We start from the raw sequence: 72089 nt of genomic DNA on the forward strand, positions 1-72089 counted from the left end.
GCAGGCATATTTGTTGAGATACCTCGACAATCAGCTAGACTCCGCGGCAGTAGGGCCGAGGATGACAACCAGGGTCAGGACCCCCCACCTGCCTCACAGAATTGGCAAGAGATGTTTGCCGAGATGGAAGCAAGACTGCAGCGAACAGTGGAAGAGCTGCGACGGTTGAGGTAGCAGGCTCCACCTTAGGTTACTAGGCTTCCAGTTCAGTAGGTAGTGACACCAGTGCCGGTTCAGTCTACTATGGAGAACAAGTGGGAACCTCTGTATGAGAGGTTCAAGAAGCAGCATCCTCCCACCTTTGAGGGTGGACCAGACCCACTGCGGGCAGAGCAGTGGATGAATATGATCTCCTCAATTCTGGATTTTATGAGGGTTCATGGAAATGAGAGGGTAGCTTGTGCTAGTTACATGTTTAGAGAGGATTCCCGCATCTGGTGGGACGTGGTGGTTCAGAGAAGGGATGTATCAGTTATGACCTGGGAAGAGTTCATAAACTTATTTAATGAGAAGTATTACAGTGTGGCAGTTCAAGCTGGGAAGGTTGATGAGTTTATCAACCTGACTCAGAACCGATCGACAGTCACAAAGTATGCTATAAAGTTTGACAGATTGGCACGGTTTGCGCCAGACCTAGTGCCGACGGATGCAGCAAGAAGGGATAGGTTTGTGCAGGGGTTGAACGTTATGATTGCCCGCGATGTGAATATTACTTTGGATCCAGAGACTACTACCTATGCCCAGGTAGTGGACAAGGCCCTTACAGCTGAGAGGGTCGAAGATTAGATCTGGAAGGAAAGCTGTAACGACCCAAATTCAGTGTTAAGGCTTAAGGGCCTGGAGTAGTGTGCCTGGAGGGCATGATGGGATTTTGTGTGTGACTTTATTAAGTTTAATGCATCATTATGATTTATTGCACGTTATATGACTATTGGATTATTTGAGATGCATGACTATGTGAATCAGTATGCATGTAGAACTGATTGTCTTAAAATGAGCATGATTGTAACTTGGCCATGTTAGGGCATAACTGTGATAATTATACTATGTGAATTGTGCCATGTGAGTGTGATGTTTTACCAGGATGCACGCATCGGGACGGTCCTAGTGAGCCAGTTAGTCTAAAAGTCACAACGGGTTGTTGTACCCGGCTCGGGAGGAGCCCAGGGGTACTTCGGGAATCTTGTAAGTTGAGTTTAGAAAGAGTGATTAGTATTGGTAATTTGGTAACCATTTGTAACTGCTGTGAGTAACAAGTTTTAAGATAGGAAGTGGTAGAATTGAAATGAAAGTGTTAAGACTTAGGTACCCTTGAAGGTTTAGCTTAGAAGGATTAGTAAGGAAGGGTAATTTGGTCTTTTGGCAAGGCAAATAGACATTATGCAGCTGGGATTTAGGGGGTACGGTTTGGGCATTTGGGTCACTTGTGGCTTTGATAAATTAGAAGAGAAGGAAAAGAAGAGGAGAGAAAGGCTAGGGCAAAGAAGAAGAAAGAAGAAGAGGTGTAGAAAGGGGCTGAAGTGGGAAGCTTAGAAGGAGATCAAGGGAACTTTTAGGGTGGATTCTACTCTTGAGGTAAGGATCTTATGCTTATTTAAGTTTTTTTTCTGTGTTGGTTGAGGAATTTAATGCTTGAGTTAAGATTTTCATGGGTTTTGATTTGGGTTGTTGAATTTGAAATCAAAGGAGTGGATCTTGTGTGTATTGATGTTTTGGATTTGATTCTAGTGTTTATGGGGTGTTAGATTGTTCATATGAGGTTTGGATTTGAGTTTTGGGGTTTAGGTTTTGGTTTGGGATGATTTGGGGAGGTTAAAGCTCGGGGAAAATTGCAGGAAAAACCCAGAATTCTGGGTCTGCGAAGGCGTGCCGCGGCAGGGTTTTTGTGTGCCGCGGCAAGGGAGCTTCTGTCTGATGGGTGCCGCGGCACAAGGATGTGGTGCCGCGGCACAAGGCAATTTTCAGGGTAGCTCTTTTTGGCAATTTTAGGTCTTAGCTCCGGGGGTTCGTGGGATGCCTCCGGGGTGTTGTTTTAAGGTTTTAGAGGTCCCGAGAGTGCGGGATTGGTCCCGGGAAGTGGTTTTGGGTTTGGTTAGTATTAAAAGTGTTTTATGTGTGTTGTGACTAGGATTTCGGAGAGGCTCGTGCTAAAGGGCCGTGCTCGTGACCGTGGTACTTTGGAAAGCACGGGATACAGGTAAGAAAACCGTAACACCCGAGTTTAGGGCATGGCCCCACTGTGTGATTGTAGGGCGTGGCCCCGGATTGTATTACGTGCAAATGCTTAAAATTAAATGAACCATGATGTGTGTGAATGTTTATTTTGAATGTACTATATGTGTTATTATGATGAAATGAGCGGCAGAGGCCGGGTACGGCATAGGCCGGGGCGGCCGTGGGCCGAAAGTAACACAGCACATGGGATGCTTATATTCAGGGTGGGACCCAAGGGATACATGAGTTATCCTCGCGGTGAGAACCGAAACTCCAGGCTTTGGTAAGGCCTTGGGAGCGGCATGGCCGTACTTGTTTATTATGGTGGTTTTCCTATGTATCAGTGAATTATTGCCAGCTATTTACTTTGCATATGTTATGTGGTATTTGGGTTTTCTTGCTGGGCTTCGGCTCACGGGTGCTCCGTGTGGCAGGTAAAAGCAAGGAGTCAGTCAACCGGCCATGAGTATGGAGAGCGTGGGGGCGGCGCGTACATGTTCGGCCTGCCCGACTGCTTTGGTTGGGGGCATTTTGTATATGGCTGTATTTAACCATTCTTCTGATAGCTGATCAAGTGTAAATCTATTTTGAGTTGTAAATATTTTGTAAACCTTATTTTGGGATCCCAGATGTTTTATAATTAACGTTTTTAATGAAACTAAACATTTTCAAAGAGTACAGCCTTAAACTCTGGTTTATTCACACTTTTGGTTTTAGAAACCACTTGAGTCAATTAAATGCACAATTTCTGTTTTAAACTCACTTAGTAACGGCTCTAAGGTAGTAGGGCGTTACAACTTGGTATCAGAGCGAGCCAAGGTTTATTGGTTCTGGAGATCGACCGAACATGTACGCACGCTGCCATTGAAAAGCTCGACTCAGGGTAGTTTGGTATGATCGGTTGATATATTCATGAATATGTGTTTAATGCTTTGTGTGCCTGCCTAAATTATTATGAGCATGATCATTGAAATAACATATGCATGATGCCAGGGCAAGGCCCGTTGTATGCTGCATGATATTTGTATGGCACTTTGGTCGATTGATCTTGGTTGTTGTTGAGATTGAGAGGTGGAAATTGGACCTTGTTATCATGCCTAATGAGCGGTGTCATTGATTGCAGGCATTTAGTTGCAATGCCTCGCCAATCATCGAGACTCCGCGGCATTCAGGCCGAGGATGATAACCAGGGGCAGGACCCTCCACCTGCTCCTCAGAACTGGCAACAGATTTTAGCAGAGATGGAGGCTAGGTTGAAGAAAACAGAGGATGAGCTTAGTCAGTACAGGCAACCAGCTCCTCCACCGGCCACTGTGATACCACCACCGCCTAGTGTGGTACCGGCTCCGGTTCAACCTGTGACTGGGAACAAGTTGGAACCTCTATATGAAAGATTCAGAAAACAACAACCTCCTACCTTTGAGGGGGGAGCAGACCCACTGCAGGCTGAGCAGTGGATGAGTACAATGTCGGTAATCCTGGACTTCATGAGGGTTGAAGGAAGGGATAGGGTTGATTGTGCCAGTTATATGCTTAGACATGATGCACGAATATGGTGGGAGGTGGTGGGGCAGCGAAGGGATACTGCTATTATGACCTGGGAGGAATTCAAGAGCCTTTTCAACGAGAAATACTACAGCGTAGCCGTTCGAGCGGCGAAGGCGGATGAGTTTAACAGTCTGACTCAGGGCAGGTTATCTGTCACTGAGTACGCCTTGGTATTTGATAGATTGGCGAAGTTTGCGCCAGAGCTTGTGCCGACTGATATGGCCAGAAGGGACAGATTTGTACGGGGATTAGGTGCAATGATCGCCCGTGACGTGAGTATTACAATGGCTCCAGAGACTACCTATGCGCAAGTGGTAGACAAGGCCCTCACTGCTGAGAGGGCTGAGGATTAGATCTGGAAGGATAACGCTGCTAGGCGTGATACCAGGAGGGTAATGCCTTCTTCTTCTGGGCCTATTCGGGGCAGCGGCCCCAGTGAGCAGAAGAGGAGAGTACCAGACTCATTTACTCCCTATGGTTCCGACAGGAGGGTTCGCGGTTCCATGGGTGGCCGCCAGGGCAGTAATGACAACTGGAGGAGTTATCCATGGTGTCCTCGATGCAGGCGACGGCATCAGGGCGAGTGTCGGTCCGCCTCTGGAGCGGGTACCGGCATCAGGGCATGTTTTGTTTGTGGAAGCACCAGCCACTTGAAGAAAGATTGCCCGCAGGCTAAGAAGGAGGAGCCTAGGCAGGGTGACAGCCTCGCGCCTGCTAGGGTCTTCACCTTGACTCAGACTGAGGCAGAGGCCAGCCCATCAGTGGTCACAGGTCAGATTTTTAGCGCTGGATCCTTGTTTACTGCATTGATTGATTCTGGTGCTACGCACTCATTTGTTTCTGCTAGAGTGATTGATCAGCTGTGTAGACCTAGTATTTTGTATGCTAGGGGCTTTCAGACTGTATTGCCTACGGGAGAGCTGGTAGTCTCTAGGAGGTGGGTTAGAGCCTTACCAGTAGTGGTAGACGGTAGAGAATTGTTTGTTGACCTGATTGAACTAGATATGGACGATTTTGACATAATACTAGGGATGGATTGGTTGACGCGATATGGAGCAACAATTGATTGTAGGCGACGAATGGTGACCTTTGAACCGGAGGGCGAGGCACCCTTTGTGTTCGTGGGATCGGTGGATGGACCGCGGGTACCTGTGATCTCGGCACTAAAGGCTAGAGACCTGATGCAAGAGGGTTGCATAGGATTCCTAGCAAGTATAGTGGATTCCTCTAAGGTGGCGACAGTGGGACCGAATGAAACCAGAGTCGTCTGCGAGTTTCCAGACTTGTTTCCAGCAGATCTGCCGGGGTTGCCGCCACAGCGGGAGATCGAGTTCGTCATAGAGTTGGCTCCGGGAGCAGAGCCAGTATCCAAAGCACCTTACAGAATGGCTCCAGCAGAATTAAAGGAATTGAAGATTCAACTGCAGGAACTACTTGATTTGGGGTTTGTCAGACCGAGTTTCTCGCCGTGGGGTGCTCCAGTTTTATTTGTTAAGAAAAAGGATGGATCGCTCAGGATGTGCATCGATTACAGGGAGTTGAATAAGCTGACCATCAAGAACAAATATCCATTGCCTAGGATCGACGATTTATTTGATCAGCTTCAAGGGAGTATAGTGTTTTCAAAGATTGATCTCCGATCAGGCTACTATCAATTGAGGATCAGAGATGAGGACATACCAAAGACTGCATTTCGGACTCGGTATGGGCATTATGAATTTCTGGTTATGTCCTTTGGACTAACCAATGCCCCGGCGGCATTTATGGATCTGATGAACAGAATTTTTAAGGATTACTTGGATAAGTTTGTGATTGTGTTTATTGATGATATCCTAGTATACTCCCAGACAGAGACAGAGCATGAGCATCATCTGCGTCTAGTGTTGCAGCGGTTAAGAGGGCATAAGCTATATGCCAAGTTTAGTAAGTGCGAGTTCTGGTTATCGCAAGTTTCATTTTTGGGCCATATTATCAGTAAGGATGGGTTACTGGTCGACCCAAGTAAGACGGAAGCAGTGAGGGATTGGCCTAGACCCAGCAATGTTCCTGAAGTTAGAAGTTTCCTTGGACTAGCAGGTTACTACCGGCGGTTTGTAGAGGGGTTCTCCAGAATTGCTACTCCGTTGACAGAATTGACAAGGAAGAAGACCAAGTTTGTGTGGACAGATCGATGCGAGAATAGCTTCAAAGAGCTGAAACGGCGGTTGATTACTGCACCAGTGCTGAGCCTGCCAACAGATAATGAGAAGTTTGTGGTCTACTGTGACGCTTCCAGACAGGGTCCGGGATGCGTGTTGATGCAGGCTGGGAAAGTGATAGCGTACGCATCAAGGCAATTAAAGGAGTACGAGCAGAGGTATCCCACGCATGACCTGGAATTAGCTGTAGTGGTATTCGCACTTAAGATTTGGAGACACTATCTGTATGGAGAGAGGTGCGAGATATACACTGATCACAAGAGTCTAAAGTATTTCTTTACCCAGAAGGACTTGAACATGCGCCAGAGACGGTGGCTTGAGCTGGTGAAGGATTACGATTGTGATATCCTATACCATCCTGGGAAGGCTAATGTGGTGGCTGATGCATTGAGCCGAAGGGGCCCAGGACAGTTGTATAGTTCGAGGCAGATATCTGACAGACTAGCAGGAGAGATGACCAGAGCAGGTATAGAGCTAGTGGTTGGGAGGTTAGCCAACATTACTCTTCAGTCAACACTCCTCGAGAGGATTAAGGAAGCACAGGGAAAGGACCCCCAGTTAGTTGAGCGTAGAGAGAACGTCCTATCGGGAGCAGCTAAGGACTTCTCTATTTCTGAGATGGGTTTGTTGAAGTACAAAGGACGGATTTGTGTTCCGATTGATCCAGACATTCGGCGAGAGATTTTGGACGAGTCTCATACCACTCCCTACTCTTTGCACCCAGGTTCTACGAAGATGTACCATGACCTGAAGGTTTTGTATTGGTGGTCAGGCATGAAGAGGGACGTGGTGGACTATGTGGCTAGATGCCTAACCTGTCAGCAGATTAAGGCGGAACATCAGAGGCCAGCAGGATTATTACAGCCTCTTGGGATTCCCGAGTGGAAATGGGAAGATATTGCCATGGACTTTGTGGTAGGATTGCCAAAAACCGTGGGTCAGCATGACTCGGTATGGGTGATTGTGGACAGGTATACCAAGTCCGCCCACTTCTTACCTGTGAAGACGACTTATATTGTGGAGCAGTATGCAGAGCTTTATGTTAAGGAGATCGTTCGACTTCATGGGGCTCCGAGGTCAATAGTATCCGACAGAGACCCCACTTTCACTTCCAAGTTTTGGAAGAGCCTGCAGAAGGCAATGGGCACGCAGCTTCGGTTTAGTACCGCTTATCATCCTCAGACGGATGGACAGTCTGAGAGGACAATTCAGATACTGGAGGACATGTTACGAGCTTGTGTCTTGGATTTTGAGGGATCTTGGAGTAAGTATCTCCCTCTGATTGAGTTTTCGTACAATAACAGTTATCAGGCGACTATCGGAGTGGCTCCGTATGAGATGTTGTATGGTAGAAAATGCAGATCACCGATTCACTGGGATGAGACAGGTGAGAGAAGGTATTTAGGTCCTGAGATGGTTCAGAGGACCAATGAGGCACTTGAGAAAATTAGAGCTCGTATGCTCGCCTCCCAGAGTCGCCAGAAGAGTTATTCAGATCAGAAACGCAGGAGCGTAGAATTTCAGGTTGGTGATCATGTATTCCTCAGGGTTTCACCCCTGAGAGGAGTAAAACGATTTGGCGTTTGGGGCAAGCTGAGTCCCAGGTTTGTTGGCCCATTTGAGGTTCTAGAACGAATTGGGGAGGTGGCTTATAGGTTAGCAATGCCTCCAGCTTTATCAGGAGTTCATGACGTGTTTCATGTGTCCATGCTCCGGAAGTATGTTTCGGACTCTACTCATGTGTTGAGCTATGAGAACTTCGAGTTGGATCGGGACTTATCATACGAAGAAAAGCCTGTTCAGATCCTTGATAGGAAGGACAAGGTCTTGAGGAGCAAGACCATCCCCTTGGTTAAAGTATTGTGGAGAAACAGCAAGGTCGAAGAGGCGACATGGGAACTGGAATCAGATATGCGGGAGCGGCATCCCGAGTTGTTCAGGTAAATTTCGAGGACGAAATTCTCATGAGGAGGGGATAGTTGTAACGACCCAAATTCAGTGTTAAGGCTTAAGGGTCTGGAGTAGTGTGCCTGGAGGGCATGATGGGATTTTGTGTGTGACTTTATTAAGTTTAATGCATCATTATGATTTATTGCACGTTATATGACTATTGGATTATTTGAGATGCATGACTATGTGAATCAGTATGCATGTAGAACTGATTGTCTTAAAATGAGCATGATTGTAACTTGGCCATGTTAGGGCATAACTGTGATAATTATACTATGTGAATTGTGCCATGTGAGTGTGATGTTTTACCAGGATGCACGCATCGGGACGGTCCTAGTGAGCCAGTTAGTCTAAAAGTCACAACGGGTTGTTGTACCCGGCTCGGGAGGAGCCCAGGGGTACTTCGGGAATCTTGTAAGTTGAGTTTAGAAAGAGTGATTAGTATTGGTAATTTGGTAACCATTTGTAACTGCTGTGAGTAACAAGTTTTAAGATAGGAAGTGGTAGAATTGAAATGAAAGTGTTAAGACTTAGGTACCCTTGAAGGTTTAGCTTAGAAGGATTAGTAAGGAAGGGTAATTTGGTCTTTTGGCAAGGCAAATAGACATTATGCAGCTGGGATTTAGGGGGTACGGTTTGGGCATTTGGGTCACTTGTGGCTTTGATAAATTAGAAGAGAAGGAAAAGAAGAGGAGAGAAAGGCTAGGGCAAAGAAGAAGAAAGAAGAAGAGGTGTAGAAAGGGGCTGAAGTGGGAAGCTTAGAAGGAGATCAAGGGAACTTTTAGGGTGGATTCTACTCTTGAGGTAAGGATCTTATGCTTATTTAAGTTTTTTTTCTGTGTTGGTTGAGGAATTTAATGCTTGAGTTAAGATTTTCATGGGTTTTGATTTGGGTTGTTGAATTTGAAATCAAAGGAGTGGATCTTGTGTGTATTGATGTTTTGGATTTGATTCTAGTGTTTATGGGGTGTTAGATTGTTCATATGAGGTTTGGATTTGAGTTTTGGGGTTTAGGTTTTGGTTTGGGATGATTTGGGGAGGTTAAAGCTCGGGGAAAATTGCAGGAAAAACCCAGAATTCTGGGTCTGCGAAGGCGTGCCGCGGCAGGGTTTTTGTGTGCCGCGGCAAGGGAGCTTCTGTCTGATGGGTGCCGCGGCACAAGGATGTGGTGCCGCGGCACAAGGCAATTTTCAGGGTAGCTCTTTTTGGCAATTTTAGGTCTTAGCTCCGGGGGTTCGTGGGATGCCTCCGGGGTGTTGTTTTAAGGTTTTAGAGGTCCCGAGAGTGCGGGATTGGTCCCGGGAAGTGGTTTTGGGTTTGGTTAGTATTAAAAGTGTTTTATGTGCGTTGTGACTAGGATTTCGGAGAGGCTCGTGCTAAAGGGCCGTGCTCGTGACCGTGGTACTTTGGAAAGCACGGGATACAGGTAAGAGAACCGTAACACCCGAGTTTAGGGCATGGCCCCACTGTGTGATTGTAGGGCGTGGCCCCGGATTGTATTACGTGCAAATGCTTAAACTTAAATGAACCATGAAGTGTGTGAATGTTTATTTTGAATGTACTATATGTGTTATTATGATGAAACGAGCGGCAGAGGCCGGGTACGGCATAGGCCGGGGCGGCCGTGGGCCGAAAGTAACACAGCACATGGGATGCTTATATTCAGGGTGGGACCCAAGGGATACATGAGTTATCCTCGCGGTGAGAACCGAAACTCCAGGCTTTGGTAAGGCCTTGGGAGCGGCATGGCCGTACTTGTTTATTATGGTGGTTTTCCTATGTATCAGTGAATTATTGCCAGCTATTTACTTTGCATATGTTATGTGGTATTTGGGTTTTCTTGCTGGGCTTCGGCTCACGGGTGCTCCGTGTGGCAGGTAAAAGCAAGGAGTCAGTCAACCGGCCATGAGTATGGAGAGCGTGGGGGCGGCGCGTACATGTTCGGCCTGCCCGACTGCTTTGGTTGGGGGCATTTTGTATATGGCTGTATTTAACCATTCTTTTGATAGCTGATCAAGTGTAAATCTATTTTGAGTTGTAAATATTTTGTAAACCTTATTTTGGGATCCCAGATGTTTTATAATTAACGTTTTTAATGAAACTAAACATTTTCAAAGAGTACAGCCTTAAACTCTGGTTTATTCACACTTTTGGTTTTAGAAACCACTTGAGTCAATTAAATGCACAATTTCTGTTTTAAACTCACTTAGTAACGACTCTAAGGTAGTAGGGCGTTACAAAAGCGCTGTTAGGCACGATGATAGCAGGACAGTGCCTCCTTTTGTTGGGTCCAGTCATGGTGGTGGCTCTAGTGAGTAGAAGACGAAGGCCCTAAACTCCTTTGTTCCTCCCAGTTTAGACAGGAGGGCTCGGGGTGCTCCTACTGGCCGTCAGGGTGGCAGTGACAACTGGAGGAGTTTTCCAATATGTCCACGGTGCAGGCGTCGACACCAGGGTGAGTGCAGGATCAGGGCTTGCTTTATTTGTGGGAGTGCCAGTCATCTGAAGAGGGATTGCCCTCAAGTCAAGAAGGAGGAGTAGAAGCAGAGTGACAGTCTTGCTCCTGCAAAGGTATTTACTCTAACACAGACTGAGGCGGAGGCTAGTCCCTCAGTTGTGACAGGTCAGATCTCTAGTGCTGGGTCTTTGCATACTGCATTGTTTGATTCAGGGGCTACCAATTCATTTGTATCTGCTAGAGTGATAGACCATCTTTGTAGACCTAGTGGTGTGTATGCTAGGGGATTTCAGACTTTGTTGCCAACAGGAGAACTGGTAGTCTCTAGGAAATGGATTAGAGCATTGCCGGTAGAGATAGATGGTAAGGAATTGTCTGTGGATTTGATTGAGTTAGAGATGGATGACTTTGATATGATTCTAAGGATGGATTGGTTATCGAAGTATGGGGTAATGATTGACTGCAAGCGCAGAATGGTGACTTTTGAACCGGAAGGGGTGGTACCCTTTGTGTTTGTGGGGACGGTTAGTGGACCGCGAGTACTAATGATTTAAGCATTGAAGGCTAGAGACCTAATGCAGGAAGGTTGCATGGGATTCCTAGCGAGCGTTGTGGATACCTCTAGGGTGGTGTCTGTTGGACTGGGTGAGACTAGATTGGTGTGTGAGTTTCAGGATTTGTTTCCGGCAGATTTGCCAGGGTTGACACCGCAGCGGGAGATTGACTTTGTTATAGAGTTGGTACCAAGAGCGGAGCCAGTATCTAGGGCACCTTATAGAATGGCTCCAGCGGAGTTAAAGGAGTTGAAGATTCAGTTGCAGGAGTTACTTGATTTGGGGTTTATCAGACCGAGTTTCTCGCCATGGGGTGCTCCAGTACTTTGGATGGATCCCTTAGGATGTGTATTGATTACAGGGTATTGAACAAGTTAACCATTAAGAACAGGTATCCACTGCCCAGGATCGACGATTTATTTGATCAGCTACAGGGAAGAACGGCGTTTTCCAAGATAGACCTCCAATCAAGTTACCATCAGTTAAGGATTAAAGGGGAGGACATACCAAAGACCGTTTTCTGAACGAGGTATGGACATTATGAATTCCTGGTTATGTCCTTTGGATTAACCAATGCCCCAGCAGCCTTCATGGACATGATGAATAGGGTTTTCAAGGACTATCTGGATAAGTTCATGATTGTGTTCATCGACGACATCTTGGTGTATTCTCAGTCAGAGATAGAGCACGAGCAGCATCTGCGATTGGTTCTACAGCACTTGAGAGAGCATAAGTTATATGCTAATTTCAGTAAGTGTTAGTTCTGGTTACCACAAGTTACATTTCTGGACCACATTGTCAGTAAGGAGGGGATTCTGGTTGACCCAAGTAAGATTGAGGCGGTCAGAGATTGGCCTAGACCGAGCAATGTTTCTGAAGTGAGAAGTTTCTTAGGCTTAGCGGGGTACTATCGGTGGTTCGTAGAAGGGTTCTCCAGAATAGCTACGCCATTGACAGAACTGACAAAGAAGAAGACAAGGTATGTTTGGACGGATAGATGTGAGAACAGTTTCAAGGAGTTGAAGCAGTGATTGATCACCGTGCCGGTGCTAAGTTTGCCGACAGACAATGAAAAGTTTGTGGTTTATTGTGATGCATCCAGACAGGGTTTGGGGTGCGTGCTGATACAAGCTGGTAAGGTGATATCCTATGCATCGAGACAGTTGAAAGAATATGAGCAGAGGTATCCCACGCATGATCTGGAGTTGGCAGCGGTGGTGTTTGCACTCAAGATTTGGAGGCATTATCTTTATGGTGAGAGGTGCGAGACATACACCGACCATAAGAGCCTAAAGTATTTCTTTGTTCAGAAGGACCTGAATATGCGTCAGAGGCGGTGGCTAGAGTTGGTTAAGGACTATGACGGCAATATCCTATACCATCCTGGGAAGGCTAATGTGGTGGCTGATGTGTTGAGTCGAAAAGGCCCAGGACAGTTGTTTAGTTCGAGGCAGATACCTGATAAGCTTGCTGGGCTTCGGCTCACGGATGCTCTGTGGTGCAGGTAAGGGCAAGGAGAAAGTCAACCAACCTTGAGTGTAGCAAGCATGAGGCGGCATGTACATGTTTGGTCTGCCTGGCTGCCACAGCCAGTGGATTTTGGGAGATGATTGTAATAAAACCTAGATTTTGTCGTTTAGCTGACTTGGTTGTATTTATATGTTGTAAATATTTCTAAACAGTATTTTGGGATCCCAAGAATTAAACTTTTGTGATTTTCAATGGTATAGGAGGGAATAAACTTTTATTTCTAAAGTTTTTACTCTGATTAAGGCTTAATTACAGTTTTGCTTTAAAAAAAACCTCGATTAGCGAGTGGTTGCACGCTTTAAACTAACTTGGTAACGGCTCTAAGGTAGTCGAGCGTTACAGGAGCGGTTAGCTAGAAGGTCACAACGAGGTCGAAAATCCGACTCGGGGCGAGTCGAGGGGTAACTTGGGTATTAGTCATTTTATGGGGTTATTGGGTTATGGAATTAAATATTTAAAGATATATTTGAGGTTAGAATGTCTAGGAGGGAATATTGGGGAAATTTACCATTTTGCCCTCGGGGACGTTTTTGGTACCCCGAGCCTTGAGGTAACCTTATAGACATAAGTTAAATAAAACAAAACATAGAACCATTTGGAACTCTCTAAACCGACCCACACCCTCTCCCCCACTTTGTTTCCCTTCTTCTCTTGGAAGCTTGGAGACATCTTGGAGGTTCTACTTGTGAAAACCAATTGGAAGCTATGAATCAAGCTAGAGCTTTGGAGGTTAGGAGCTTGGGGCTTAGGAGATAAACTTAGAGACTCCATTCAGCAAAGGGTAAGTTTTAAATTATAAGGATTGTGTTTGGAATTTTTGCTGGTATGTTAGACTTTTGCATGTTGGAGAGATGAAGATTCAACTTTGAATTTGATGGGGCTTTGAACTAGAATTATGGTTAGGTTTTGGTTCTGAATCTATAGTATAACCTCTGTGATAATTAGTTTGGATGGTTGGCTTGATTTTGGGGATAATTGGATTGGTTTTTGTGGTTAAAGTGGTGAGTTTTTCTGGGCTCAAAGGGTCGGGCCACGACTCTGTTCTTGCTGAACCGTGGCCCCTTAGAACTTGGGGCGCCTGGAATTGAAGGCGCACCGCGGCGCCCTTCAGGAAGGGCCACGACACATGTGGGCTATTTTGAGGCAGGGCCTCGGGTTGAGCTGGGGGCCGCGGCATGAGTCCCTAGAGCCGCGGCATGAGTCCCTAGAGCCGATGTGCTTAGTTCATTTTTGGGTTTTTAAGAGGTTTTAGGCTCGACAATTCAATAGTTAAGGCTCGGGATGGTTTTTATCACCCGGATTGATATAATTCAATGTCCCGAATATTAGAATTATGACTCGAAGTTATTTAATGGATTAGAGCTTGATGGATGTATATTGTTAATGCGTTGTGACTAGGATTTTAGCGAGGCTCAGATTAGGGGACTGTGCTCGAGACATCGGTGCTTGGAAGGCTCGAGACACAAGTAAGAAAACGATTGTTCCCATAGAGCTTGTGTTGCAGGGCTCGGCCCTATATGTTTGAGTCCCTATATGACTGTGTTACAAGGCATGGCCCTTTGATTGAATTTATATGCGCTTAAATATCTGTTTAGTTATATTATGTGTGTATATAAATGATGGAACGACGATGGCCAGGAACGGTTAAGGCCGAGAACGGCAAGGGGCCGGGAGCAGTGTTTAGCACGCAGATTGTGAGTTGCCAGGGTGAGACCCCAAGGGATACCTGAGATATCCTTATGGTATAGACTGTGAACCTAGGGCCAGGTAAAGCGCTTGGGATGGCATGGTCGTACGTGTATAGCCTGATGATGGCTTGATTTTATGTTAAGTGTTTGTTATGCATATATTATCTGCTTTTGAGGGTTTTCTTGCTGGGCTTCGGCTCACGGGTGCTCTATGGTGCCAGTAAAGGCAAGGGGAAAGTCGATCAACCCTGAGTATGGTGAGCATGATGAGCGGCGCGTACATGTCTAGTCTGCCTGGCTGCCACGGCCAGGAGCATTTTTGGGAAACTATTGTACCAAACCTGATTTTGTCGTTTAGTCGACTTTGGATTATATTTTGAGTTGTGAATATTTCTAAACAATGTTTTGGGATCCCAAATGTTAAACGATTTATAATTTTTCAATGTAAGGTTTATTTTCAAATTTATAACTCTGATTATGGTTTAATTACACCTTTTGCTATAAAACCTCGATTATCGGGTTAGTTGCACGTTTTAAACTCACTTAGTAACGGCTCTAAGGCAGTAGGGCGTTACAACTTTGTATTAGAGCGAGCCAAGGTTTATGGTTTCTGGAGAATGACCGAACATGTATGCTTGCTGTCAGTGGCAAGCTCAACTCAGGGTTGGTTGGTAATAATTGAATTGTATGTCTGATTATGTGCTTAAATGCCCTGGTTTCCTGCTTTTTCCTTATAGAGCATGATGAATGATTTAATGTATGCATGATGTCAGGGCATGGCCCGTTGTGTGTTATATGCTATCTGTGTGTTATGTGGATTGTTGCATATGGATGACTGATGTGATTGGGAGGTGGTTTTGGATGTTGTTATCATGCCTGATGAGCGGCATCATTGATTGCAGGAATATTTGTTGAGATTCCTTGTCAATCATCTAGACTCCGTGACAGTCGAGCCAAGGATGATAACTAGGGTCAGGACCCTCCACCTTCCCCACAGAATTGGCAACAGATGTTTGCCGAAATGGAAGCAAGACTGCAACGAACAGAGGAAGAACTCCGCCAGTTGAGGCAACAGGCCCCTCCACAGGTTACTGGGTCACCAATTCAGCTGGTTATGGTGCCAGCGCCAGTCCAACCTATTGTGGAGAATAAGTGGGAACCTTTAAATGAGAGGTTCAGGAAGCAGCATCCTCCCACCTTCGAGGGTGGACCAGACCCACTGTGGGCAGAGCAGTGGATGAATATGGTTTCCTCTATTCTCGACGTTATGAGGGTTGAGGGGAACGAGAGGGTAGCCTGTGCAAGCTACATGTTCAGAGAAGATGCCCGCATTTGGTGGGATGTAAAAGTTCATAGGAGAAATGTGACAGTTATGACCTGGGAAGAGTTAAGGAACATTTTCAACGAGAAGTATTAAAGTGTTGCAGTCAGAGCTGCAAAGGTTGATGAGTTTATCAACTTGACTCAGAACTGGTTGACCGTGACGGAGTATGCTCTGAAATTTGACCGATTAGCGAAGTTTACGCCAGATTTAGTGCCGACAGATGCAGTAAGAAGAGACAGATTTGTACAGGGATTGAATGTTATGATCGCCCGTGATGTGAAGATCAATTTGGATCCGGAGACTACTACCTATGCTTAGGTTGTGGACAAGGCCCTTACAGCTGAGGGGGCTGAGGACCAGAATTGGAGAGAGAGCGCTGTCAGGCGCGATGCCAGGAGGACAGTGCCTCCTTTTATTGGAACCAGTCGGGGTAGTGGCTCCAATGAGCAGAAGAGGAAGGCCCCAGATTCCTTTGTTCCTCCCAGTTCAAATAGGAGGGCATGGTGTGGTTTTAGTGGCCGTTAGGGCGGAAGTGACAATTGGAGTTGTTTCCCAGTGTGTCCTCGGTGCAGACGACGACATCACGGTGAGTGCAGGAATAGAGCCTGCTTTGTTTGTGGGAGTGTCAATCATCTGAAGAAAGACTGCCCACAAGCCAGGAAGGAGGAGCCAAAGCAGGGTGACGGTCTCGCTCCTGCCAGGATATTCACTTTGACTCAGACGGAGGCAGAGGCTAGCCCTGAGTTGTGATAGGTCAGATCTCTAGTGCTGGTTCTTCTTATACTGCATTGTTTGATTCGGAAGCTACTCATTCGTTTGTGTCTGCTAGAGTGATAGATCAGCTGTGTAGACCTAGTGTTCTGTATTCTAGGGGTTTTCAGACTATGTTGCCGAATGGGGAACTGGTAGCCTCTAGGAGGTGGATTAGAGCTTTACCAGTGGAGGTAGATGGTAGGGAATTGTTTGCTGATCTGATTGAACATGCGATGGATGACTTCGATGCAATCCTAGGGATGGATTGGCAATCGAAGTATGGGGCGACAATTGATTGCAACTGTAGGATGGTGACTTTTGAACCAGAAGGGGAGGTACCCTTTGTATTTGTGGGAACGGCTAGTGGACCACGGGTACCTATAATTTCAGCATTGAAGACTAGGGACCTGATGCAGGGAGGTTGCATAGGATTCCTAGCGAGCGTTGTGGATACCTCTAAGGTTGTGTCGGTTGGACCGGGGGAGACCAGATTGGTATGCGAATTTCTAGATTTATTTCTAACAGATTTGCGAAGGCTGCTACCGCAGCGGGAGATTGATTTTTTATAGAGTTGGTACCAGGAGTGGAGCCAGTATCTAGGACACCTTATAGAATGGCTCTGGCAGAGTTGAAGGAGTTGAAGATTCACCTGCAGGAGTTACTGGATTTGGGGCTCATCAGACCGAGTTTCTCGCCATGGGGTGCTCCGGTGCTGTTTGTCAAAAAGAAGGATGGATCTCTTAGGATGTGTATTCTACAGGGAGCTGAAACAAGTTGACCATAAGAATAAGTACCCACTGCCTAGGATTGATGATTTTTTTGACCATTTGTAGGGAAAGACAGTGTTTTCTAAGATAGATCTCCGATCAAGTTACCATCAGTTAAGGATAAAAGAGGAGGACATACCAAAGACCGCTTTCCGCACGAGGTATGGACACTAAGAATTCCTAGTTAAGTCCTTTGGATTAACCAATGCCCCAGCACCTTTTATGGACATGATGAACAGGGTCTTTAAGGATTATTTGGATAAGTTTGTGATTGTGTTCATCGATGACATTCTGGTATACTCTCAGTCAGAGACGGAGCATGAGCAGCATCTATGTCTGGTTTTGCAGTGGCTGAGGGAGCATAGGTTATATGCTAAGTTTAGTAAGTGTGAGTTCTAGTTACCACAAGTTACATTTCTGGGCCATATTGTCAGTAAGGAGGGGATTCTAGTTGACCCAAGCAAGATTGAGGCAGTGAGAGATTGGCCTAGACCGAGCAGTGTTTCTGAAGTGAGGAGTTTTCTGGGATTGGCAGGGTATTATCGGTGGTTTGTTTAGGGGTTCTCCAGGATAGCTACACCATTGACAGAATTGACAAAGAAGAAGATGAAGTATGTTTGGACAGACAGATGTGTGAATAGTTTCAAAGAGTTGAAGCGGCGACTGATCACTGTGCCAGTGTTGAGTCTGCCGACGGACAATTAGAAGTTCGTTATTTATTGTGATGCTTCCAAAAAGGGTTTGGGGTGTGTGTTGATGCAAGTGTGAAGGGTGATAGCCTATGCATCGAGACAGTTAAAAGAGTATGAGTAGAGATATCCCACGCATGATCTAGAGTTAGCAGCGGTGGTGTTCGCACTTAAGATCTGGAGACATTATCTATATGGTGAGAAGTGTGAGATATACACTGACCATAAGAGTTCAAAGTACTTCTTTACTCAGAAGGATCTAAATATGCGCTAGAGATGGTGGTTGAAGTTGGTTAAGGATTACAATTGTGATATTTTATACCATCCTGGGAAGGCTAATGTGGTTGCTGATGCATTGAGCCAGAAGGGCCCAGGACAGCTGTTTAGTTCGAGGCAGATATCTGATAAGCTAGCGGAGGAGATGACTAGAACGGGTATAGAGTTGGTGGTTGGTCGGTTAGCCAACATCACTCTTCAGTCTACGTTCCTTGAGAGGATCAAGGAGGCACAGTGGAATGATTCCCAATTGAGGGGTTATAGGGAGAACGTCTTAATCGGAGCGGCTAAGGACTTTTCTATCTCGGAGACGGGGTTACTGAATTATAAGGGTCAGATCTGTGTTCCGGTGGATTTAGATATTCGGCGAGAGATTTTAGATGAACTGCATACCACTCCCTACTCCTTACATTCGAGTATGATGAAGATGTACCAGGATCTAAGAGCTTTGTATTGGGGATCAAGTATGAGGAGGGATGTGGTGGATTGTAACGCCCTACTTCCTTAGAGCCGTTACTAAGTGAGTTTTAAGAAAAAACAGTGCAATGAACTCGCTAACCGAGGTTTTGAAACAAAAGTGTGACTAATAAAAGTTAAGGCTGTAATCTTTGAAAATGCGTTGACTTAATAAAAACTTCTCGTATTAAACAATTGGGATCCCAAAGTAAGATTTGAAAACTAATTACATCTTGAAATAAGTTTACAGTTGATCAGTTCAAAAATCATAGAATTATTACAGCCAATTTCAAATTAAACCCCCAACCAAAGCAGTCGAGCAGGCCAAACATGTACACGTCGCTTCACGCTCTCCGTACTCATGGTTGGTTGACTCAGCCATTGCCCTTACCTGCAACACGGAGCACCCGTGAGCCGAGGCCCAGCAAGAAAACTCATGCAGAGCATAACATATGCAATTTATACAGTTTCTCATAACAGATAATCCACATATAAACAAGTCAACCATTAGACTAAACAAATACGGCCATGCCGCCCCCAAAGCCTTACCGAAGCCTGGGGTCTCAGTCTTCACCGTAGGGATACCACCTGTATCCCCTGGGTCCTACCCTGACCATAGCATCCCATGTGCTAGGTGTTACTTCCGGCCCCGCTGCCGTTCTCGGCCTTGCCGCCCTCGACCATAGCTGTTCAATTCACTATAATCATATATAGCATAAATCAAACAGCATTCAAACAAATATCAATTCATTTAAATCTACACCCTAACATGTAATGCAATATAGGGCCGTGCCCTGCAATCATCTCATCATGCAACATGCAATATAGGGCCGTGCCCCGCAATCACACTATGGGCCCATGCCCCATCCTACGGGTGTTATAGTTTTCTTACTTGTATTCCGAGCCTCCTGATGCACTAAAGCCGCGAGCACGGTCCTCTGGCACGAGCCTCACCAACAACCTAGTCACAACACACAAGAAACATCCCTCAATACTAATCAAATCAAAAACTGCTTCCCGGGACCAATCCCACACTCTCGGGACTCCCAAATCCCTAAAACAATTCATCGGAAACATCCCCCGTACCCCCGGAGCAAAAGCTGAAAAATCGCCAAAAATGATATCCTGAAATTGGCCTTGTGCCGCGGCACCCAGCAAGTCAGGGGCTCCTCGCCGCGGCACGCAAAAACTGTGCCGCGGCACGCCTTCGCAATCCCAGAATTCTGGGTTTTCCTTCGCGTTTTCACCGAGTTAAAACCTTCCCAAACCAATACCCAAACCCCAAAATCAATTTAAGACTTTAAATGGACCATCTAACAACCCATAAACACTAGATTCAAGCTCAAAACACAATCACACTCACAAATCCACCCAATTGATTTCAACTTCAACAACTTAAACCCATAGGCCATAAACACAAACCCAAGCTTGAAAAACCTAAACCATACCTCAAAATCTTAAACCACAACAGATAAAACTCTTAAAATTGTCTAGGATCCTTACCTTTAAGTGGAGAATCCACCCTTTGCTTCCTTGAATCCATCTCCAAGTCTCCAAAATCAGCTCCTTCCCCTCTTCTTCTTCTTCTATCTTTTTCCCTCTCCTTTTTCTTCTCTTCAAATATCAAAGCACCAAATGACTAAGTCCCCAAACCGTTTACCCCTTAATACCCAGCTGCAAAATGTCAATTGCCCAGCCAAATGACCATTTTACCCCTTCATCAAAACCCTTTGCTAACTACACCTCAAGGGCACTCTAGTCCTTTCTCCTATATTGCAATTCTACCATTTCTTTCACCTAAACTTGTTACTCTCAGCAGTAACTAATGGTTACCCAGGTTACTAAATCTCTAATAACCATTAACCGCCAATTCTCTACTTAACCATAAAATTCCCGAGGTACCCCTAGGCTCCTCCCGAGCCGGGTATAGAAATCCCGTTGTGACTCTTAAGTTAACTAGCTCTCTAGGACCGTCTCGGCACGTGCATCACAATAATAACACCACACTCACGTGGTACAATTCACAGAATACAATTATCACATATATGCCCTCAGCGGGCTAAAATTACCAATTTACCCATATCATGCAAACGGGGTCCGCATGCATAATTATTTCACCTAACATGCATACTAACCACGTAGTCATGCATCTCAATGTTCAATTAGTCATATAACATGCTTTAAATCATAACCATGCATTAAACTCATAAAATCACACATAAATTCCATTATGCCCTCCAGGCACACTAATCAAGGCCCTTAAGCCTTATTAGCGATTTTGGGTCGTTACATGGATTATGTGTCCAACTGCATAACTTGTCAGCAGGTCAAGGCTGAACATCAGAGGCCAACAGGGTTGCTGCAGCCTCTAGGGATTCCGGAGTGGAAGTGGGAAGATGTCACCTTTACTTCGTAGTTGGGTTTCCGAAGACCGTGGGATAACATGATTCGGTGTGGGTGATTGTTGATAGGTACACCAAGTCCGCCCACTTTTTACCAGTCAGGATGACTTATACTGTGGAGCAGTATGCTGAGCTATATGTGAAGGAGATTGTTCGACTGCATGGGGCTCCGAGGTCGATAGTATCCGACAGAGACCCCACCTTCACTTCCAAGTTCTGGGAAAGCCTGCAGAAGGCTGTGGGCATGCAGTTACAGTTTAGCACAGCTTATCATCCTCAGACAGATGGTGAAATTGAGAGGATGATTCAGATATTGGAGGACATGCTACGAGCCTATGTGCTAGATTTTGGGGGATCTTAGAGTAAGTATCTTCCCTTAATTGAGTTCTCGTACAACAACAGTTATCAGGTGACTATTGGAGTGGCTCCATATGAGATGCTTTATGGGCGAAAGTGCAGATCACCTATCCATTGGGATGATACAGGTGAGAGGAGGTATTTAGGTCCTGAAATGGTTCAGAGGACCAACGAGGCAGTTGAGAAGATTAGACCTCGAATGCTCGCCTCCCAGAGTCGCCAGAAGAGTTATTCAGATCTGAAACGCAGGAGCATGGAGTTTCAGGTTGGTGACCATGTGTTCTTTAGGGTTTCACCTTTGAAGGGAGTGAGACGATTTGGTGTTCGGGGCAAGCTGAGCCCTAGGTTTGTTGGCCCCTTTGAGATTCTAGAATGGGTTGGAGAGGTAGCTTACAAATTGGCGATGCCTCCAGCCTTACCAAGGGTTCATGATGTGTTTCACGTATCCATGCTTCGGAAGTATGTGTCTCATTCAACGCATGTTCTGAGTTATGATAATTTGGAGCTGCATCAGGATTTGTCTTATGAGAAGAAACCAGTTCAGATTCTCGATTGGAAGGTCAAAGTCTTGCGGAGCTAGACCATCGCCTTGGTAAAAGTGTTGTGGAGGAACAGCAAGGTTGAGGTGGCGACTTGGGAACTAGAGTCAGAGATGCGGGAGCGGTATCCTGAGATATTCAGGTAATTTCGAGTACCAAATTTCTGTAAGGAGGGGATAGTTGTAACGACCTGAATTCGGTAATAAGGCTTAGGGCCTTGATTAGCATGCCTGGAGGGCAATAAGTGAGCTATTGTTTAATATGTGAATTTGTGTGAATATGTGATTAGTGATAAATGTTTAGGTGAATTAAATATGCATGTGGGCCCCGTCTGGCTATTAGGGGCATGATTGCAATTTTAGCCCGCTGAGGGCATAAATGTGATAATTGTGATATACCTGCGATATATCTGTGTTTCACGACCCGAGATAGTTCTAGGGAGTGGTTAGCTAGAAGGTCACAACGAAAATCCGACTCGGGGCGAGTCGAGGGGTAACTTGGGTATTAGTCATTTTATGGGGTTATCGGGTTATGGAAATAAATATTTGGAGATATATTTGAGGTTAGAATGTCTAGGAGGGAATATTGGGGAAATTTACCATTTTGCCCTCGGGGACGTTTTTGGTACCCCGAGCCTTGAGGTAACCTTATAGAAATAAGTTAAATAAAACAAAACATAGAACCATTTTGAACTCTCTAAACCGACCCACACCCTCTCCCCCACTCTGTTTCCCTTCTTCTCTTGGAAGCTTAGAGACATCTTGGAGGTTCTACTTGTGAAAACCAATTGGATGCTACGAATCAAGCTAGAGCTTTGGAGGCTAGGAGCTTAGGGCTTAGGAGATCAACTCAGAGACTCCATTCAGCAAAGGGTAAGTTTTAAATTATAAGGATTGTGTTTGGAGTTTCTACTGGTATGTTAGATTTTTTCATGTTGGAGAGATGAAGATTTAACTTTGAGTTTGATGGGGCTTTGAACTAGAATTCTGGTAAAGTTTTGTTGCTGAATCTATAGTATAACATCTGTGATAATTAGTTTGGATGGTTGGCTTGATTTTGGGGATAATTGGACTGGATTTTGAGGTGAAAGTGGTGAGTTTTTCTGGGCTCGAGGGGTCAGACCATGACCCTGTTCTTGCTGAGCCGCAGCCCCTTAGAACTTGGGGCGCCTAGAATTGAAGGCGTGTTGCGGTGCCCTTTAGGAAGGGCCACGGCGCGTGTGGGCTATTTTGAGGCAGGGCCTTGGGTTGAGATGGGGGCCACGACATGAGTCCCTAGAGCCGCGGCGCTTAGTTCATTTTTGGGTTTTTAAGAGGTTTTAGGCTCGAGAATTCAATAGTTAAGGCTCGGAATGGATTTTATCATCCGGATTGATAGAATTCAATGTCTCGGAGATTAGAATTAAGACTCAAAGTTATTTAATGCATTAGAGCTTGATGGATGTATATTGTTAATGCGTTGTGACTAGGATTTTAGCGAGGCTCGGATTAGGGGACTGTGCTCGAGACATCGGTGCTTGGAAGGCTTAGGACACAAGTAAGAAAACTACTGTTCCCATAGAGCTTGTGTTGCAGGGCTCGACCCTATATGTTTGAGTTGCAGGGCTTGGCCCTATATGACTATGTTGTAGGGCATGGCCCTTTGATTGAATTTATATGCGCTTCAATATCTGTTTAGTTATATTATGTGTGTATATAAATGATGGAACGGTGATGGCCGGGAACGGCAAAGGTCGGGAACGGTGAAAGCTGAGAACGGCAGGGGACCGGGAACTGCATTTAGCATGCAAAGTGCGAGTTGCCAGGCTGAGACCCCAAGGGATACCTACGATATCCTTACGGTATTGACCGCGAACCCAGGGCCAGGAAAAGCGCCTGGGATGGCATGGTCGTACGTGTATAGCCTGATGATTGCTTGATTTTATGTTAAGTGTTTGGTATGCATTTATTATCTACTTGTGAGGGTTTTCTTGCTGGGCTTCGGCTCACGGGAGCTCTATGGTGTCGGTAAAGGCAAGGGGAAAGTCGATCAACCCTGAGTATGGTGAGCGTGATGAGCGGCGCGTACATGTCTAGTCTGCCTGGCTGCCACGGCCAGGAGCGTTTTTGGGAGACTATTGTACCAAACCGGATTTTGTCATTTAGTCAACTTTGGATTATATTTTGAGTTGTGAATATTTCTAAACAATGTTTTGCGATCCCAAATGTTAAACGCTTTATAATTTTTCATTGCAAGGTTTATTTTCAAATTTATAACTTTTATTATGGTTTAATTACAACTTTTTCTCTAAAACCTCGATTATCGGGTTAGTTGCACGTTTTAAACTCACTTAGTAACGGCTCTAAGGCAGTAGGGCGTTACAGCCTTTTTCTCTATCAACTTTAAACGAGAGACTAAAGAAATAAACAAAAAGAACACAAAAGTTTTTACGTGGTTCAAGCTATAAAAGAGCCCTAGTCCAGGAGTCTCTGGTATTAGGAGGATTGGAAGCTTATTAGGGCAAGCTCCAATGGATTTTTCTCATGCAGAGTTTATACTGACCTGAGTACATGTATTTAGTTCTCTAAAAAATCAAACCCTTTACAATGAGACTCCGAGCCCTATTTATAGTGGTTGGGGTCATTAATACTAATCATTAGTAATTAATATACATTCTTCCTGTTATTGGGGGATTAATACCATTTCAATGCATTGGGCTGCAATGAATAGAGACCACGACCCAAGTGAGATCTGCGGGGCCCACTGCAGAAAGGTACCTACTTTATAGGGAACATGGCCCAGGCACTGTCAAGGCATGTTGTACGTTTCTCCATGTCAGATGGCGTAGTGGGAGTGCGAATTTTTGAGTCGGTCCTCAGCCTAGAAGATAATTGTTTGTAAGGAAACTTACTCCTAACTAGTTCTCGGGACATGGCCTTGGAGACACATCCGTGCCCTACCTTTATCCGAGGGATGTGGTTTCTAACCGAGAAATCCACCATCTCAGGACTGATCCTCGGGGCATGTCCTCATCTGAAGAAGTACGTGTCCTTTCCACATGCCCTACTTGCATTGCCCCTTGTAACGCCCTACTTCCTTAGATTCAATACTAAGTGATTTTAAAATGTGCAATTAACTCGCTAATCGAGGTTTTAGGTTAATATAAGCATCTCCCAAAAATACCCCTGGTCGTGGCAGCCAGGCAGGCCAAACATGTATGCATCGCTTCACGCTCTCTGTACTCATGGTTGGTCGACATTCCCCTTGCCCTTACCTGCACCACAGAGCACCCATGAGCCGAAGCTCAGAAAGAAAACCCCTCACAAGAAAATAACATATGCATAATCATCAACTAACATATAAACAAATCGCCAACATTCTAAGCACATATGGCCATGCCGTCCCAGGCGCTTTACCAGGCCCTGGGTTTGCGGTCTACACCGTAAGGATATCCCAGGTATCCTATAGGGTCTCACCCTGGCAACTCACACTCCGCGTGCTTAACGTTGCTCCCGGCCCCTTGCCGTACTCGGCCTTGACGATATCGGCCTTTACCATTTCTGGCCCTCGCCGTTCTCGGCCTTCACCGTTCCTGGCTCTTGCCTTTCATTCACATATATGCATACATAGCATAATTAAACAAATACTTAAACACGTATAAACATAATCAATGGGGCTGCGCCCGACAACACAATCGTATAGGGTCATGCCCTGCAACACAAACTATAGGGCCTCGCCCTACTCTATGGGTACAATAGTTTTCTTACCTGTGTCTCGAGCTTTCCAAGCCCCGATGTCCCAAGCACAGTCCCCTAGTCCGAGCCTCACTGAAAACCTAGTCACAACATACCAATAACATCTATCCATTAAGTTCTAATCCATTTATTAATTTTGATACATAACTCTAGCCTCCGGGAGCTTGGTTTTTACCAAACCGGGTGGTAGAAACCTTCCCGAGCTCTAAAGTTCAGGTTCCCGAACTAAAACCCCTCTAAAAGCCAAAATTATGCTTTTGGACCGCGGCTCAGCCTCCCTTAAGTGCCGTGGCGCGCCCCAAAACAAAGGCAAAATGCCTCCCATCTAACAGCCTAGGGCCGCAACGCCTGAGAAATTCCTCAAAGCCCCACTAGCCTATAAACTCAAGCGGGTCGCGACACTGAAGAACAGGGCTGCAGCGCGATCCCAAAACCCAGAATTCCCATGCAAACTTTACGAGCTAACTTCCCTGAAATAAATCAAAACACACCCCTGTTGGAAATGTGCCCTGAAAGCATATGTAATAGACATTGTTTTATGAAATAAATAAATTGAATTGTTATGCATATATTTTATGGACTATATTATTCTGTGATAATATTATGTAAATATTACACTCTGAAAGTGCTTAAAGGAAAGACCAGGAAGTTGGAATCACGCTCTGAAGTGTGCATGTTTGTGGGATATTCCAAAGAGACCAGAGGTGGAATTTTCTATAGTCTAAAAGAAAATAAAATATTTGTATCAAAAAATGCAACTTTTCTTGAACATGACTATGTTAATAACCACAAACCTCGCAGCAAGGTTGTTTTGGAGGAGATGGTCTTGAATGAAGTTGCAAAGTCACCAGCAACAACCAATGAAAAACGGCAAGAGGAAACTGCTAGTTCTAGTCAGAATAGTAGTGAACCTCGTCGTAGTGGGAGGATTAGTAAGCAACCCACACGCTATGAACACGAAGTTCAAATGCTTGTGTCTGACACAAACAAAGACGATCCATTGACATTTAAAGATGCAATGAATGATTGTGACAAGGACAAATGGCAAGAAGCCATGAACCAAGAAATGGAATTGATGTATTCCAATTCTATCTGGGTTCTTGAAGATCCACCTGAGAATATCAAACCTATTGGTTGCAAGTGGATATTCAAGAAGAAAAGAGGAGCGGATGGGAAAGTAGAGACTTTCAAAACAAGGCTTGTAGCCAAAGGTTACACATAGAAAGATGGGGTTGACTATGAAGAAACTTGTTCTCCTGTAGCCATGCTAAAATCCATTCGTATACTCTTGTCCATATATGCATGCATGGATTATGAGATTTGGCAAATGGATGTCAAAAGAGCTTTTCTAAATGGCTACCTTGACGAAACCATTTACATGTCTTAACCAGAACGGTTCGAGTTAAAAGGTTTGCAAGCTTCTTAGGTCCATTTATGGACTCAAACAAGCTTCTAGATCTTGGAATCTTAGATTTGATGACACAATTAAAACGTTTGGTTTTGAACAAAATGTTGACGAACCTTGTGTCTATAAACAAATCAAAGATAGTGTAGTAGTATTCCTCGTCCTTTATGTTGATGATATATTACATGTAACGCCCTACTTCCTTTGAGTCTTTACCAAGTGAGTTTTAAGACAAAACAAAGTGCAATGAACTCGCTAACCGAGGTTTTTAAAACCAAAAGTGTGACTAAACAAACATTAAGGCTGTAATCTTTAAAAATGCGTGGTTTCATTGAAAACTTCTAGTATTTAACATTTGGGATCCCAAAATAAGGTTTGAAAACTGTTTACAACCTAAAATAAGTTTACAATTGCTTAATTAATAAAATCTCATATTATTACAGCCATTTCTCAAATAAACCCCCAACCAAAGCAGTCGGGCAGGACAAACATGTACGCATCGCTTCATGCTCTCCGTACTCATGGCTGGTTGACTCAATCATTGCCCTTACCTGCAACGCAGAGCACCCGTGAGCCGAAGCCCAGCAAGAAAACTCATACAGTATATAACATATGCATAGAATATAGCTGACATATAATCCGCTGATAAATAGGAAAACCAACAGACTGGACAAGCACGGCCATGCCGCCCCAGAGGCCTTACCAAAGCCTGGGGTCTCGGTCCTTACCGTAAGGATAACTCATGTATCCCTTGGGTCCCACCCTGGCTATAAGCATCCCATGTGCTAAGTGCTATTTTCGGCCCCAAGGCCGTTCTCGGCCTTTGCCGTTCTCGGCTCCATTGCCGTTCTCGGCTCCTTGCCGTTTCATTCAACTACAATCACAGATAGTCTACTCAATTAACATTTGAACATATATCAATTCAATCAAGTTTGCACCCTAACATGTAATGCAATATAGGGTCGTGCCCTGGAATCATCTCAGCATGCAATATAGGGCTGGGCCCTGCAATCACATCATGGGCCCATGCCCTGGCTTACGGGTGTTATAGTTTTCTTACCTGTCAATTTGATAGCTTTCAACACTTGACTCCTTGAGCACGATCCCACTCGAGCCTTAGCGCACACCTAAGCACAAACATAGGCCAAAGTCAACACCGAACCCCAAGTCCAAAAACCTAGCCTCGGGACCACTCCCGAGCCCCCGGGAAGTCCTAGATCCACAAAACAAGGTGGTGGAATCGAGCCCCGAACCCTAGGTCAAAATCCCTCAACAAAAGCCCAAAAACCCCTTTCTGTGAACAGTGCAGCGCTACAGCGCTCTAAAGAGGGCACTGTAGCGCTACAAGCAGAACCACACTTCCCCAGAAACAGGGCCTAGCGCTACAGCGCCCAAAGACTAGCACTGTAGCGCTAGTTGCAGGCAGGCAACTCTCAACTTCTTTTTCTGCGATTTCTTTCAACCATTCTCAACCCAAACTTCCCCAAATCTTTACCAAACTCAAAATCAAACTTATAAACACTCTCCATTCATCCCAAGCATCCCCAAATCTCAAAACCCAAGCACATACATCCCAAATCTCAAGATTCACCATAGATGAACCCTAAACCCATAAATTCAGTCAAACAACAAAGTTAAAGGCTTAGAATTCATACCATTGATGCAATTTCGACCTTGATTCATTTCCTAGACCTCCTTAGCTTGTTCATCCTTAAAGCTTGCCCAGAAATTCCCTAAAGTACCCATCAACTCAGCTCAAAACACAGCTCAAACCAGCCAAACCCTTAAAACTGAAATTTCTAAAAACTTACCTCAAAAGTTGATGTGTTCTTGCTAATCCTTGCCAAATCTTCAAGTCTAACTTTAAGATCCTTGATGCTCAGCCTATCCTAGCTCCCTACTGAGCTTTGTTCCAAGAAAAATGGAGAGAAATGGTGCAAGAATGCACAAACCGCCCCTTTGGAAAACCCTCTGTTTTTCTCTCTTTTCTTTTCTTCCTTTTTCTTTCTTTTCCTTCAGATTTCTCACACTCTCTAACAATCCCACTCACTATATAAAGCCTCATTTAATCTATCTTTAAAAGCCAATTGACCAAAATGCCCTCCCTATTAGTTCAAATCCCTTTTTGTCCAAGTAGGGCCATTTTAGTCATTTTACCCAATTCCCGCTAATCCTCAAGTGTCTCTAATATTTTCCCGCTTGCTTCCCAATACCTGAAAAGTCACCAAATAATATTCCTTGATATCAAAAATAAACCCCAATATACTCATTAACTTCCTATTTATACCCCCACGCTCGCCCCGAGCCGGGTACAAATCTCCGCCTCGACTTTCCGCTAGTCTGCTCACTGGGATCGTCTCGAGCCACAAATCATAGATACATCCACATCACAATGTGGTCTCAACAATCATCACATATCAATACAGTTATGCCCAACATGGCCAAAATTACAATTATGCCCTTCTAACACAATCAGGGCCTACATGCATACTAATACACATAGTCATGCATCTCAATTAGTCAAATAGTCATATAACATGCTCTAAATCATAATCGTGCATTTTACTCACTAAAATCACACATAAACTCCATCATGCCCTCCATGCACACTAATCAAGGCCCTTAAGCCTTAATAGCGATTTTGGGTCGTTACATTACTAATTGGAAATGACGTAACATCATTATCAAAAGTAAAGAACTTGTTAGCTGAACAATTCCAAATGAAAGATTTGGGAGAAGCCAAGTATGTTCTGGGCATTAAGATTCTTAGAGATAGACAGAACAAAACTTTGGCATTGTCTTAAGCAACTTATATTGATAAGGTGCTAGAACATTTTAATATGCAAAAATCCAAAAAGGGTGATATGCCAACCCGTTCTGGAGTATTCCTTTCCAAAGAGCAGTGTCCCAAAACACCTCAGGAAGTGGAAGACATGAGACAATATCCCTATGCCTCAGCAGTAGGCAGTCTAATGTACGCCACGTTGTGTACAAGACCTGAAATTTGTTATGTAGTAGGGATAGTCAACTGTTATCAATCCAATCCTGGATTGAGTCATTGGACTGTAGTAAAGAATATTCTCAAGTATCTTAGAAATACTAGAGATTATATGCTTGTATATTCAGGTGGAGACCTGAACCCCACTGGTTACACTGATTCTGATTTTCAATCAGACAGAGATAGTCGGAAATCGACTTCTGGATCAGTGTTTACTCTTGGAGGAGGAGCGGTAGTCTAGCAAAGTATTAAACAAACTAGTATTGCTAACTCCACCATGGAAGCCGAGTATATAGCGGCTTGTGAAGCAGCTAAGGAGGCTGTGTGGCTCAAAAAGTTCTATTCCGACCTGGACATTGTACCAGATGTGGATAAGCCACTAGTCCTATACTGTGACAACAGTGGGGCAGTAGCTAGCTCAAAGGAACCACGAAGTCACAAGAGGGGAAAGCACATCGAGAGGAAATATCACTTGCTAAGAGAGATAGTTCATCGAGGAGATGTTGCAGTTATGAAGATAGCTTCAGAGCATAATCTTGCAGATCCTTTCACAAAGACTTTATCCATAAAATCTTTTAAGGAGCATGTAAGAAACATGGGAATGAGAGAGATGCCTCATTTGCTTTAGGGCAAGTGGGAGATTGTTGGAAATGTGCCCTGAAAGCATATGTAGTAGACATTGTTTTATGAAATAAATAAATAAATTGAATTTGTTATTGTTTACCGAGTTTTTCGGAAACGAATACAAACAGAATAATAAAAAGATAAGAACTGTAGAAGTGCTGAAGTGTAACTAAACAAACAGTGTTTTTACATGGTTCAGGCGTTAACAAGCCCTAGTCCACGAGTCGATGTTATTATACTTGGAAAAGGTTACAGTAAGATGGCTGGTGTACAAGAACTTCACACACTCACAGTGTTTCTCTCGGGTTCTCTTGAAGAAGATGAAGCTAGAGAGATTTTAGTAGAGTTTTTGCTATATGATCTGTTGGCCGTCCCCCTTCTTGTAAAATGAAGGGGTCTTTATAGCTAGGGTTTCGGATTAGGGTTTTTCTCTACGTACATGAGTCTTAATTACACCAGCCATAAATAGGGGATACAATTACTGTAGTAGCATGGCTACAAGACTCTATGTGGGTATATTTACGTGAAAGTATGGGGAACACACAAAGTCAGCCGTCTTTTCCAAGTTGTCAGCGGAACAGTAGGCGAAAAGGTACCCTTAGGCGTGCTGGGATGTGTGCGGCTTTGACCTGACGGGCGTGTCAGGCGGGATCCTGTGTCAGGCGGATATCATTCCAAATATGCCTCCTCCAGGACTCGACCGTTTGGTTTTGTTCCGTGCGAGGAACGGAACTGTTTCCGCGGAGACCACTCGAAGAGCCTCTCCTGGAAGGGGCTTCCCCGAAGGATACCCCTTCGGGAGTCCGGGAGAGTTGACGAGTTTCCGTGTTGTGTTTGCTTGGAAGAGTAATCCGGACACTAAACAGGAGAGGCGAAGCCTTTCTGTCCATCCGCGAGCTCTGGTCACCTACCGTGAAAGACATCGATAATTCTGCTTCCCCGAGGACATCAATCTAAACGCTATCCGTAAATCTGGATAACATTTACCCCCCAAGGTCACGGAGCTTTGAGAGATCCGGGAGCTTGTACAGTCCTCCGGGTATTTCGGTCTCTTAGATTAGGCGAGGGGCCACCTTCTGTGTTCTCGGAAGGGTTCCTTTTTCCCGCCTGAGTGTTAGTATGAAAAAGAAAGGGAATTTCTTCTGTTTGAACTCAAGTACTCAAGTGCGGCAAGGACCACGTGTTATTCTGGGAATGGTTCTGCGACCAAGACGTGTGCGTGAGGCGACTGGTTGAGTATGCGTGCGTCAGTCATCTGAGTAATGATTTGACGGTTTTTAATGGTACTCCGGGCCCGAGGTGGTGTAATGATGGGAAATAAATACTTTATTCCCATCCGAGGAGTCATAAATAGGATCGTCGCTTCATCTCCAGCCGTTGGATCTGATGCACACGGAATGGGAAGATCGGGACCGTCCATTTGAGGAATTCGAAACGACTTCTTCCCTGCTATAAAAACGAGGGAAAGGACCTTTCTTCCTCTTTACGCTTTCAAATTCTCTATCTTTCGGATTTTCAGATTTCCAAACCTTCGAACTCTCAGGCTTCCCAGCCTCCGTTCCTCTGAACTTGCCACTTCTTTTGGTAAGGATCTGGAAACTTTTTCTTTTGATTTGGCAGTGGGTTTATTCGCCGAAGTTCCTGGTTTGAATCGCCGTTCGTCTTTGCAGCTTTTACTTCTCGCGATCGTGCTGTGCAGTGATCCAGTTACTCCTTCAACCTCCAACTACCCGAATATCAGTAAGTATTTCTACTTTGCTTTTTCCTCCCAAACCTTAGGTTGTTGTTAGTTGTTAGAGTAGAGGTTTCTGCCATTATCGCTTATGTGCATGCATGAATAGGGCTTTGGTAGGCATGTGATTGATGTGAGTCGATACGTAGCCTATTTTGCATGCTTTGGCGATTTGCATTTGGAAAGTCGTTCCTTGTTTTGCTGTTTTAGGGCATAAGCATGAACGCCTTTAGGGTGTCTTTCTCTGGAAAAACACTTCTTTTGGTGGGCTTAGGCTCGGAGTCTGAGTCTGGTTCCTTGCTGCCCTTCGGGTGGCACGGTGCCAATCCCTCGGTAAGCTCGGTGGGAGCCTCTCCAAGCAGTTTTCGGGGAGGGTCTCCCCGACGCCTTTGATACCACTAGGGTATGACAAGGGTGCTGACTGCTTAGAGTGTTTTCTTCTTTCTTTCTTTTGTCCAGTGACGAACATCTCAAAGGAACAACTCCTTGCTGTGGGGGAGGCTGATTCTACCCAGGAGAAGGGTTCCCCTGTCGCTGGTGCAAAGGGGAAAGGAAAGGCGAAAGTAGTCGCGGCTAGCCCACCGACTTCCAATAGTTCAATCTGGGAGATGGACCAAAAGCCGAACCTTTTCAGAAATTATGGCATGCTGGAGCTGTATTCCTCCGAGGCAGGCCTGAAAAACATCCCAGGTCTGATGTGGCACCGTCTGTCGGTGCTGGGCGAGTCGGCTAGCCAGAGTCACGAGGGCTTTGGTGCCTGGAGCTGGGCACACATAGTGTGTGGGGCGCACTTGCCCCTAAGGAGTTACTTTGCTAATTTCTGTGTGAAGGCGGGGATTGCCCCCTTCCAGTTGATTCCTCCCAGCTACAAGCTCCTAGCAGGGTGGTTCATCTTTTGCAAGTCCCGGAAATTGGAAGTTCCTACCCCGGAGGAGGTGCTGTACTTCTACGGGTTGAAGTCTCAGCCTATGAGGGGTCATTCAGACAAGGTGGGGTTTTACAGGCTGGAAAGGCACCCGGACGTGATGTGCCCCACTTGTCATACCGCGAGGGTTCCAGACCTCCGGGAATACTGGTTCCTGACGACTGGCTTCCCGCTGAAGAGGGTGCCAGCCCTATCTTTGGACTTCAAAATCCCTGGTAAGTGCTCCTTCCTCTCCTTTTCAACTTTGTTTCTTTGCGTTTGATTTGCCTTTTGGGAGGATCTCTAATGCTTGTATTTGAATTTTGCAGAAGTCGTTCCGCGGACACCTCACTGCGCGGAGATGATAAGGAGGTCCAAGTTCTACGAAGGGCTTTCTGAGGAAGAGTTGAAAGTGGAGGGACTTGTGACCTCCGAATCGCTGAGGGAGTATGGGCTACTCGCCTCTTTCCAAAACATCGAGCCAGTGAGTGGCAGGGGGCAAAGTCAGGTGTCAGCTGACATCCGGGAGCAGATTGCCCTGGAGCTGTCCAAGGTGATCACCCAAGCAGCCCGGGACGAAAATACTTTATCTCCTAGTTGGGCGGAGAGGTTCCCTGACCCCCAGCCGGAGGAAGAGGAGATCGAGGCTCGCCACGCCGCGGCTTACCCTAACGAAGGGGCTCCGGGGGCTAGTACCTCCGGGAGAGGTAAGACTAGTTTTCGATTGATCCACACCCCCAGCCTGTCTGAGGTTTCCCAGACCTCTCAGATGGGGTTTGATCCCCGCTTCCTTAGGCTAGATCCGCGTAGGATACCTTTTGACAGATATTGCGATAGGGTAGATGAGCTTCTTGGGTGTCTGAGTGACGGTAGTCTGCCAGAAGGTGTCATCATGGTTGACCCTTCTTCCCTCAGCATGTCATTCCCGGACTTCAAGGAGTACGGGAGCTTCCTGGAGCAGGAAGCGGTGTTTTGTTTTGCTCGGGGAAGGCCATCCACGTTTCTCGTGCATGGTCGTCCCTTTCAAACTTTTCTTTTTCTTGTTTCTTGTTCCCTGCTGGCGGGCTTGCTTGTGCTTTTATGTTGTTGATTGTCTTGTCTTCCGCTTATCTTCTTTCTCATTGCTTGTTGGTTCGTTAACCTTGCTTTGTACGTTTCTTGCAGAGTATCCAGAAGCCAAGATGTTGGGGAGGGTTACTTTGCTCATTAAGAAGGCTGCCACTAGCCAAGACCCGTCCACGGGGAAAGGACGGAAGACCAAGGCTGGTAGGGGAGGTAAAACTGCCTCCCCCAAGAAGACAAGTGGCGAGGCGCAAGTGTCTCCGAGGGCAGAGAAGTCTCCTGCCGACGGGCCTTCCGAGACTATGATGGTCTCGAGTAGCAGCAGCGACGGGGAAGGGCTTGTGTTCCCCGTGAAGACAACTGGGGTGAGCAAGCGTCCCAGAGAAGATGCTGAGGGCGCTAAGAAGAAACGCCTTAGACACTCTTCTCCTGGTCGAAGGCAACAACAACAGCAACGACAGCAAGCACAACTACAACAACAGCAGCAACAAGAACAACAGAGACAATCACCAACGTCACAGCTGCAGCAACCACAACATCCAAACCAGCAGCAGCAACAAGGGCAATTACTTCCGCTGCCGCAGCAGCAAAAGCAACAGACCGGGGCTTTAATACCCCGTCTGCCTCCTCCTCCAGCCCAAAGGGAGTCCACCCTTTCGGGGTCTCCCTCTTCTCAGCCAACAAACCTTCCTCTGCCTGTCCTGAAATTCCACTTCCCTCGGAAGCCAACCAGTTTCCCCGCTGCCCTCCTGGAGGGTGTAAGACGGGCCGATAGTTTTTTGAAGAGGCGGTTAGAGGCGGAGAAGGCTGTTACTCAGGGAAAGGCAAATAACTTGTCTGCCGTGAAGAGGGCTGAGCTGGCCGAGGGGGTGAGATCCCTTCACCCGGCCGGAGCGGTTTTGGATGGCCCAGCCTTGGAGAAGAGGCTGGTGCCTAGGCTCGGACGTGCATTGGCGCCGTTCGAAGCTGAGATGATGGAGGACATGGCCCTGAGCTTGTGCGAGCTCAATTCTGAGAAATGGGCCATCAGTAGCAGTAAGGATCCGCTGTTGCTGACACACGCTGTGAAGCAGCAACTGTCCGGGGTAAGCCGTCAGTTGTTGTGTTTTGGGATCATCTGTCTTTTGGTCCGGCTTAACTCATTCTGTTGTCTTTCCTTGCAGGCCTCTATGATCGCGGAACGCTCGTTCCGGGAGGTTGGTGCAGTTCTGGTTCAGCTGGAGGAGAGCCAGCTGGCTCGCCAGGCCTTGGAGGCGGAGAAGCAGAAACTGGCCCAACAGGCCTTGGGGGCCTCGGAGAAGATTGATCAGGCCCGGCGCACGGCTGAAGAAGAGGCGGACAAGAAATATCTTTCCAAATATCAAGAGTACCGGGCCAAGGCAGAGAATGAGTTTAGACAGCGGTCGGATGGGTTGAAGGCCGAAAACTCCAAGCTCCGGGAAGAGCTGTCCCAAGTCAGGGTGGAGAAGGATACCTTGGAAGCCCGCTTGCAAGCAAAAAATGATCTCGTCCTTAAGTAGCAAGGGGAATATTCCACTCTTCAGAATAAGCTGCACGAGGAGGAGCAACTTCACAAGAGGAGCCGGGATCTCGTGTCTATGCTGGAGTTGGGGATCGCCGAGAAGGATAAAGAGATCGGAGCCTTGCAATTTACTGCCAGGGGGCATGTGACTGAGAAGCAATCCGTGCTGAACCAAAACAAGGAGCAGCGCAAGGAGATTGATTCTCTTAAGGGAGAGCGGGATGCCTCCAAGGCCGAAATGGAAAAATTGAGGGCTCAACTAACTGTCGCGGAGGCACAGCTGGAAACCTCTGAGGCTGATCGCTTGAAGGAGAAGGAGGATGCTGAGGTGATACTGAACAGGACGATTAATATATCGCATGTGGTCCTCATGCATCAACTCTGGAAAGTGAACCCGGAGGTATTAGGCTATCTGGGAGATGATGCCGAAGCCATGAGGGAGAAGCTACTCGTGTGGGATCAAGGCCCAGAGGCGTACGTCCAAACTTACAACATTGACGAACGTGCTGGAGCCCCTGAGGTGGGAGATCCCGGAGAGGCGGGGACCTCTGAACCTTCCCATGACAAAGTTCCACCTTCCAATGAGCCGATTCCGCCAGCCTCAGTTGAAGCCGATGCCCCCGAAGCCGCGGTCGTGGAAGCTGCAGTTACCCCCAATGCTTGAAGGGGTTTTATCTTTAATTATTTTTCCTTTTGAGTTTTTCATTGCGGACATATTTGCCATAATTATAGCATTCTCCTTTCCTTTCTGCCGAGTTCTTTATTTATCTTTGCGCTTAGGGTAGACTTTTATACGGTAGAAACTGTTGTAGGGGCGTATGAGGTTTTGGTTCCAACGGCCAAAACCTATGCACTTCTTACTTGAAGCTCTAACGGCTGATGTCTTTTCCCACGTAGTTTCTAGGTTACGAAGGTTTCCTGGTTCCAACGGCCAGGCTCCTTTCACCGTATTTTAGCTTTCCTAAGGCAGATAGCCAGTCCCGGGACTTGTAGTTATACTGTTCGCTGGGATTGCTAAGGTGAGCCGTTCCATGGTTTGGAACGGGAGTTCTTTTGGTGAGCGTCGCTAGACTTAAGGTTAGATCTTTGTGAAGCAAAACTAACCGTTGTTGCAAACCTAATGGTGGCTGACTTCAGGGACCTGGCATGGAGCCCTGCAAGGCAAGGCTCGTTGCTGTCGGGGAAATCGCCGCGCCCACCAGGTGTGATCCCGGAGCAGGGGCTTTGCGAAGCAAGGCCTGCTGTGAGTGGTGGATCGACCATGTCTGCTCCTGGAGCTGAAACTTGCAATGGTCGAGGAGCTCGCCATGCATTATTTTGTGAGATCCGGAGCTGGAGCCTGCGAAGCAAGGCTTACAATGGTCGCGAATCTTGCCATCTTTCGCCTTGCGGGACCCGGAGCTGGAGCTTGCGAAGCAGAGCTCTACAGCGATCACGGATCTTGTCATCTTTCGCCTTGCGGGACCCGGAGCTGGAGCTTGCGAAGCAAAGCTCTACAGCGATCGCGGATCTTGCCATCTTTCGCCTTGCGGGACCCGGAGCTGGAGCTTGCGAAGCAGAGCTCTACAGCGATCACGGATCTTGCCATCTTTCGCCTTGCGGGACCCGGAGCTGGAGTTTGCGAAGGAGAGCTCTACAGCGATCACGGATCTTGCCATCTTTCGCCTTGCGGGACCCGGAGCTGGAGTTTGCGAAGCAAAGCTCTACAGCGATCGCGGATCTTGCCATCTTTCGCCTTGCGGGACCCGGAGCTGGAGCTTGCGAAGCAAAGCTCTACAGCAATCGCGGAGTATTCTGCAAAGGACTTGTCAGGGAGTTGGGGGTGTTTCGGCGTAGCTCTATGAACGTGCCTCAACCCCCAGTCCTGTCCATCGCTGGGCTACACAGGAGATAATTTTCATGATACATAATGGCAGGCATTTCCATGGCAATGTTCACATAAGCACATAATGCACATAGGACACGTAATGCAAGCATGTTCATGGCAACAAATAAACCTAAGCTTAACAATTTAAACATTTCAAACAATTTAAAATTTTCAAACACAATGCTAGCACAATAGTGGTGTTCTGTGTACGTTTTGTTCAAGGGGCGTATGGCTAGGCCTTAGCCATGTATACCCCCCCCAAGTGAGCGTGGGGTCCGGACGTCTCCGGACCGCGTGGTCACTTGTTAAAACGCAGCTTTGAACATAGGGATGAAAAGTGCAGTAAAGGCAGAGTGAATCTCTCCATGTCTCATTACATTAGCCTGCTAGGCGTGAGTTTTACAACAGGGAGGATTATTTCTGCATTTTTCACTTTTGCTAATTTCACCAAGGACTTCCGACTAGATGGTCCGGGGCCTACTGGTAGTAACGGCGGAGGTTCTCCGCGTTCCAGGCGCGCGGGACTTTAGATCCTTCGAGTCTCTTTAAGTGATACGTCCCATGGCCCACTTTTTCTTGGACTTCGTAGGGGCCTTCCCGGTTGGGTCCGAGGACTCCCACTCCCGGATCCTGCGTAGCAGGAAATACTCTCCGTAGGACAAGATCCCCAACTTCGAATGTACGGCTCTTGACTCTCGTGTTAAAGTGTAGGGCTATCTTGCCCTGGTACATTTTTAGTTGGACCTGCGACTGCTCCCGGAGCTCTTCGATCATGTCCAGGGACTCCTGGAGAAGGGCGTGGTTCCGGGTAGGGTCGTAGGTATCCTGCCTGTGAGAGGGGATCATAGTTTCTACTGGGATGACGGCCTCGCAACCGAAGGTCATGGAATAAGGCGTGTGCCCCGTCGAAGTTCTCTCTGTGGTGCGATAGGCCCAAAGTACTCGCGGAAGTTCTTCCGGCCAGTGAGCCTTGCAGGCTTGGAGTTTTTTCTTCAACGTGGTCTTTAATATTTTGTTTACAGCCTCCACTTGCCCATTAGCCTGGGGTCTGGCGACTGTGGAAAAGCTTTTGATAATTCCATGCGAAGCACAAAAGTTCGTGAAGTGTTCACTGTCAAATTGCTTTCCGTTGTCGGACACAATTTTTCGTGGAAGCCCAAAACGACACACTATATTCCTGATGACAAAGTCCAGTGCTTTTTTAGATGTGACCGTGTTCATAGGTTCAGCTTCGGCCCATTTGGTGAAGTAGTCTACCGCGACTATGGCATACTTCACTCCACCCTTTCCAGTTGGGAGGGAACCTACTAGGTCAATGCCCCAAACGGCGAACGGCCAGGGGCTGGTCATTAAAGTAATTTCTGTAGGCGGCGCTCGCGGAACCTTGGCGTACCTCTGGCACTGCTCACATTTCCTGACATAATCCACACAATCCTTCTTCATGGTGGGCCAGAAGTATCCTTGTCGAAGGATCTTTTTGGGGAGGCTCAGCCCGGAGGTATGATCGCCACAGAAGCCTCCGTGATCCTCATGGATGATGGTGCTGACTTCGGTTCCGGCAACACACCTAAGGAAGGGTATGGACAACCCCCTGCGGTAAAGCTTTCCATCCATAACCACGTATCAGGGAGCTTGATATTGGAGCTTCCTTGCGTCAGCTTTATCAGTGGGGAGCTCTCCAGTGGTGAGAAATCTGAGGATGGGCCCTATCCAGGAGTGGGAATGGCCGATGATGGCGTTTATCCTTCGTGTCTCAGTACTGGGGGCTTCTAAGTGCCCGATGGGGACTAGGCCGTACTGTTCAATCTCCGGGTCCGTTGCAAGCTTGGCCAGCGTGTCCGCGAGTGAGTTCTAGTCCTGGGGGACCTGGCGGATTTGGTAGCCTTTGAAATGCTGCAGTAGGTCGCGGGAGAGAGACACGTAGGCAGCCATTCTTTCGCCTTTCGTCTGGCATTCCCCGGATATTTGGTTTACCACAAGTAGGGAGTCGCTGTACACTTTGATTTTTTGGACTCTGACTTCTCTGGCTAGTCGTAATCCAGCTAACATGGCTTCGTGTTCTGCCTCGTTGTTGGATGCTGGGAACGCGAAACGGATGGTGCTCTGGAGCTGATGCCCTTGGGGAGATATTAGGATGACCCCTGCTCCTGCTCCTTTTTCATTTGAGGCTCCGTCTACATAGACCTTCCATGTGGGAAGTTCCGGGACAGGATATTCCGGGAGGTCATTCATTCCCGAGCATTCCACAATAAAGTCCGCGAGAGCTTGACCTTTTATGGAAACACGTGGTTGGTAGTGGACGTCGAACTGGCTCAGTTCCATGGCCCACTTAAGCAATCTGCCAGAAGACTCGGGCTTCTGGAAGACTTGTCGGAGAGGGTGGTTGGTGAGTACTTTGATGGTGTGCGCCTAGAAATATGGCCCCAGCTTCCGTGAAGCAATTAGCAAGCAGAGGGAGAGTTTCTCGATCATTGAATATCTGGACTCGGCGTCCAATAACCTCTTGCTTACGTAATACACAGGGAGCTGGATACGGCCATCTTCCCGGACTGCGTGCTCTGTCACAGCTAAGTATAAGAACAACGCCTCTCCTTCGACAGGTTTGGACAGAATGGGAGCTCGGGTTAAATGTTCCTTGAGGTGTTGGAAGGCTGCTTCGCATTCGGGGGTCCACTCGAACTTCTTGTTTCCTCGCAACACGTTGAAGAAGGGGATACACTTGTCAGTGGCCTTGGACACGAAGCGGCTGAGAGCAGCTATCCTTCCGGTAACACTCTGGACATCCTTATGCTTCCGGGGGGAAGGCATATCTATGAACGCCCTAATTTTCTCAGGGTTGGCTTCCACTCCGCGGGAGCTGACAATGAAACCGAGGAACTTCCCAGACGAGACCCCGAAAGTACATTTCTTTGGATTCAGTTTCGTTCCGTACTTTCGGATCACGGCGAAAGCTTCCTCAAGGTCGTCACTGTGGTCCCCGGAGGTCTTGGACTTTACCAACATGTCGTCCACGTACACCCCCATGTTCCTCCCTAGTTTCTGGTAATTCTTCCGCCGAAGGAATGGCAGCAACCGTCTCCTGGACCGTGTAGACGGATCGGATGGAGACGTTATAACAGCTTCGTGCACTTCGCTGGTCTCCTCGGAGAGTGCCGATACGCCCATCGTCGCATGGAAACTTCAAGCATAAGTGGCGTATCGAGGTTATGGCCCCACAATCTATTAGGACCGGTCGGCCTAGGATGGCATTTTATGCTGTGGGGCAGTCGACCACCACGAATGTGCTGTGCTTGAAGGCACAAGCGTCGCTTTCTCCCCTGAGGGTGACTGGAAGTTGAATTTTGCCTAATGGCATGAGTGCATCCCCATTGAACCCTTGAAGCTGGATGGGGCATGGGGTCAGGTCTGTCTCGGTTAATCCAATCGCATGGAAGGCCGCTTTGAAGAGGATATTTACGGAGCTTCCGTTGTCGACCAAGATTCGTGAGACCTTCTTATTGGAAATTTGGGCTTCCACCACGAGGGGATCGTTGTGGGGGAAGTGCACATGTCGAGCATCGTCCTCCGTGAAGGTGATGGGAAGGTCCATCATTCGGGGACGTTGAGCGGGTGATTGAACCAAGGCGCACATCTCCCCGGTGTGTTCTAACTCCCTCAAGTACCTCTTCTGGGAGTTGCGGCTGCTTCCGGCAAGGTGCGGTCCTCCGGAAATGGTGGCTACGTGTCCGTCAACGGGTGGCGGAGCAAGGCCGGGCGGATATGGGTTGCCAGGCCTTGGAGCCAACAAGGAAATGGGTGCGGGAGCGGCTGGAGCAGGAAGCGCTGGGAACTGAGACCCGGGAGCTTGGGGGTGACCGTCTCCAGGAGCGCTAGCGGTCCCCCCCTGTCCCGGGGAATATGCAGTTCCGTGAACCACCCCCTGTCCAGGATAGATAATGGGTATCCTCACCCACTGACCGAGGTGTCCCGCTCTTGCCAGGGACTCGATCTCATCCTTCAGCTGAAGGCACTCGTTCGTGGTGTGCCCCACGTCTCCGTGGAACTCACACCTTTTATTGTAGTCTCGCGGACGCCTTCCTCCGTGAGACACTTTCGGGGGCTTCCTGTAATTGACCATATTGCAGGTCGCCCGATAGACATTCTCTCGCGAGTCTATCAAACTGGTATATTCCGTGAACTTGGGCTCATAGTCCTTCCGGGGCTTCTTTGAATGGTCTCCCCAGTTGGAGTTTCTTCCGCTTTGTTTGCTCCGCGATTGGCTCAAATTTCATTCTGGGGCTTCCGCTTGCGGCTGCGGCATGCCAGGAGCGATACTACATCCGGTTTGTACTGCTCCGTACCCAGAGAAATGGGTTTGACTCGGCGTCTGAGCAGACGCGGAAGGCCCATACACACTTGGAGTGAATCGGGCTCCTGGAAGCGTGAGGGCTGGTGCAGGAGCTTGCGAAGCAAAGCTCGGCGCAGTCACGGAAGGCGTTGGAGCCGGGGGAACTCCAAAGGCCTGCTGGTAGGCATCCTCAAGGTTGATGATTCCCTGAGCTTTTGACATGAATTCGGACAGCGTTTCTGCCCGTCTCCTTTGCATTTCCCCCCATAGCAGGGAGCCGACAGTAAGGCCCAATTGAAGGGCAATCAGCTTCATGTCATCGCTGACCTTGGTTTTTGCAGCAGCTTCCATCATTCTCTGAATGAAAGCTTTGAGGTTCTCAGTGGGTTGCTGCTTGATGTTGGTTAAGGAACCAACCTCCATGTCGTGGTCGCGGGCAGCAATAAACTGCCTCCTGAATGCGGACTGTAGCTCCTTCCAACTGTGGATTGATCCGGGAGCTAATCTTTTCCACCAGTCCTCCGCGGACTTGGTAAGGGTGAGTGAGAAGCACATGCATTTGGCGTCCTCACTGACACGCGCCACTTGCATCATTTTGTTGTATTTAGCTAGGTGGGTACGCAGGTCTGTCCTCCCATCATATAATTCTATGTGAGGCATTTTGAAGTTATCCGGGAGGGACGTTTCCGCGATCCTCCGAATACATGGTTCCGGGTCTTCCTCCTCAGAGTCTGACAGGGCCCCACTTTGCTTCCGGACCAGCTTGGTCAAGGCAGCAATCTGTTCCTCGAGCCTCTTCGTATCACTCTCCGGGAGGTCACGTCCCCGGAGCTTGTCATTAATATGATTTCGGAGGTCATCTCCGCGAGTCCGGGCCTTTTCTCCTTTGGCCTTTTCATACTTGGCCTCCAACCTTCTTCTTAGGTCCACCGTGGACCAGCTATCTTCGGAGTGCGAGTTCGCAGCCCGACCGTCCTGGTTGACGGAATCACTGGGGCGGTTGTTCCTTCCCCTAGGCCTGGGTGCCTTAGCACTGGGCCCTTTAGGCACGGAGTGCCCCCTTGGGGCTGAAGGACGTCTGGGCTTAGGAGCGCCAGAGACCTTCTGCGCGCAGGGGGGGCAGTCGGCCTGGTGATTCACGCCTTTAGGAGGTGCAGGGGCGTCAGCGCGTACAGGCTCTCCAACTTTTTCTTTGCCCTTGTTAGGGGCGGCTTTGGATGGTCCAGCAGCGGCTGGATCCGGCATAGCGGCATCAGCACCACCTAAAACAGAGGCGTCCTCGTCCGAGTCGCCTAGGTCTCCGAACTTGCTTTGGAGGCGCTCCATCATGCGCTGCATTTTTTCGGAGAGGCGCTCCTGCTCAGCAAGCTTGGCTTTGGTGACCTCCAGTTCTTCGGCTACTTGGACCAGTTCTGGGTCCTTCTCATAGTAGCAGCCGTCCTTGTAATAACCGTCTTGGACATACTCTTCCTCGTCTTCTAAGTATGTCGTATCTTCAGTACTGACCCGATCCTGGCGGGACGTCGGGCCTTCACCTTGGTAGTCCAAGGGTTCGTTTTGTACCGCATCTTCCATCACGGTATCGGGGTTGACCGTAGCATTTTTGTCAACAGCGAATTTTCTCGTAGTCACCATCTCTTTAGCACGAAGTGAATACAAACAACGTACACAGAAAAAGAGCTGACTAACAACTTCCTACAGCTCTCAATGAAAGCACCAAAATGTTTACCGAGTTTTTCGAAAATGAATACAAACAGAATAATAAAAAGATAAGAACTGTAGAAGTGCTGAAATGTAACTAAACAAACAGTGTTTTTACGTGGTTCAGTCGTTAACAAGCCCTAGTCCACGAGTCGATGTTATTATACTTGGAAAAGGTTACAGTAAGATGGCTGGTGTACAAGAACTTCACACACTCACAGTGTTTCTCTCGGGTTCTCTTGAAGAAGATGAAGCTAGAGAGATTTTAGTAGAGTTTTTGCTATATGATCTGTTGGTCGTCCCCCTTCTTGTAAAATGAAGGGGTCTTTATAGCTAGGGTTTCGGATTAGGGTTTTTCTCTACGTACATGAGTCTTAATTACACCAGCCATAAATAGGGGATACAATTACTGTAGTAGCATGGCTACAAGACTCTATGTGGGTATATTTACGTGAAAGTATGGGGAACACACAAAGTCAGCCGTCTTTTCCAAGTTGTCAGCGGAACAGTAGGCGAAAAGGTACCCTTAGGCGTGCTGGGATGTGTGCGGCTTTGACCTGACGGGCGTGTCAGGCGGGATCCTGTGTCAGGCGGATATCATTCCAAATATGCCTCCTCCAGGACTCGACCGTTTGGTTTTGTTCCGTGCGAGGCACGGAACTGTTTCCGCGGAGACCACTCGAAGAGCCTCTCCTGGAAGGGGCTTCCCCGAAGGATACCCCTTCGGGAGTCCGGGAGAGTTGACGAGTTTCCGTGTTGTGTTTGCTTGGAAGAGTAATCCGGACACTAAACAGGAGAGGCGAAGCCTTTCTGTCCATCCGCGAGCTCTGGTCACCTACCGTGAAAGACATTGATAATTCTGCTTCCCCGAGGACATCAATCTAAACGCTATCCGGAAATCTGGATAACAGTTATGCATATATTTTACGAACAATATTATTCTGTGATAATTTATGTAAATATCAGGAAAATTCCTAAGTTCATATATGTGTCTCAAATACGTATTGGTACGGGAGGATTGTGTTTGAGATAAATGAACTTGAATAGTTCACAGTAAAATAAAGTTATGGAATCTTTAGATTAATTACTGCAAGTACGGTCCACTAGTATTATGAATACATGTGATCTAGATCCGGATCACTAGTGTGGTAGAAAACTTTAGTGGAGGTGCTTTATATTTTAGAGAATATATAGAACTGGACCAGATATGTTTATTAATACTTAGTTAAATACCGTTTCGAAGTATTAATTAAATATATCAACTGATGATCATATACAAATAGATCTTAATCCTGAAGTTACTATGAACTCCTGTTTATGTTATATGAGTTCTTTGATTCACTTGTTAGGGTCTGTCAGAATGATCAGGCTGAAAACTTTTGTTTTGGGAACTCATTAATGTAGATGGATGGGGACATAGTATAAAGATATGGAATCTATGCCTTCTCGCAAAAGATTTAACGATGGTTCTCTTAGGGGTTGACTTTTGGGACTAAAAGGTTATTGAGCTCAAATTCATAATTTAGTTATGAATTAACCTTCACTAGTAAAGTCAATGGTACTTAAGGAAACAAGAGATAATTAAAAGGGTAAAACGGTAATTTTATTCCCGATTAATTATGAACCATTATTAGAGGGTCAAGTTGTATGAAATGATTATATCAATGGACGCTTTATAATTATAAAGTACTCGGTAAATGAAATGTCTATAATTACAAGAGTGCAGTCTCATATTTATAGTGGAATAATCATGAGATTAATAAATTAAGATTATTTAATCAAAGAGTTTAATTAATAATCTCAAATTTATTGGAGCTTGGAATTATAGGTCCATAGCTCCCCATGGCGGCTCTATCAACACTATTCAAGGTAAGAGTTAATATGAAGGGAAAAATAGTTTAAAGACATATTTAAGAAGAAATTTGTTCTTCAGGACAAATATGCAATTATATGATAATAGTGATTAATTAATTAATTACAAATTAGTTGTAGTTAATAAAATTAATTAATATTTAATTATTGTATAATTTTTGAAATTATATTAAATAATTAAATTAATTTCGAAATTTAATTAAATAATTAATTAATTATAATTTTCAAAATTATAATAAATTAAATATTTATTTTAAAAAATATTATATTTAATTAATTAGTAGAATTAATTAAATATCTTTATTTGAGTAGGAGATAATAATCTGATAAGTTCAAATTGGATTTGAATTTAAAAGATTAATATTTATTCAAATAATTAATGATATTTGATAATTAGTTAAAAAGGTATCTAATTTAAATTTGAATTCAAATTTGAATTAGTTATCAGGTTGTTAGATCTTATCTGACAAAGAAGTTTGAATAAACAATTAAATAAAAATTGAAAAAACCAACATCCCTAAAAATAGGGATGCTACACGTGCACACACAGTCGTGTAGTGCTATTTTTAAGGATAGGGTTTTCATTTTTATTTATTTAATTAATTAATTAATTAATGGAAAATTCAAAAATTGGTTTTTGGATTTTTTCATTAATAGAATAATTAATTAATTAAAAAGTAAATTGCAAGTTGGTTACAGATTTATTTTTTTAAAATTTGAATATTTTCTTTTAAGTATGACTAATCAGAAAATATTCAGTGATGTGTGACAACTCAGAACATTCACTCTGTGAAAAATAGAACGATAGTTTTCTCTCCCTAAAAAATAAAGAACCAATTGTTACGCCTATTCTCTTGATCTCATGTGTTGAGTACATCAAGTATAATCACAAATAAACTATCCTTCATTCTCTAAGTGCCCACACACTTCTTGAGGTGTAGAGAACACTTTGGAAGATCTTTGTGTGAGTGCTAGGAGTAGCTTGGATAGGAAGATCATTCTAAATATGAAAAGAAAGCAAGGACACTTGATAGGCTTCAAGAGGTATGAATTCTATCCTTATCTTGCTTATTATTATTGTATGTATATAAATGGATCCGCATATTTAAAGGTAGTTTAAATATGTTACAAAAAAAAATTTATACACTGGGCCAACCCCACCACCATTCCGCTGCGTATTAGGAAACTCGTTCCTAACAATTGGTACCAGAGCGGTCATTAATCTCTGCATACATTAATTACTGTGTGGGCATAATATGCATTCTTATGTTATTGTAATATATGTGAATGGATGGATGTATGTATGATTATAGTTTATTCTTAAGGGTCGTTAATTATATGGTGTTTTGGGTTTAGGAAATATTCTTAAAATTCTAGATGTAAAATGTAAGCCATTTTGGGGCAGAGGAATTTTTGTAATTTTAATTTTCTGTGTTAAAATTATTTGAAAAATTCTATAAGGCCTAAGCCCCGAGTTCCGAGCCCCAAAGCCCGAGCCTCACCCAACCGCATGCACACCCAGCCCCTGCGTGCTGTCTGCCCAGCGCGCCATGTGCACCACGCCCAGCCGAGTGGTCGCGTCCCTGCACACCTTGCCCAACGCACTCCTGTGCCAGCTTCTGTTGCTCCAAGTGCGCGCCCCTACGCCTCGCCCAGCTGCACGCCTGCACGCCCCTACGCCAGCTGCTGCTGCTCCCAGCCGTGCACCCCTGTGTGCCTCACCCAGCAGCAGCCCGTGCGCCCTAGCCGCAGCTCCTAGCTGCCAGCCGCATGCCCCTTGCTGAGCCACCATATGCAGCCGCCCCTAGGATTTCTAAACCCTAGGGCTTGCATCCAAAAATTATCCATTTAAATTATGGGCTTAATTAAGTTAACCCATAATTAAAATTGTTTTATTTTGAATTAATTGTATGAGCCCAAATTAAAAATTGGGCCTAATAACTTATCGGGCATTAAGCCCAAGTTAATTATTCTTAAAATTTGTTTAAGATAATTAAAAGTTATTTTAATTCAAAATTAAATGGATAAGTGGCTTAATGGATCAAGACTACTTGTGAAGGCCCAAAGTTTGAGATAGAGATCTCTTTTAGGTCTTATTTAGTTTCTTACATCTTTTGTGTATAATTTTGCAAGTGTTGAAATTTCTTCTAGAAATACCCTAGACACCCGGCCCGCATTTATTTATTTATTTAGTTAGTATTTATTCATTTAAATGTTTGAATGTGATTAAATTGTTTAATAATTTATCACGCATTTTTTGACATGCCATACATATAACCCACACAGTATTTAAAATTGTGCATGCATCTCATATGAGTAGAAACATGCCTTAGGATTGTCCTATGTGATTATATGCTGGTCCATATAATAATAAATCTAGTTTTTAACTAGTTCAAGAGCGAAAATAGATTTTAAAAGTTGTTTAATTTCTAATATTTAATAAATTTGTTTTATTAAATTATAAATTATATTCTTAGTAATTATAGCAAAATAAAATTGAACTAATTAGGGCATAGTTCTATAATTTTAATTTTGCTTAATTTGATTAGTAATTATTAGAATATCATTTGGTAAAAATAGACCACTTTATTTTTACAACTAATTAAAAAGCATAGGATGTTTTGAGAAAACACATGTTCTAAAATAGTGAGTGGGAGAGGGAGTTATGACAATAAGTCCCATGGTCTCCATTATTAGTTAGCACCGAGGTAACATGGAGAGGGCCTCATAGCACCATTGCTTGTGTCCCCCTAAGGAAGGCTTCCGACTGTGTTATTCTCAAGGCAAACTTCTTTTTCAAGAATAGGATTTAATGATGTATTTCAAGTTTGACTGACCCTAGGGCACACTCTTGAGTTAAGTCATTGATCTAAAATAATGGGTTACACTTACAAGGTACATTAGGCTTTCAAGTGGACTAGTGTATTCTTGACCAAACAAGTGGTTGTTTATAAGTCAAAAGAGAAATATTGATTTAAGTTTTAACTTGTAAATTTGAGAACTTGTCTCAAAATTAATTTGAAATTAGTCTGACCTACCCTAAGGCTGGTCCATTAATGTTCAAATTAATTAATCGTGGAATTAGTAATTATTTTTTATGTGTTCTTTAATTGTTGCATTCATGCATCACGTTTACTATTCCGAAAATAACTAATATTTATTATATGCATAAATTCATTTTGTTTATTTATTTATTTTCAGCAATTATGTCTAGCTCAAATCATGTATCTTCTTTACTTGTTAATGAAAAGTTGACTGGTGAAAACTACATGAAATGGAAATCAAACTTGAACATTATATTAATATGTGAGAAGCCTAAAAAGTCATCCAAAAGCAAAGAGAACAAGAACACTAAAACCTCCAAAAAGAAGACCCCAAAAGGGACTTGCTTTCATTGTGGAGAAAATGGTCATTGGAAGAGAAACTGTCCAAAGTATCTCGCTGACCTCAAAGAGAAAAAGACAGGTAAATTTGATTTGCTTGTGTTAGAAGCTTGTTTAGTGAAAGATAATTCCTCGTTCTGTATAGTAGATTCAGGAGCCACTAACCATGTCTTCTTTTCTCTTCCGATTCTTAGTTCAACGAGGAAGCTTGCTAATGGATAGGTGACTATGAGGGTAGGCAGTGGTTAGATTGTCTCTGTAGCAGCAGTTGGAACAGCCCGTTTGGAATTTGAGAATAATAAATTTCTTGTTTTAGAAAATGTTTATTATATTCCTAGATTTTCTAGAAACTTAATTTTTGTTTCTATGTTGCATGAACAAAATTTTAAAATCTTTTTTAATGTATGTATATTAATGGATCCGCATATTTAAAGGTAGTGTAAATATGTTACAAAAATTTTGTTGTACACTGGGCCAACCCCACCACCACTCCATTGCGTATTAGGAAACTCGTTCCTAACAACCCCAGCAACAGAATTAGGTCCCAAAATCATCCCAATAGACTTTAGGCAGCACATAAACTTAGAGAAAACAACCAAAGTCCTACTACAAGCCAAACTCAATTATCTAAGTTTCAACCTTCAAAATTCCAACAAAGCAAGGAGAATTAAATAGAGATCTCTTACCTCTATTCTTAATTCAGACTATGAACAGATTCCCTGAGTTTTCAAGCTTCCAATCCACCAATTCCTTAGCCCAAGTCCTCAAAGTTTTCTCCAAAACTTCAACACCCTAGAGAGAAAGAGAGAAACGGTGGAGAGAGAAAGGGAAGCCAAAACTGAGTTATGCCTTATCTTTTCTGGATTCCAGTACATTCTGAAGCTTGTAAGTATATAACCATTAGCCAAAAAGACTAAATAGCCCCTAAGCCCAACCTTAACCATTTAATGACATCAAGGGCATTTCAGTCATTTGCCATACCCCGTTAAGTCCCCGAGTAGTCTTATAAATCCCTATTAATCCCGACATATCCCAACCATTACTAAATTACTACCCGCTACTCAATAATTCCCGAACACATTATAATATTCCCAAAATACCCCTAAGATCCTCCCGAGCCGGGTATTCGACCCCGTTGTGACTTCCTAGCTAAACCGCTCTCTAGGACTGTCTCGGATCGTGCATCATAAATATATCATAATAATCACATTTATTACATTTATGCCCTCAACAGGCTAAAATCACAAACATGCCCCTAATAACCATATGTGACCCACATGCATATTTAATTCACCTAAACATGCATTTCTAATCACATACTCATCAAATTCATACATTAACATATTAAATCAATTATTGCCTTTCAGTCACGCTAATCAAGGCCCTAAGCCTTATTAGCAAATTTGGGATGCTACACCATGTGTCCCTTAGTGAAAACACAGAGAACACTAATAAATACTAATCAAATTATGCAAAATAAATAATCGTGCCCTAGATTTTATTTTGCCTTTTTAAATAGAATACCATTTAATTTAATAAAACAATTTTATTGAATAAGAAAATAAACAACTTTAAATTCTTTTTACCCTCTTAACTAATTAAGACTAAATTAATTATATGAGTTATCAAATAAAAACATATAATCAATCCTAAGCATGTTTCAAAAAAATGCACGCTTAATATGTACTATGTGGGTAATATATATGGCATGTTATAATGCATGATAAAGTATTAAACAATTTAATCATGTTCAAGCAAATAAATAAATGTGGGTTAGGTGCTTTGGGTATTTCTACAAAATTACAACATTTGCAAAAAAAATATATAAAAATAATTAAACTAACTAAGGCCTAATGAAGAGCAGGTCCTTTGATCTTGGACCTTCTCTTTTAGTCTTTGGGTCATTACCGTTTTAATTATCCATTATGAATTAAATAACATTTTAATCATTTTAAACAACTTTAAAATAATCAAACTTTGGGTTTTAATACCCAACAAGTTATTGAGGCCCAATTGGAATTTGGACTCACCACAATTAATTCAGAAATTATAATTAAAACATTTTTAATTGTATTGTGCTTAAAATGGCCCAAGTGGATAATTACACATCCATTAGGGTTTGCATGAAACAAATCCTAATGGGTGTGTCAATGGTGGGCAGCGGCTAGAGGTCGTGTGTAACGACCCAAAAATGTTCATAAGGTTAGAGCCTTGATTAGCGTGTCAGGAGGGTATAATTTGATATGTATTTGATTATGTGATTTAAATGCATGACTATGTGGCATGCATGATATATATGATGATGTGAATATATTATATGCATATTTATGAGCATTAGATATGCATGTGGGCTCTTTATTGTTTATAAGGGCATATCTGTAATTTTGGCCTATTAGGGCATAAATGCGATTATATGTGATAAATGATTGAGACCACATTATTATGTGGATATATTTGCAGTACATGGCTCGAGGCGATCTGTAATGACCTAAATTTGCTAATAAGGCTTGGAGCCTTGATTAATGTGCCTGGAGGGCAATAATTGTTATACTGCATTAATTTATGTGAATTTAATGAATATGTGGTTAGAATGCATGTTTAGGTGAAATAAATATGCATGTGAACCCCATTTGTATGATTGGGGTAAATTGGTAATTTTAGCCCGCTGAGGGCATAAATGTGATAATTGTATTATGTGATTTGTACCACGTGAGTGTGGTGATATTATTGTGATGCACGTGCCGAGACAGTCCTAGAGAGCTAGTTAACTTAAAAGGTCACAACGGGATTTTTATACCCAGCTCGGGAGGAGCCTAGGGGGGTACTTTGGGAATTTCATGGTTGAGTTGAGAACTAGTGGTTATAGTTATTGGTGATTGAGTAACCTGGGTAACCATTTGTAACTGCTGTGAGTAACAAGTTTAGATGGAAAATGGTAGAATTGAAATAGAAGTGAAAGGACTAGAGTGCCCTTGAAGGTTTAGTTAGGAAAGGATTATTAGGAGGGGTAGAATGGTCATTTGGCAGGGGTTTAGACAAATTTCAGCTGGGATATTGGGGTACACGGTTTAGGCTTAGTCATATTATGGTTTTGTTAAAAAAAATAGAGAGAAGAAAAGCTAGGGCAAGAAGAAGAAGAAGAAGAATAGTAGAAGTGGCTGAAGTGGGAATTAGGAGAAGAATCAAAGAAGCTTAAAGGGTGGATTCTCCACTTGAGGTAAGGATTCTATGTAAATTTAAGGCTTGTTTCTGTTTTGGTTTGAGAAATTGAAGCATGAGTTAAGCTTTCAAGTCTTGTGTTGAGTTTGCTGAAATTAGAAATCAAAGGGTGGATTTTTGAGTGTGATTGTGTGTTTGATCTTGATGCTAGTGTTTATGGGTTGTTAGGTGGTTCATTTGAGGTTTTAAATTGATCTTGGGGTTTAAGTATTTGTTTGGGATGATTTGGAGGGGTATTGGCTCGGGGAAATGTAGAGGAAAAACCCAAATTTCTGGGTTCGCGAAGGTGCGCCGCGGCGCAAGGCTGTTTCCAGTCAGGGGAACTTTCTGACTTCTCTGGGCGCCGCGGCCCTTGCGGGTAGCGCCGCGGTGCTAGGATATTTTCAGGATGGGAAATTTTGCAATTTTGGGCATTTGTTCCGGGGGCTCGGGGGATGTTTCCGATGCATTGTTTTAGGAATTTGGAGGTCCCGAGAGTACGGGATTGGTCCCGGAAAGTGGTTTTGGAATTGGTTAGTATTAAAGAGTGTTTTATATGTGTTGTGACTAGGGTTTCGGAGAGGCTCGTGCTAGAGGACCGTGCTCGTGACTTTGGTACACTGTGAAGCTCGGGATACAAGTAAGAAAACTGTAGCACCCGTAGGACAGGGCATGGACCCATAGTGTTAATGCAGGGCACGGCCCTAAATTGTATTACATGATTATGGTATAGTTTTGATTGAATTGTTATATGTTTGAATGTTATTTGAATTATACTATATGTAATTATAGTAGCGAGAATGGCAAAGGTGCCGAGAACGGCAAATGAACCGAGAACGGCAAGGGAGCCGAGAATGGCAAATGAGCCGAGAACGGCAAAGGAGCCGAGAATGGCAAATGAGCCGAGAACGGCAAAGGAGCCAAGAATGGAAAATGAGCCGAGAACGGCAAGGGAGCCGCGAACGGCAGCGGGGCCGGGAGTAACACTTAGCACGTGGAGTGTTTGTTTAGTCTAATGGACTACTTGGATTATCTGATAGATTGATTATATAATATGCATATGATATGTGTTGTTTGAGTTTTCTTGCTGGGCTTCGGCTCACGGGTGCTCTGTGTTGCAGGTAAGGGCAAAGATTTAGTCAACCAGCCATGAGTATGGAGAGCACGAAGCGGCGCGTACATGTTTGGCCTGCCCGATAACTTTGGTTGGGGGAATTTTCTAAATGGCTGTATTAACCTGCATTTTGATAGTCAATCAGCTGTAAACTTATTTTAACTTGTAAATATTTTACAAACCTTCTTTTAGGATCCCAAATGATAGATACTTGAAGTTTTCAACGAAGTAAAGAATTTTCAAAAGATTACAGCCTTAACTTTTGCTTAGTCACACTTTTGTTTTAAAAACCTCGGTTAGCGAGTTAATTGCACAATTCTTCGTAAAACTCACTTAGTTCGGCTCTAAGGTAGTAGGGCGTAACACGATCCTAGGGAGCAGATTAGCGAAATAGTCACAGCAGGGTTTAATACCCAGCTTGGGTGAGCCTACGGGTATTTTGGAAAGTTTAATATGTATTTTGAGTTTATTGAGTAACAAATAAGTATTTGGTAATTATTTGGACACGTCAGGATTAATTGAGAATTGGTAGGATGACTTGAGGTACTAGCGGGAATCGGGAAATGACCATTTTACCCGTAGAGGCTATTGAAGGGCTAGGAAAGCTTGAGGGAAAATTATTCTTTTTGGGTTAAGAATATATATAGAAACCTTAGGAATTTATCAAAACCATCAGGAAGAATTCTCAGCACATTCCCTCCCTCTCACTCACGTACTCTCTCACCCTCTCTCTTTGTGTCTTGAAGCTAAGGGAAAACAGAAGAAAAAACTCAAGGTCTCTAATTTGGGTTTGAGCTGAGAGAAACTGGGGAATTAAAACTAGGACTGGCCAATGAAAACTCTGAGGATCAAGCTTCTAATTGAGGTAAGGTTTCAAGTCCCAATTATTAGATTTTTCTGCTGGGTTATAGTAGGAACTTAGAGCTTGCATGAGAATGGTTTCTAAGGCTGATTTTCGGAGTTTAAGGAGAGTAAGGAATGTTTATAGGCTAGGTATGATGTTTAGGCTATAAGGATGGGAATTCTAGGCTTAAATATGAGTTTGGTTGCTGATTTGGGGTATGAATTTGAGGTTAGGCTTCAGGAAAAACACTGGAAAGGAAGGGTTTTCTGGGTTTGAGTGCTTGGGTCATGGCCCTGTTCTTCAGGCACCGCGGCCCACGTGCTTGAAGAGGCTAGGGTGCCTCTATTTTTCCAGGTGCACCGCGACCCAGGGCATGCAAGTCGCAGCCCATGTCCTCCAGTAGGGAGGGTTGGGTCTCTATCTAAGGGGTGGGCTGCGACCCTTATGGGCAAGTCGCGATCCTAAATGGGAAATTAAGGGAAGCCAAGGGTTTAGGCTCAAGGATTCAAACCTAAGCGCTCGGGATGAATTCTACTACCTGGTTTAGTAGAATTCGAGGTCCCAGAGGCTAGTATTTGTTTCCAAAACATTTATTTGGATTGGAGATTGATAATTATCCATTGTTATTTGTGACTAGGATTATCGTTAAGGCTTAGGACTAAGGATCATGCTTAGAACCATTCTTTATCCATCGCTCGGGATTCGAGGTAAGAAAACTGCACCCATGTGGTTGTGAACGGGACTGAGATTCCATGTAACTGAATGTATGTGTATTCTGTAACCTATATGATTATTATGTGAAATATGAAAGAACGGCCTAAGAGTGTCGAGGGCTTATGATAAGCGTACTGAACACAACTCGGCCTAAGCAAGTCGGGATCAGCTATATAACCAAAGGGCTCGGCCTAAAAGCGCCAACACCTAATTGTTTGTATTACTGATCATGATATATGTTGAAAGTATATGTTTATCGCTGTCTAGCTTTATATCAGTATTTTGCTGATTAGTTGAACTGGTTGGATTAAAGATGATTACATGCTCTTGTTGTTATTCATGTTTATTGTTGTTTATGGTTTTCTTGCTGGGCCTTGGCTCACGGGTGCTAAGTGGTGTAGGTAAAGGCAAAGGGAAACTGGACTAACCATGAGTTGGAGAGCTTTGGTAGTGGAGTGTACATCGACAGCTACTCAACCGCCACAGCCAAGGGAATTTACAGGAATTAGTGCTCTAAACTATATTTTGCCGTTAGACTGGCTCATGTTGTATCATTTTTTTAGAGTTGTTTTTCATCATGTAAATACTATTTTTGGGATCTCATGTATCAAACATTTGTTTAAATGAAAATCAATCGTTTATGATCAAAATCTTTAACCCTAACCTGCTAGTTGACTTTAGGATCACATTTATGTTCAAACGACTTGATTAGCAAGTCTTGCACTTTTTTTAACACATAGTGTAATGGCCTTGGTTATTCATGGTGGTACATCATGGGTGGATGGCAAGGTCGTTGGGTGCAGGTAACGAGGGGGCGCATGGGCGCAGGGTGCAGGCGCGCACGGTGCGGGGTGCAGGCTCAAGCCTCAGGGTTCGAGCTTGGGGATCAAGACATAATAGAATTTTATCCAGAATTTAAAGAAAATAAATTACAAAATTCTTATGCCCCAAACTGGCTTACAATTTTTGTATATCTAGAAAATTTAAGAACTTTTCCTAACCCAAAAACACCATGAAAACCAACCCTTAAAAACATAAGCAATACATAAACATCCATCCATTCATATATTACACATAATATAAAAAATGCATATGATACCCGTACAGTAATTAACATATGCACGGATTAAAGAAGGCTCTAGTACCAATTGTTAGGAATAGTTCCTAGAGCGCAGCGAAAAATTGCGGTAATGGTAGTATTGTATACAACAACAAAATTTTGTATAAACAACTTTCTATGAGGATCCTTTAATATGCAATGTGTTAATCAATATAATATGTATATGAAAAAAAATACGAAATGATTTACCTCTTGTAGTCTATCAAGAATCCTTGAATATTTTCGTATATATTTCAATCTTCCTATCCTCGCTAGAGTACTCACACCTAGATCTTCCAAGATGTTCTCTACACCTCAAGATGTGGGTGGGCACATAGAGAACAAGAATCAATATTTTTGAATCAAAAGTATTCTCAACACATGAGACTCTTGATTATAATCTAAAGAGAAAAGTTTTTCTTTTGTGTGTAAAAATGATCAGTTTTGCTCTTCTATATAAAAAACTGTGTTTTTTAATTTTCTATCATATAGAATATATATAGACATTATTATCATAATAATAATAAAATTGATCACCTTAATAATAATTAAAGACAAACTCTTACATTCCCTTTTAAAACCCTTTTCAAAATATTTTATTGATTAATTAAATAAAATAAAATAAATAATAACTTGATCACCATCAGTAGTGGTACACGCACAGGGCAGTCCAAGAAGCCCTATGAGTACAACACTTTCCTTGAAAAATGGGATTTGATTTTTTCATGTATTTTTATTTTAATTAATTAATAATTAGAAATTCAAATAAGCTATCATCTTTTTAAGGAAAAGATAACAACATAAATTTCAAAATTTGAATTTCCATTATCATCTTATTATTAAATAAATAAATAAAATAATCAAAACAAATTTTGACTATCTATATTTATCCTTTCACACTTAAATAATTGATTAAAATCAACTTCTTTTATTTCTACACAATTTCGAAAATAGCAATAATGCAATAATAAATTGTGCAATTTCAATTATCACATAATTGCATATTTATCCCGAAGAATAAATATTTTCTCAAATAGCCCATTCACAGTTTGATCCTTGTATCAACTCTCACCTTGAATAGTGTTGATAAATCCACTCCGAGGACTTGTGGACAAATAATTCCATGCTCCAATAAATAAAAGATTATTAACCAAAACTCTTTGATTCAATAATCATATTTATTAATCTCATGGTTACTCTACTATAAATATAAGACTGCACTCTTGAGAATTAAAGACATATATTTACTGAGTACTTTATCGTAACCATAAAGTGTCCATTGATATAATCATTACATACAAATTAATCCTCTATGAATGATTCATAATTAAGTGGGAATAAAATTATTGTTTTACCCTTTTAATTATATCTTGATTCCTAGTGTACCATTGACTTTACTAGTGAAGGCTAATTCATAATCTAATTGTGAATTTGACGTCAATAACCTTTTCAGTTCCAAAAGCCAACCCAATAGGGAACCATCATTCAATCTATAAGAAGGTATAGATTCCATATCTGTTAAGCTATGTCCCCAGCCATATACATCATTGAGTCCCCAAAACAAATGTTTTTAGCCTAATCATTCTGACAAACCGTAACGCATGAATCAAAGGATCAAATGACATATATAGGAGTTCATAGTAACTTCAGGATTAAGAATAGTTTGTATATGATTATCAGTTGATGTGTTTTATAATACTACGAAATGGTATTTAAACAAGTATTATTAAATCACATCTGGTCTAGTTCTACATACTCTCAGAATGCAAAGTACCTCCACTAAAGTGACCTACTACACTAGTAACTCGGATCTAGGCCACATGTATTCATAATACTAGTGGACCGTACTAGCATTAATTAATCTAAAGATTCCATAACTTTATTTTACTGCGAACTATTTAAGTTCATTATCTCAATCTCGATCCTCTCATACCAATATGAGATTGAGACCACATAGATGAACTTGGGAATTTTCTAGTATTTACTTAATATCACTAACAATAATATAGTACATACTCTACATATATACAATAATTCAATTCATTCATTAATTTCATTAAAACCATTGTCAACTACAATTTCTTTAAGGGCACAATTCCCAACAGTGGGCTGCAACCTACAAATTAGGCCCCGTACGATACACCTGGGCCAACCACCTTAATTAGTGCACCCGAAGGTGTTAATTAGCATTAAACTCTCAAATAATTGGGAACATTTATAATAAATCCCCGTTAAGAGAATTAATTGTCTCCATCCACTATAAATAGGGTTGGGGCTTCCATTGTAAAGGACTTTTTGGGTTTTAGACATTTGATCCAACTTTTGTACTAAGAGCAATATATACTCTACTTGAGAAAACCTCCATTGAAGCTTTCCATCTCAAGCCTCGTGGATTAGGGTTGTTTTATACCCTGAACCATATAAAATTTGTGTCCTTGACCTTCCTTTCTTGAATTTCTTATTTCATTAGTTGATAGTGAGAAAGGTAGCCAACACCTAGCATTTGCAAGATTGATTATGATTCTCTTTTTTATTCCCTTTTTGTTTCCTACAGCACAGTGATGATATACTCTACTTTTTTTGGAAATGCATTGACATGTTTCCATGTATGTTCCTAGACGACACATGAATATGAGTGAGGATTTTTCACATAATGTAGTTCAACTTTACAACGAAAGTATACTAAAAAAGTTGAAAACGTGGAAAATTACATTAAAGCTAGGCCAATTTATGAATGTAGTAAGGCTGATTAGAGAAAGCGACTGGGGTGGAGTGAATCAGTTCTACGTGCCACTATAATGCGAGGAAAATCATTGGATATTATGCGTGATTGAAATTGAAGAGTAGTTGGTATATATATATATGACTCTATACCAAAACATCTCAATAGTATGAAGAGGGGAATGAAGGTCGCAGTGTGACCACTTGCCGATTACTTTCCACATCTACTTAAAGAAAATTTTAATGACCAGAAATTTGAAACTAAATCAATGGACATTAAGGTTCCAAAAGCATACGATGAACATATGCCTCGAAATGAACGAATGTAAGAGAAGATTACTCCAATAAATACAAATTTTTATATATTAACTATATTCATCAGTTAAATACTAACACATTTAGGTTTGCTTTTCACAGAGGGGATTGCGGACTGTAAGTGCTGAAGATGTTCGCCATGCACATTTCTGGCATGTGTAATCTAGAGTCGGTGAATAATCTCAATGATTGTAAGATTGATGTCATTCGGTAGGCATATGCAATGGAGTTGTATGACAGTAGCACTAATCTGTAATTTTATTTTCCTAGTACTTCCTACAAGTGTTTTGTGTAGGTAAAATATAACAAACTCAACCATCGTTTGTGCAATACCACAAAGTTCAATTTCATGTATTTATCCAATTTAATTTAGACTTTCTGTAGTTATATGTGTAGATATCCCTAATTAATTATATTGGAATGTATTTAACAAAGAACGACTACTGATACAGAATTCTTACAATGAATGATAATTTAGAGAGAACATTTCTTCGCTCTACAAAATTAGACCATATCCATACTCTTAATACTAACTGACCAACTTAAACGAACAACTACAACAACATTAATGGTAGAAAGTCACGCAAATACTTGAATCTTTGTATTTGTTTGGGTTGGAGAATATAATGGATTGTCTTATTGTATAATGTATCTTCCATTAACCCCAACATGTGTTGCTCATTAAATGTTAGTACTGACTTATTATGAATGATCGATCGAATAAAATATGCATCGCCACATTCGTTCTCTAAATAATTGAGATCGTTCTTGGTGAAATTTGAAGAATTTTACTAAAACTATTGAATATGTTGACAATTCTATCTTCATAAAACACAGTCACTTGCTTTATTAAATTACAAAGAGTGACTTTACTTCGTCACGCCACTTTTTAATTCTTAGATTTGTTCAGATTCATTTTTATTCAGGGAAAACGGTAGTTACACTTAGTCATTATGGAATTTATACCGTGTGAATAATATCAACTGTAACAAATAGTCAAAGTATAAGCGGCGTCATATAAAATTAGAGAGGGAGCATGATTGACATGACCATAGAATCTCTTGTACACATTATAACAACGACCAATGTTGCAGAAGCAATGAAAGTTGGCTTGAAACGAACCAAAATATTTTATCAAAACTTACTCGGAATTTAAAATTTACATTAATTTGAACTTCAAAGATGTCTTAAAATTTCATATAAAAAATCTTTTTTCTTTAAATAGAAGAATGCGCATACTTAAAATATTTACAACTCTTAAGGTCTATGGTCAAAATGATCTATGTTAAGTTCCAAAAGACAATATGATAGATTTTTAAAATGACCAACATCCTACAGTCGGGCCACATGTTCATCCCCGCGAACTAGAATCCAACTCTCATTGGTCTACTTTTCCCGTAAGCTTACATACAACATGAAACAACTAGGTAAGCAAAATGCTTCATAAGATCAACCTTACAAATAGGAAATCAGGCAAAACAAAAGGGCGAGCCATCAATGATGAGTCATCAAGATGGACCCATACCTACCAAAATACCAGATTCCAGATTTGGAATTTCTTCGAGTCCTAATAGCAATATAAGAACACTAACACATTCTTTCATTAACGGAATCTAAGAATTTGGGGGACCAAATCAATTCTAGCATCATACAATATAGCAATACAATCAAACAAGAGATATTTACACATAAATTCAACAACAATACACAGTGCTCAATATCTTTTATCTAAAGGTAAAATTGTATATCACATTAAATGTTACGGGTATGACTAAAGTCACACCAGTCTAACAAGGTTTAGAGATTATCGAGTACCCAGACCACACTAGTGGGTTGTATGCACGACTTACCACACATCCATCCAGACTCAGCCGGTACCACTACTTGTAGTTACTCCTCACCATCGCTAGCATACATACAATAGGCCCCATACCACAATACATGTCACAAATTTATCAGAACCTAGTTCACGACTCATGTTCGCTAGGATAACGATCTCGTAGACTTTCTACAAAAATATGTATACTTGTGCATGTGTCTTAAATTTAGCAAACAATACACAAGTTATTTCATTTTGTAGCCATAGAAGTCAAAGGTTGACTTACTTGGACTCCTTAGTGTTTTGCAAGATTTTTCTTCTTTTAACCAAGTGCGGTCCCGCTCTGCTTAGCCAATACTATACAATATACTCGAATTAATTATGGCAAATATATTTGTCAGATATATTAGGCATTATAGTTACCATTATGTGATTTGTATGAGTGCGGAAACCTTGCTCGATCTTAAATGTGTGCCTAAATCTCTCCTTTAGTCGATCTGCTTAAAGAAAGCTTCTAATCATTTATTAATTAAGAAACCTATCTTATTTTCTAAGCCCCTTTTTGAGGAAGAATAGTAATCATCAACTTTATTAAATTAACTAATTATCTTAGAAGCTCTTTTTATTTTTCTATAAAAATTCCTAAAGTAAAATTTTAAATTTTCCATAAAATCTTTTTCAATTTATAAAATAATCACATAGTATTTCCAAGCATTATTTTTTAGTCACGGAAGTTATATTATAAAAATATCCCAAATTATTTTATTTATTTTTAAAGTATCCCAATTTTACTAAGTGTAAAAATTGTCCAAATTTTGTTTAAATACACCACTTTGGAATTTATATTTCAAAATTCCTTTGTCAATAAATTACTAAAAATTTTAGATTCAAATTTGGTTATATTCTTAAGGTCCTTACAATTTTTTTGGTGAAAAATATTATTTTCAGATAGGTAAAAAGGTTCCCAAATATTGAATGTTGGGCAGCCTTATTTTTTTTTTTTTTACAAAATTTGGTATGTTATATATTCAATTCCATTTGCTATATGTTTGTGAAATTTTCTAAAATAAAACTTTTTCCTATAATGTGTCCACAAAATTTTAGGTCAAAAGAATTATTTTTGGTAGGTGAACAATGTCTCAAAATCACGTGGTCAAACTGACCAATTCTGAAACCTTATTTTTTCCAAACTTTGACATCCCATAAATCTGAACTCAATTAATAATTTTTTGTAAAAACTGGTAGAATAAAAGTTAAGTATGTCATGAACCTCCCTATAAATTTTTAAGTAAAAATAAGTTATTTTACCATCCGAACTTATGGTGCAAAAATGTGATTCCAGATTTATATTTTCCTAAAACTCCTACTTACACCTTGTTTTTAATATGGCTATAACTTTGTTACAAAATCATTTTGCAATGTTTTTACAGTTTAAAAATATCTATTTTTCCCAAATAATATAATGGTAAAGTAAAAATCAAGAGATTAACATATTTGAGGCTTTCTTGACCCTTTGGAAGTTATATTTAAAATATTGGCAGTAATATTTAAACAAAAATCCTAGAGGAACTTTGGATTCCTTTGCTACAAATTATAAATTTTTCATGCATGCATCATCAACCACATCAAGCTATAATACTACATCACCAAAAAGAGATTAAACATTAGCAAATATACATGCAAACTCAGATCCAAACTTTTATATCAAATAACCTAAGAATTACCAAGTTCTTACCTTTGGTATCTCAAAACTTGATTTATGCCATAGCTCCTTGGATTCTACCTACTCAAGCTTTTGAATACCTTCAATGTGACAGTCAGAATCCCGTGATCCATAAGGGGAAAGACCGGGTAAGCTGTGCAATCCCACACCGCCTGGGGAAGGTCAAGTGTGATGATTCTAAGATTGTGTAGGTATGGGACCACACAGTTGAAGAGGCTTAAATGGATTGATGGGTACTGCCTATATCAACAAGATGCATCTTCTTTTCGGTAGCCCATCACTTGAGAACTCCAAAGTTAAGCGTGCTTGACCTGGGGTAATCTAGGGATGGGTGACCTCCTGGGAAGTTTTCCTAGGAAGCATGTGAGTGAGGACAAAGCATGCTGAAAAGACTCGTGTTGGTTTGTAGGGCTAGTTGTCATTCCAGAAAGCAGCCATAGTGACGTGGGGCGTCACATTCAACACTCCTCAATAGCACAAAGATCAGATCCTACTAGCCTAAGAATTGAAAGAAAAATAGAAGTTAACTTTGAAGCTTAAAGAAAATACCTTTCAAGAGTGCTTGCATGCTCAAGCCTTGATTTCTATGCATCTAGAGTGTTGTCAACTCCTTGGATCTTACATGCCAGTGAGGAAATGAGGGTTTAGTGAAAAAGCAGTAGAGAATACCTCTATAGAGGTTCAACAAAGATGAGAGAAAGGAAAAGAAAGAACATAGAAGGCTCACCTTGATTCTCTACTATAAGAATTTATTTCTTTCTTTTTCTTAGAGAGAAGGTGGAGAGAATTAGTGATTAGACTTTAGAGAGAGAATGACCAACTGAAAATAAAGCAAAAGACAAGGTAATGTAGTACCTAGTGTGGGCATGTAAGAAGAGAGAAAGAAAGAGTGAGTGACACATATTTTTTATGGATTTAAATGTGACACCAAAATTAAATTATTTGTCACACTTTGGCCTATAGTTTATTTATGGATTTAAAATTCGATACTTAGGCCAAATTACACATTTTTACTAAATGTGCACAAAAATTTATTTTTCATAGAATTTTCTTAACTTAACCAAACTCCAAATTTTAATAATTATAGTATGCCCAATATATTTTTCCATAATCATTTTCCCTTAAATAATTTATTATCCGAGATTTTTCCCCCGATTAGGGTTTTCAGTTTGGTCCGAGGCCGATATTGGTTATTTGCTTGCTAACTGTTGTTTTCATACTTTTGGTTAACAACAACACATACAAATTGGTCTCCCAATATTTTTAGATTATAAAATAATATTTATTACAAGAACTATTGTCCCGACCCGAGTGTCTCATTGGTGCCCAAAAGCGAGGCATTACATGGCTTTTTCAAGCAAAGTAAAGTACGACAGTCATTTATTTCATTAAATGGTTTAGGTACAAAAAACTAATATAAAAGGAACTTCTTACTTCATATACCTCTATACAAAATGTAACGATTATGGATGCGTTCAAGTATTATGTGTTGTTCGATTGTGCCAAGATTGGGGTATATTTTGGAATAAAGATTATGCAAAAGAGGTGGCTATTGAAGGTGGTGGCTTGTTGCTCGAAGGATATAAAACCTTTGCAGGAACAATTGCAGAGTCAGAAGTGTGTGACGAAGGTTGTGGTATTTACCCTTATTTGCATAATATAAGAGAGCTGGCATTCATAGTTCGATCCACACAAAAGTTGAAGGCGAGTGTAACGACCAACTAATCAAGGACTGTTACACCGTGTGTTAAAAATAGTGCTTAACTCATTAAGTGAGTCATTTGGACTCAAAAAGTGTAACTCAAATTAAACATTGATTTTGTTATTAAAATTTTGGTCAATCAAGTCAAGTTTTTCATTAAAAAGGTTTGAATATTTATAAGGAATCCAAAAGGTTTTTAAATCAAAATAAAGGTATAATAAATTACAAAACTGGCCTACCTAAGCAGCAAAATCGAGCTAATAGCCCATGCTCCTCAAAAGTATCTCGATTGTGGTGGCCAAGCAAACTGAGTATGTATGCAGCACCCCTAGAGCTCTCCAACTCTTGGTTGGTCTAGTTTCCCTTTGCTTACCTACACCACAAAGCACCTGTGAGCCAAGACCCAGCAAGAAAACTTAATCAAGTAAGACAGATATTCAAATAAGCAATTTTATCAAATACATTCTTTATAAATCATAACCAGATTCACATTGATTTTCCAACCAGTATAACGACTCATGCAGGGTAGATGCATACCGCACCCCTGTAATGGCCCTGCCACTACAGCCTACATTACGCAACGGCCTCCCGACCAATCAATCATTACAAGCAGTTATAACAACAGAAGCTTATATAGAGCAAACATTTAACTTTAAACATATTCATGCCATGGTCATACCTGTGTCCTATAATCAAGGCTCAAGCCCTACACTCGGTGTACATGCCAGTTTTCTTACCTTGAGTCCCGTTAAAATGGTAGTACAATCTCGAGTGCGATCCCTTTCCCGATCCTTGCAGAAACCCTAGTCACAATATAAACGATATGATTACCAAGAACTAATTCTGATAATAGGCTTCAAGACTAAGGCTTGTCTCTCGGTACCTCGAATTCCACTAAACTGGATAGCAGAATCATCCCGCGAGCCTCCCAAGTTAACTCCTCAAAACCCTAAACAATGTACCCTAAAATTGCACTAGCACTATGGTGCCCCCCCTGGCAGCGCCGCGGCTCCACAAAAAACTGAGAAGCCCCATTTTTAAAACTTGTGCATTTTGAGATGTGGCGCCCCCCTAAAAATTGTTGCGGAGCTCCAAAACTCAGAGAGCTTTCCTTATAATTTTTCCCATTTAGAGCCGCGGCGCCCTCTCTAAAGGGTCGTGGTGCTACGGCGGTCCGAGGGAAAACCCACCCTCAAAGAAACCCATACGCACCACGACGCTCATCCTAGGCATCACGGTGCCACTACACCAACCCATACCTGAATTTCAAATTCAATTCTAGATCCAAAAATTGACCCCAAGTAGTTCAAACACAGATTTTCAACCACAAATAGAATACCCAAGCATCAAACAACACCAAAATGTCATTAAACATACCCAATTGCCCAACCAGACCCAAAATTCACACTTACGGTCCAATACCCCAAATTTGCTCCAATTATGAATTTCAACAATCAAATCTTTCATCCAGACTTAATACATACTTTAGGTTAAGAGTTTAAATAGTTTCTATCAGTAATAAGCACACACAAACATCCTAGAATTCATTGAACTCAAAATCTTAAATCATAACCTCTAAAGCTCAAGAACACACCAAGAAAATGAAGAACAATTCCAAAGAAGCTTACCTCTGAGTGGTAAATTCAAATTTTTGTGCCAAAAGTAAGTTTCCTAGTTGTTGGTAGTCCTTCCCTTGGCTCAATCCTTCCAAGTACCCTCAATTTCCCCAAGAACCTCTTTCAACTTCAAGTGTCTCTCTTTAGACAATATTGGAAACCAAGAGAAAGGAAATGCGAGGGAGAGAGTAACGTGAATGACAGGCTGCTCAAGGCACTTAATTGAATTTGACTAACTTTTGGTTAAATGACAATTTTACCCTCCCCTTTAAATTCTCTCCTTAAGGTCCCCAAGGGCAAAATCGTCATTAGCATCTCTTTCCCACTAAACCTCAAATTATACCTCAAATCTCTAATCAAATCCTCTACTCTTCCAAAAACCAATATTTTCCCCAATAATTTCTCTTTCTCCATTAATTCTCAATATGTGCATAATTACTAAAATACCTCTTGGCTCACCCCGAGCCGAGTATATATCTCCATTGTGATTTTTCCACTGAGTTGCTCAAAAGGATCGACTCCTGTCGAATATCATGAATATATCCACATAATAATGTGGTCTCAAGCATATAAAATATAAAATTACAATTATACCCTCCACTATTAAAAATTACGAAAATGCTCATTTTTAACAAAAGCGGGCCTTTAACCACATTTAATACACATAAACAATCATATCGTATAACTCACATAATCCACATAATCACATATATATTCGATTAAAATCACATCATTTCCAATTATGTCCTCCAGGCACACTAATCAACATATTAATACTTGTTAAGAGTTTTGGGACACTACAGTGAGGTTGATGTCAATGAGGTTGTAAGTGGCAATAATGCAAGCACGTCTTTCCCAAAGGAGGTCAAGAAGGAAGCTAAAATTGATGGGAAAGATGAAGTCTTTGATAAAAAAGACACTAACGTATTTTGGTGTTTTTAGAAAATCTTGTTCATGAGTATATGTTACCTTAAATTTGCCTATTTCCATATTATAATCCAGGTGTTATCTTGATATTGGTCCTTTTATTTTATATTAGATGATAGAAATTAAAGATCGTGTTCTTATCATGCACGACGAAGTTGTTGTACAATACTTCGATCCAATGCGTTTTGAACCCATGTCGTTGGTGGTTATGACGAAAATTTGACTTTCACAAGTCTTTCTTAGTAAATATTAGCTGTTAGGTTAAGTAAAGTATAACGTGCGACTTCCACTAGTCCTTCCAAAGTCATTTATTGTGAACTCAATGTTTTTTTTTAAAAAATAATGTTGACCCAAGATTTAGCCAACTGACACGGAGTCAAAATATGCTTGATATGAATGAAAGAGATGAGAAGAACGTAATGACAAAAGTAAATAAGACACAATATTTTATAGTGGTTCGGCCCCAGGATCTGGTAATGACCTACGTCCACTTAGAATGATATTGATATAAAAACTAGAAGAGTGATCAAAGAACTAGGGTTCAATGAGTTTCACCACTTTCTCAAGAACAATACGGTATTCCTAGGATAATTACTATAATCTCTCACGTATCAAAAGCCAAAAGTCCCCTCCCTTGAGCTATCTCTTGCTATTTATAGGCTCAAGGGGGATTACAAAAGATTGTTACAGATATTCTTTCCTGAATAATCGGATACTCAGGAGATTGTGTGAGATAAATTCGGGATTCATAAAGATCTTCCCATAAATGTCGCCTTGTACACAGAACTATCGACCAGACTGGTCGCGGGTAAGACAGGCTTACACTGCTTCTAATGTGTCCTCTGGTCGATACTCTAGCAGAACGTTTCCAGGTTTCAGCCACGTGTCCAGGGATTACTTGCCACGTCACCAATGCTAATTTTATGGATAACATTTGCCCCCCAAGTTTATTTATCACGAGCAGTAAATAAACTTTTGGACGAACGACTCTTCGGTAACCCCACCTGACGTGTCAGAACCCTTCGTGTGTTCTTGAGAAAAGCAACCTACCTCTGTCTAATCACGTCCTTTCGGTTCCCCAGAAAAGATTTCGACGACCATCCCGCTTCCCCATACTTTGAAAAAGGGAAACTAATTATTATACTTTTTACTATCAGAAACAAACTCATATAAGACCTTCGAAGCCTTTATTTTCTTTTTACGCACGCCATCGTTTCCACAAGAAAACCTAAAATCCATAGCCCTTAACGTTCCTGAAGACCGTTCCGTCTACACTTTCAGGACCCCGTCCGAGAGCTCCTTGATCTCCGAAGATCTTTCTTCCATCTCCACGATCACTTTTCTTGGTAAGTTTTCGAGTTCCCACGCATCTAATTTTTTGTGATGCATGCTTCTGACTGCGTACTGTTTGAGTTTATCTGCTTCTGGTTCGAGACGCTTGTAGACAGAATATTTTGTAGGTGAAATAGGGTTACGAGTTAGTTTAAAATCCGGGATCATGCTTTTTAGGACGTAAAACCGAAGTAAAAATTCGATCTTTAGGCTAGTTGAAAAAATAAATTTTTCCCGCCCTATGGGGAGTTGAAAAAGCTTTCTCAGAAAAACTTTTTACTTTCACCCTTTGATCCGTTTTTCAAACTGTTCGTGTAGAAAGATTTAGCTTTTTGTTAGAATGTTGTTGTATAAAAACTTAATTTTTATACTCGACCAGCGTTATTCTAAAAAGCTTTTAAAAGTTTTCTATCCTCACCTCCCCATTCTTCTGTATGCAGACTTTAATGCCAGATTTGTGGGGAGGTGAAAGGCCTATTGACGACAACCTTCTCGCCCAACTACTCGAGGGAGAAGATCAACCTGCTGACCGTGTCCACGAGATCCCTTTTTCGCGATCCTCTTCCAGACCCCATCCTTCTCCTTCAATGGCCCGTTCTAAATCTTCAGGCAAGAAAAGATCCGAGTCTGAAAACAGCCCAAATTCTCCTGCCCGGCCTGATTCGCAGGCAAGGGCTCCCTCGACCAGTGGTCAAGAAAATCTTGTTCCTGACCCTAATATCCAAATTAGGGCCAGCCCTCGCCATCAGAACTTGCCTGATGTCGAGTGGTATACTTCCCCAGCTAGTTCAGTAACTCTTCGAATGATTGCTAACTGCTTCAGGAGATTCCCCCTCACAGGGGTTTCCATTATACAACCTGCCGCAGACCAGAGGGCTAACCTCCCCAGAGGTGTCAACAGCGCCTGGTCTCAGTATCATATTGAGGCGGGAGCTTATCTCCCTCTTCATCCCTTTTTTGTGGGGGTGGCCAATTATTTTGGTGTCGCCCCCTTCCAAATAACTCCAAACGGATATAGAATGCTGGCCGCACTCTATATCCTGTATAAACTTAAGAAATGGCCAGAACCTTCACCCCACGAGGTCAACTATCTCTTTGACCTCAAGTCCAACCCGCAACAACACGGAACGGGTTTCTTCCATTTTTGTCACCAGGAAACCAATCGAACATTCCTGAGTGACACAACGCACATCTCGAATGTGGGGCAGTATAATAAGGAGTACTTCCTTACCCCGGACATTTCCAGCAACAACCTGGCCTTCGCATGAGGAGGTAAGCACCGTTTCTGACTGGTCGATACTTTTACTCAAGGTGTCTCCTTTCGTTTTTCTCAAACTGTAATCTGCTTTTCAGGCCCTTGGTTACGTCCGACCCCAACACCAGCCATGGTGTTGAGGTCTAATACTCTGGCCAGGATGTCCGACGCAGCAAAAAGCGTCAAGATCCTGGTGACTGAAGAAAACTTGAGGCGGTCTGGCCTCCTGGCTCCTCGCCATGAAACTAGAGGGTCCGTGGTGGACGAAGCCACTGCCGAGGGGGTTCCCGAGCAGCAACCTCCCGTGTCTCCTCCGAGGAGGAGGCCAACGAGAATTACTATTAGGGAGCCCACGGGCAATCCTTCCGCAGAAAGGCCTTCTGCTCCCCAAGGCAAGGGGAAACAAAAGGCCAAAGAGCCAGCTGTGGACTTGGGAGAGTCCTCTGATGATAATGGTAACACTATTTTACTTTTAAATGGTTTGCCAATTCCCTGTCATTTGTTCGACGGGGAAGGCAATTTTACGTATACTCCAAAATTAGGGCCAGACTTCTTCATGCCAGATAATGAGTATATGACTAATAGAGTCAATAGTGTAGCGACCAGTAGTTGTAGCTCGGGTATTCACTTTGTTGCCTTTCTTCTGTTGCATATAATGTATTTCCATCTGCCTCTCATTCTTATCAGTTTTCTGTGTTTACTTGCATGCAGATATGGCCACTTCCAATATCTTTGACATGTACCAGGCCGAGGAGGAAAAGGAGGTTCCCCAACTCCAGCGGAGATCCAAGAGGAGAACTGGCGAATCCAGCCGAGGCCCTCCAGCCAAGAAGGGTCGAACAGAAGACCTTCCCAAGGACGCGCCAACTGGGAAAACTTCTGGGCCAACGGGGCAAACTCATCCACCAGCTCCTACTGAGAAACAGACTCCTCCTGCCCCACCAAATCCTCCAGCTGCGCTTGCCAGAGAGGAAATTATTCGTGACGAAGCTCTCGGGGCTAAACTCATGAGCCGTACCCTTCGATCAGCCAGGGATCGCCTTGACCGCATTGGGAAAGGTGACCGTGTCAGAGATGCAATGGTCGAGGCTGAAAACATGGGGGCCGACCAGGTTCTGAACAGGGCCCTGAATGAAATCTACAGTGTAAGTACTTCTTCACTTTTTTAAGCCTTAGTCTTTTATTCTTCACGGCAGGCTCTAACTCTTTCCTTTGTTCACAGGCCTTGCTATCTGCTATTGTTTACCGAGTTTTTCGGAAACGAATAACTAACAGAATAATAAAAAGATAAGAACTGTAGAAATACTGAAATGTAACTAAATAAACAGTGTTTTTACGTGGTTCAGGCGTTAACAAGCCCTAGTCCACGAGTCGATGTTATTATACTTGGAAAAGATTACAGTAAGATGTCTGGTGCATAAGAACTTCACACACTCACAATGTTTCTCTCGGGTTCTCTTGAAGAAGATGAAGCTAGAGAGATTTTGGCAGAGTTTTTTGCTATCTCATCTCTCCCCCCTTTCTTGTAAAAGGAAGGAGTCTTTATAGCTAGGGTTTCGGATTAGGGTTTTTCTCTACGTACATGAGTCTTAATTACACCAGCCATAAATAGGGGATACAATTACTGTAGTCGCATGGCTACCAGACTCTATGTGGGTATATTTACGTGAAAGTATGGGGAACACACAAAGTCAGCCGTCTTTTCCAAGTTGTCAGCGGAACAGTAGGCGAAAAGGTACCCTTAGGCGTGCTGGGATGTGTGCGGCTTTGACCTGACGGGCGTGTCAGGCGGGATCCTGTGTCAGACGGATATCATTCCAAATATGCCTTCTCCCGGACTCGACCGTTCGGTTTTGTTCTGTGCGGGGCACGGAACTGTTTCCGCGGAGACCACTCGAAGAGCCTCTCCTGGAAGGGGCCTCCCCGAGGGGTATCCTTCGGGAGTCCGGGAGGGTTGACGAGCTTCCGTGTTGTGCTTGTTTGGAAGAGTAATCCGGATACTAGACAGGAGAGGCGAAGCCTTTCTGTCCATCCGCGAGCTCTGGTCACCCTCCGTGAAAGACATCGATAATTCTGCTTCCCCGAGGTCATCAATCTAAACGCTATCCGGAAATCTGGATAACATTTACCCCCCAAGGTCGCGGAGCTTTGAGAGATCCGGGAGCTTGTACAATCGGTTTCTTAGACTAGGCGAGGGGGCACCTTCTGTGTTCCCGGAGGGGTTCCTTTTTCCCGCCTGAGTATTAGTATGAAAGAGAAAAAGGAATTTCTTCTGTTTGAGATCAAGTACTCAAGTGCGGCAAGGATCACGTGTCATTCTGGGAATGGTTCTGCGACCAAGACGTGTGCGTGAGGCGACTGGTTGAGGATGCGTGCGTCAGTCATCTGACTATTTGACGGTTTTTAATGGTACTCAGGGCCCGAGGTGGTGTAATGATGGGAAATAAATACTTTATTCCCATCCGAGGAGTCATAAATAGGATCGTCGCTTCCTCTCCAGCCGTTGGATCCGACGCACATGGAATGGGAAGATCGGGACCGTCCACTCGAGGAATTCGAAACGGCTTCTTCCCTGCTATAAAAACGAGGGAAAGGACCTTTCTTCCTCTTTACGCTTTCAGATTCTCCATCTTTAGGATTTTCAGATTTCCAAACCTTCGAACTCTCAGGCTTCCCAGCTTACGTTCCTCCGAACTTGCCATTTCTTTTGGTAAGTATCTGGAAACTTATCTTTTTGATTTGGCAGTGGGTTTATTCCCCGAAGTTCCTGGTTTGAATCGCCGTTCATCTTTGCAGCTTTTACTTCTCGCGATCGTGCTGTGCAGTGATCCAGTTACTCCTTCAACCTCCACCTACCCGAATATCAGTAAGTATTT

Source organism: Humulus lupulus, chromosome X (genome assembly GCF_963169125.1).
Source record: "Humulus lupulus chromosome X, drHumLupu1.1, whole genome shotgun sequence".
Taxonomy (NCBI): domain Eukaryota; kingdom Viridiplantae; phylum Streptophyta; class Magnoliopsida; order Rosales; family Cannabaceae; genus Humulus; species Humulus lupulus.